At 37.4% G+C, this 59,491-nt stretch overlaps 2 protein-coding genes and 1 pseudogene across 6 annotated transcripts; all 3 read right to left on the bottom strand.

The window, feature by feature from the left end:
* Window positions 1-13,565: 13,565 nt before the first annotated feature.
* Window positions 13,566-14,942, bottom strand: LOC127794704 (NAD(P)H-quinone oxidoreductase chain 4, chloroplastic-like; annotated as a pseudogene).
* Window positions 14,943-35,242: 20,300 nt separating this feature from the next.
* Window positions 35,243-58,652, bottom strand: LOC127795470 (protein GID8 homolog). Of its 5 annotated transcripts, XR_008021800.1 has the most exons (7): window positions 58,308-58,652; window positions 56,960-57,119; window positions 56,724-56,830; window positions 46,915-47,046; window positions 42,560-42,716; window positions 35,901-36,077; window positions 35,243-35,598 (listed from the first exon to the last, which is right to left on the bottom strand). XR_008021800.1 is itself a non-coding variant. In XM_052327157.1 (6 exons), exons 1-6 carry the CDS (start codon window positions 58,365-58,367, stop codon window positions 35,477-35,479), a joined length of 738 nt encoding a protein of 245 aa, XP_052183117.1. In that variant the 5' UTR covers window positions 58,368-58,652; the 3' UTR covers window positions 35,243-35,476. The 5 variants fall into 5 exon arrangements, 4 of the variants coding, with proteins under 4 accessions (XP_052183117.1, XP_052183119.1, XP_052183120.1 ...); XM_052327157.1 differs by lacking the exon at window positions 35,901-36,077; XM_052327159.1 differs by lacking the exon at window positions 35,901-36,077 and having other exon boundaries at window positions 56,960-57,104.
* Window positions 36,084-41,934, bottom strand: LOC127795471 (uncharacterized). The gene is made up of 2 exons (XM_052327162.1): window positions 40,521-41,934; window positions 36,084-40,410 (listed from the first exon to the last, which is right to left on the bottom strand). The coding sequence occupies exons 1-2, from the start codon at window positions 41,149-41,151 to the stop codon at window positions 40,400-40,402; spliced, it is 642 nt and encodes a 213-aa protein (XP_052183122.1). The 5' UTR covers window positions 41,152-41,934; the 3' UTR covers window positions 36,084-40,399.
* Window positions 58,653-59,491: the final 839 nt, after the last annotated feature.

The following is a 59,491-nucleotide window of genomic DNA, read 5'->3' as shown; positions in this document are numbered from 1 at the left end:
AACAAATTCTATTAATAAACAATCCGTTACATATGTAATCAATGTATTTTATTTGAATTTCAGTTTTAGATATTTTATGTTTGGATTTAATGAAAAATTGTAAATCTATGTAAGAATTGAGACAAAATGATTCATCCATTTTATTCACTTGACTTTTTATTTTATAACAAGATTATACAAAGATTACTGAATCTCAAGTCAAATAAAATACGAAAATACATATACAAAAGGAGGAAATGCATAGTCTATATGTATATATTGTTATCGTTCTATTTCAATGACAATAGTTTTTTTTTTGTGAAAAAAATGTGTGATTTCTGAAATTTTCAAATTTAAATATTTAACATAGAATATCTATAAGAGTGACAATTGTTCAATCTATCTGGTAAATAAAATAGGAAAAATCCTATTCTTTCCTCTAATTGATAAAATAAGAATTGAAAGCATAAGGACTTAAATCTTCCCTTACATCATTTTTTTTTTATTTATCTCATAAAAAAAAATTATTGTTCGATCTATCTGCTTTAAATCATTGATGATTATATTCCAAAAGAAATAAAAACCTCCCTCTTTGATGATGATCAAATATGGTTTTTACTATAAAACTTTATTCAAATAATAATATCAAAGTAGTAAACTTAATTCGAAATTCAATATTTTTATCTTTAGGAGTTGAATTTTTTGTACTTAAAGAAATGTGAAATTGGTTAATTTATTCTATTGAGTTACTTAAAGATGCAGATATCCAAAAAGAACTCATTTATTTGTCTTATTTTTTAATTTTATTTTTTATTTTATTATAATAAAATCTTTTTAATTAGAATAATATAAAAATAGAAAAAAATAAATATTGCATTTATACAATAAAATATGGAGTTAAGTTGAATTTTTACTAAAACTTCTTAGAAAAATATCTATCCATCTATATAAAAGAAAAAGTATAGATTACTATCCATAATTAAATCAATTCCATACCGGCTCCAAATTAAATTAGAAAAATGTTATGGTAAAACTTTGTTTGAAACAATGTGGTAGAAAGCAACGTGCAACTTGAAAGACACGATCCGTTGTGGATTCTTACATCCATCATTTTATATAGGAATAAAGGTGCTCTTGGCTTGACATCGTTTGTTTTGTTCCACTAGAATTCTTCCTTTTTTTGTTGGGTTGTAATGTAAATAGTCCATGATGGAGCTCGAGTAGAAAGTATTGATTTGTTTCTTAGGGGCAAGGATCTAGGGTTAATGCCAATTAATAAATTGGAACAACTTCGTAAGTATATCTTAATTCGATATTGAAATCGAAAAGTTTTCAATCCAAAAGGAAAATTTCTTATAATTGATAAAACTCTTTTGATACAAAGTGTATCATGTGGGAATCAACCATTTGTATGATTCTTTGATATAAAAAAATCACAAAAAAAGGTATGTTGCTACCATTTTGAAAGGATTAAGAATCACCGAAGTTATGTCTAAACCCAATGATTTAAAAAAAAAAGAAAAAGATTAAGGATCCCAGAACAAGTAAACACCCTTTCAATTATCTCAATAACTGGACCAAGATAAAAAATCCAAATAGGTTTTAAACAAGACAAACAAAAAGGAAAGGGATTTGAAGACCACTCAATAAATGAAATGCTTAACTATTTTTTTATCTTTGATCCATTTGAGAGTTATCCAACTTGAGTTATGAGTACGAAAGATTTTTTTTTTTTTTTTGTAGGAATGAAAAAGAAAAAAAGACTGAAATCATAATCTAATTGATTTCATTATTTTATAGACCTATTTGCCGTTGTAATTCTATATATAAATAGAACTTCGAATAATTTTTTCTCGAACTGTATGAGGAGAAAACTTTCTATACTTTTCTAGGGGGTATTATTCATCTATATCTATCTCAATGAGTCGTTTATCGAATCGTTGCAATTGATGTTTGATCCCGAAAGGAAGGAAGAGATCTTTGTAAAGTGGGTTTTTATGATCCAATAAATAATCAAACTTATTTAAATGTTCTTGCTATTTTCTATTTTCTTGAAAATGGTGCTCAACCTACAGAAACCGTTCAGGACATTTTAAAGAAGGCGGAGGTTTTTAAGGAATTTCATCCTAATCAAATGAAATTAAATTAAGTAAATACAAAAAGTGGGGGAATGATGACTCGTATATAGTTTTATAGAACCTTTCTCTATTATTTTTTTATTTCCTCATTTGTTCTATTCGTACCTATTCATTGTTCCCATAGAATCCCATGTTCTATAACAACAAAACTTTAATTTATTGATCCTAGAAATATAAAGATCCTGGAAATATAAAATTTTGGTAGTCTCTTGAACTTTAATCAGGTGGTTTTCGTTGGGCCTCTATTAACAAATAATAAATAAGAAATCAAGTTTGCTTATTCCACTTATATTGATTGAATAAACCCGACATTTTTTTCTACTTCTTGCTTTATTTGTATTTTTTTTTATCTATGTAGTGGTAGTGCCAATCCAACACAAGTTCTTCATTTTTTTTATTTTAAATAGTATATTTTATTTTTAATATTATTAAAATTGAATTTCGTTTATTTTTTCCAATGTATTCTTTTCAAAAATTCATATTATATTAACAACAGTGTATCGAATAAATATAATTCATCGTAATTAAGTGTATCTATTTATCTTCATCCCATTGGTGTGGTTTTTATACTTAGGGTAAATGATGGGCTCATTGGATTCATTTTGATACACGAAGTCTTTTTTGGTGTGGTCTATCAATTTTGATATTTATCTATATTTTTCTTTTATTTGAGAATTTCTTGCGTTTTCATTTTATCTAATCTGTTCATTTTTATGTTCAGAGTCAATTCTAATTTTTGTAGATTTCTTGTTTTGTGAGTTCAATGTTTTGATTGCCTTGTATAATTTATTTATTTATTTTGATTCTGATTGTATCTACACTCTTTTTTATTCTATTTGGGTTGCTAACTCAACGGTAAAGTACTTGGCTTTTAAGTGCAGCTAGGATCTTTTACACATTTGGATGAAGCAAGGGATTCGTCCTGACCATCGGTAAAATTTGGAAGATCATGACTGATCCTGAAGGGAAATGAATGGAAAAAATAACATGTCATATCAATGGAGAATTCTAAAAAAATTTCATTCTTACCGGATCGATACAACACCTTGAAAATTTTGAATTATTGAAACCGAACAAAATGAATTCGATTTAAAGTTGAGTTGAACGAATAAATGGATAAAGCCCTATGGCTTCAATTAATTCTAGGGAAAGAAAAGGCAATGAGATTATGTTCTTAATTTGAATTATTACCCGATCTAATTATAAGTTGAAAATAGATTAGTGCCTGCTACAAGAAAGGTTTTTTCCATGCATGGATTATCAATTTTTTAATGAATCCTAACTATTGTGACTCTCCATTGTGGAATAGAGGTGGATGTGTAGAAGAAGCAGCATATTGATAAAGATAATTTTTTTCCAAAATCAAAAGAGCGATTGGGTTGAAAAAATAAAGAATTTCTAACTGTCTTTTTATCCTATGAACATAAATCAATTAAATTAATTAGAATTGGAAAAAAGAGAGGATAGAGAATCTGTTGATAAGTTTACCTAGGTATCCATTTTTTATTACCACCAATACCTTGTTTTGAATGTATGGCACTATGTACCATTTGATAAGTACCCCCAAAATCCTTTCTCTTTGGTTCCATTTTTATTTCAAATGGAGGAATTCAAAAGATATTTAGAACTAGATAGATCTCAGCAACACGACTTCGTATATCCACTTATCTTTCAAGAGTATATTTATGCACTTGCCCGTGATCATGTGTTAAATAAATCGATTTTCTTGGAAAATACGGGTTATGACAATAAATCTAGCTTACTGATTGGGAAACGTTTAATTACTCAAATGTATCAACGGAATCATTTGATTTTTTGTGCTAATGATTCTAACCAAAATCCATTTTTTGGACACAACACAAATGTGTATTCTCAAATGGTGTTAGAAGGATTTGTAGTCCTTATGGAAATTCCATTTTCTGTATGATTAATATCTTCCCTAAAAGGAAAAGAAATAGTCAAATCTCATAATTTACGATCAATTCATTCAATATTTTCTTTTTTAGAGGACAAATTTTCACATTTAAATTATGTGTTAGATATACTAATACCCCACTCCATCCATCTGGAAGTCTTGGTTCAAACTCTTCGATATTGGGTAAAAGATGTCTCCTCTTTGCATTTATTATGGTTCTTTCTCCACGAGTATCATAATTGGAATAGTCTTATTACTCCAAAGAAATCTAGTTTTTATTTTTCAAAAAGAAATCAAAGATTTCTTGTTCCTATATAATTCTCATGTATTGAATACGAATCTTTGTTTTTCTCTGCAACCAATCTTCTCATTTACAATCAATATCTTCTTTAACCTTTCTTGCACGAATATATTTCTATGGAAAAATAGAACATTTCATAGAAGTCTTTACTAAAGATTTAAGGCCATTCTATGGTTGTTCAAGGATCCTTTCATGCATTATGTTAGTTATCAAGGAAAATCCCTTTTGGCTTCAAAAGAGACATCTCTGTTGATGAATAAATGAAAATATTACCTTATCAGTTTCTGGCAATGTTATTTTTATATGTGGTCTCAACCAGGAAGGATACATAGAAACCAATTATCCAACCATTCCCTCGACTTTCTGGGATATCTTTCAAGTGTGTGACTAAACCCTTCAATAGTATGGAGTCAAATACTAGAAAATTCATTTCTAATAGGTAATGCTATTAAGAAGTTCGATACCATAGTTCAAATTATTCCTCTGATTGGATCATTGTCGTCAATTTGGGATCCAATTCGAGATTTTCCTTGGAGGTATTGGTAAGGAATTGGAATGTTTTCGATTCTTACTTATTCTGAGCCTTTTCTAAATACTTCCAATATTCAAATCAAGAAGTCACAATTGATCAAATAATATGAATAAGTTACTAGTAAAAAGTGAATACATAGTTATTAACTAAGATATTTATCAAGTTGCCAAAAATTCAAATTTCAATTATCATTACTATTACAATAATTTCTATCTATAGAGCAAGATAAAGAAAAATATTAAAACAAAGCACTTGATTCGGATATGAATCATAGGATCAATTAAGGTCAATAACGTGACCTAATGAAATAAGAACTCCTCCTTTAGTTAATTTAGTCAAAATTATTAACTAGTTCATTATGGAATTGATTAATAGGCTTTCATTTCAATAAAAGATTTTTTTTTATAGGAACGGCTAGAATATTTGTTACTTTATTGACTTAATTTTTTATTTATTTAATAATATAATAATAGAAAATTAAGTCAATAAATTACTAAAATCTCCATAAAAAATATGGGATAAAAAATCAAAAAAGAAAGAAAAATTGAAGAAAGCTGGCGGCAACTGATTTGCGCCTGCCTCGTAGCCGCAAGGAGCAGTAGCCACGAGGTGCAACCTCGCGGCTACATGAGGCTTGCGCAGCCTCGCGGTTGCGCGCCGCAAGGAACAGCGGCCTTGCGGCTATCTGCCGCGAGGAGCTGCTGCCTTGCGGCAGTGTTGGCCGCAAGGCACGCTGCCGCGAGGCGCAGCTGCCCGTGGCTAAGTCGTAGCGAGCTCCCCCACTCTTTTGGTTTGGCTCTGACCCATTTAGCAACTGCCACGTGTCGACACCATCCACCCTTGAGAATCATGCCCTATAAATACCTAGCTACAGGACATTAATGAGGACTTCTAATTTCGGTAAATCTTATCACATTAAATACACTTTGACTACTTTTTCGTGAAGATTCATCGGGATTTGGGACTGACTTTGGCATCAGAGGGCCTTCGTGGGGAAGATTCCCGCGAGCCTTCTAACCCATTTTCTCAGCATTAACAGGGTCGAATCCTTGCAGTGAGCCTAACGGCGAAGGAAAAGTCTAGCGGCGAGAGCTTGTGGCATGAGCTAGTGGCAAAAGCTAGTGGTGAAGCTAGTAGCAAAAGCTAGCGGCGAAGCTAGTGGCAAAAGCTAGCGGCGAGAGCTTGTGGCATGAGCTAGTGGCAAGAGTTAGCGGTGAAGCTAGTGGCAAAAGCTAGCAGCGAGAGCTTGTGACAAGAGCTAGCGGCGAGAGCTAGTGGCAAAATCTAGCGGCGAAGCTAGTGGTAAAAGCTAGCGACGAGAGCTTGTGGTAAGAGCTAGCGGCGAAGCCTTGTGGCAAAAGCTAATGGCGAGAGCTTGTGGCGAAGCTAGTGGTGAAGCCTTGTGGCCAAACTAGTGGCGAATCCTTGCGGCGAGCATCCTAGCGGTAATTTCCCTTGAGGCGACATCTCTTACGACAACAAGCTCGAGTGGACCCTACATCACAAATTTTAATTGTTGTATTTTAGCAACAACAATTTGGCGTCGTCTGTGGGAAACGTAACAAATAGTCAATTTCAGCACAAAATGCCGAGAAGGACAAGATCAGCCAGTTGGATGAGCCCGCCTGACCCCACCCGAATGAGCGCTCGTACCAGGACGGGAGCCACGAAAAGCTCCCACCAGGTGCACTCTACAGTACCAGAATTTTCAGTAGATCACCCTAACAACGAAGTGCGTTCCGGGAACTTTCCTGTGCTCGAATGCAACCATACCACCGGACTAGGGGGCATGGAGCATTCAGAGCAAGGAGAAGCACACATGCAGTGCCCGCCAGTCAGGAACCACGCTCATTTGGACAATCTTCAATTCCAAATGGAAACCTCGTAGGAACTTCAAGAATAGCTCCACCCACGGTCTTACTCTCAGATTATGAACTATTGCGGAAGAATTTTGAGGAGATGAAGAAACAGAATGACAAACTCAAAATGTCCAATGAGGAGAATATGAGAAGACTATAGGAAGTCATTTCTTTGTTATGTGAACTAAGGCCGGACATTCACATTCCACACATGGGACAAATCGATACAAGGGTAGAACATCGGAGATCCCAAGGCAACCCTTCAAGAGCCCCTCGACAGGGGATAAGAATCAGAACTCCAGGGCTGAATAGTCAAGTCCCGAAAGTAACGGACTCGAGAAGAAAAAATAGCATGAGGGCAAGAAAAGCTCCCACGTATAGAGAGACAACAGAAAATACCTACTCAAGAGCACCTTATGACCCATCTCTCGGCCAAAATGAAGGGAAGTAAGAAACACTTAGCGTGTCCGACATTAAACGCCTCATAGAAGAGGTGCTAGAACAGAAACAGGTAATGATGATACCAAAGGTAACTCGCTCGAAAGGGTTCCATCTATCTGAGGAACTCCAGAGGCGACCAGTGCAACCAGAGTTTGAACTACCACAACTCTCGGTATACTCAGGAAGGGAGGACCCCGAAAAACACTTACAACATTTTGTCGTAGTGGCTGTGTTACATGGATGGAACGAGGTCACTAGGTGCAGGGCTTTCCCACTCTCCTTGGTAGGATAAGCTCAGCAGTGGTTCACTGAATTACCGGCAGGACATATACGGTCATTCGAATAGTTGAAGAAAGAATTTCTAGATGCATTCTCCGCCTATATTCCAAAGAAGAAGAGTGCAATATATCTAATGAGTTTACAGCAGAAGTCGGATGAATCCCTAAAGCAATACATTGAGCGATTTAGAGTTGCGACGCAGGAAGTAAGGGATCTCCCAATAGGATTGGCAGCGTCAGCCCTGCTAAACGGAACTACCTACGCCCCGCTTAGAAGATCTTTAGCCTTCTTCAAGCCAAATTCAATGACTGAGTTGTTCGACCGAGCAGAACAGTTTGTCACCCAAATAGAAATTTTGGACGCAAGGGAAGGTAATAAAAGAGGAAGGGAAACCCAGCCCGAAGTGCGAATGACCTTACAAAATCCAGAAGATGGTAGACACCAACAGGTGCACACTACCGACACCACAAAGCGAGGCGATAGGAAAAGCTCGGAACACCGTGCACCTCGAGAGGTACTTCCCGACTTTAGCCCTAGGGGAAGGGACGAAGCACGAGACATAGAGTCAAGCCTATCGTCAGAAGCGTTCCTCGACTCGGTTAGAGGCCAGAATTATCTTTAAATTTTCCATTGTAATAATATCCCCCGATAAATAAAAGAATATATCCCATGTATTCCAGTGGAGTAGGCAAAACTATAAGCTGAACCACGTAAAATCTGCAGGAGCCCAGATTATTTGTATGTGTCTTGCAGGTATGGCGGCTCAAGCACAGCTCGCTTCCAATAGGTCAAGTCGCCTAGCTGCAATCTGGTGCCGATGACCACGAGATGGCCCGAGATTACCAGAACATCCGACACCTATGCCCACATACTCACCCGGATCCCTCGTTTGAGTTCGGTGCTATGCCTTTTTGGCTAGACCCGACTCCTTGATTGATCTGGTGCCTAGGTCTCCCGACAAACTCGGATGTCTGGTAGGAATCCCGTGCTGGACCACTGACCAAACCCAGATTCCCTGAGGTAAACTGACCCTAGGAAGGCGGAAAAGAAGTGAAGTGATCACCTGATAGCTCTAGCATAAGACCGCTCCCGAAGGTCAAGTCGCCTAGTGGCAATCTGGTGCCGATGACCACGAGCTGGCCCGGGATCACTAGAGGATCCGATGCCTATGCCCTCAGACTCACTCGGATCCCTCGTTTGAGTTCGGTGCTATGCCTTTTTGGCTAAACCTGACTCCTTAGTTGATCTAGCGCCTAGGTCTCCTGGCAAACTCGGATGCCTGGTATGAATCACGTGTTGGGCCACTGGCCAAACCCAGATCCCCTGAGGTAGATTGGCCCAAGGAAGGCATGGAAAGACAACAACCCCATGATAACTCTGCCATGACCCCGCTTATCGGAGTTGAGTCATCCAGTTGTAATCTGGTGCCTATGACCACGAGTCAGCCCGGGATTACCAGGACATCCGATGCCTATGTCCGTAGACTCACCTGGACCCCTCGTTTGAGTCCGCTGCTATGCCTTTTTGGCTAGACCCGACTCCTTGGTTGATCCGGTGCCTAGGTCTCCCGGCAAACTCGGATGTCTGGTAGAAATCCCGTGTTGGATCGCTGGCCAAACCCAGATTCCCTGAAATAGGCTAGCCCCGAAAGATGGACATGGAGAACATAACAGCCAGAGCGCTACAACCCATCATAGGATCGCCGGATGCTCCGGAGACTGTGCCTGTAGGATTGTTGGGATCCATTGACTGAGTCCAGTGCTATGCTCCCGAGCTAGACCCGACTCCTTAGTTGATCCGGCGCCTAGACCTCCCAGCAAGCTCGGACACTCGGCAAGAATTTTGCAGTGGAATCTACCTATCAAGGGTATGGCTGCCTAGAGATAATCTGGTACCTAAAGCCCTTGGCTGGCGTTAAATCTTTGGGCATCATAGAATCTTTGGTTGAGTTAAGGTGCTAGACCCGACTCCTTGACTAAATATTTTTACTCTTCAATTTCGTTTAAAGACAAAACAAAAGAGTAGAGGGCAATTGTGGTGCCATAAAAAAGATGGGATAAAAAATCAAAAAAGAAAGAAAAATTGAAGAAAGCTGGCGGCAACTGATTTGCGGCTTCCTCGTAGCCACAAGGAGCAGTAGCCTCGACGTGCAACCTCGCGGCTGCATGAGGCTTGCGCAGCCTCGTGGCTGCGCGCCACGAGGAACAGCGGCCTCGCGGTTGTCTGCCGCAAGGTGCAGCCTCGCGGCTGCACGCCGCGAGGCCCAGCTGCCCGCAGCTAAGTCGTAGCGAGCTCCCCCACTTTTTTGGTTTGGCTCTGACCCATTCAGCAACTGCCACGTGTCGACACCATCCACCCTTGAGAACCGTGCCCTATATATACCTAGCTACAGGACATTAATGAGGACTTCTAATTTCGATAAATCTTATCACTTTAAATACACTTTGACTATTTTTTTGTGAAGATTCATCGGGATTCAGGACTGACTTTGGCATCGGAGGGCCTTCGCGGGGAAGATTCCCGCTAGCCTTCTAACTCATTTTATCAACATTAACAGGGTCGAATCCTTACGGCGAGCCTAACGGCGAAGGAAAAGTCTAGCGGCGAGAGCTTGTGGCATGAGCTAGTGGCAAAAGCTAGCGGCGAAGCTAGTAGCAAGAGCTAACGGCGAAGCTAGTGGCAAAAGCTAGCGGCGAGAGCTTGTAGCAAAAGCTAGCAGCGAGAGCTTGTGGCATAAGCTAGTGGCAAAAGCTAGCGGCAAAGCTAGTGGCAAAAGCTAGCGGAAAAAGCTAGCGGCGAGAGCTTGTGGCAAGAGCTAACGGCGAGAGCTAGTGGCAAAAGCTAGCGGCGAAACTAGTGGCAAAAGCTAGCGGCGAAGCTAGTGGCAAAAGCTAGCGACGAGAGCTTGTGGCAAGAGCTAGCGGCGAGAGCTTGTGGCAAATCTTATGGCGAAGCCTTGTGGCAAAAGCTAATGGCGAGAGTTTGTGGTGAAGCTAGTGGAGAAGCCTTATGGCCAAACTAGTGGCGAATCCTTGCGGCGAGCATCCTAGCGGCAATTTCCCTTGAGGCGACATCTCTTACGGCAACCTAACTTCACCCGACACCAAGCTCGAGTGGACCCCACATCACAAATTTTAATTGTTGTATTTTGGCAACAACACTATCTATAGAGCAAGATAAAGAAAAATACTAAAACAAAGCACTTGATTCGGATATGAATCATAGGATCAATTAAGGTCAATAACGTGACCTAATGAAATAAGAACTCCTCATTTAGTTAATTTAGTCAAAATAATTAACTAGTTTATTATGGAATTGATTAATAGGCTTTCATTTCAATAAAAGATTTTTTTTTATAGGAACGGCTAGAATATTTGTTACTTTATTGACTTAATTTTTTTATTTAATAATATAATAATAGAAAATTAAGTCAATAAATTACTAAAATCTCATTTATCAAGTGATGTATACTTTAATTAAAATTAATTACTAGTTTGATTCAAATTTGAAAAATTTCAATTAGGCGTATTCTTTCCTCGATCTTAACCAATTACTGGAAAAAAAAAGTCACATATCTATTCTTTTTTTTTTTCATTTTAGAAGTAATCTTTTATTATATTTCGAATAATATTTATTTCGATTTTCACATATCTATATTTATTATGTTGATATTTCTTTTTTATGAAGAGAATGCTATCGAAAAACAAATAGATAATGAATAGTAAAGATCAATTCCTTTTGAACAATAAATGGCTTTCACATCCAACTAGAATAATGAGTAACCTCTTAATTTTAAAATGACAGTTCCAAGAAAGCGTATTTCTCTATTAAAAAAGTATATTCGTAAAAATATTTAGAAAATGAAAAGATATTGGGCATCCTTAAAAGCTCTTTCGACGGAAAATTCAAAAAGTTTTTTTGTGCAACAAACAAATAAATAATCAAAAATTATAATAATTTGAATCGACTTGACTCAAAAAGTTGGCTAATTTTATTTAGAATATAAAATTAATGATTTACATTACCTACTGTTTTTGACTAATCAATAGGAAATGGAATTCCTTTCGCTCTTATAATTTTTTGTAGAATGTAAAATAATAATTCTTATTTCGAAAAAAAACCTTTTCTTTGAAAATAAACACAAGATACAAGAGTTTACCCTTTTTTTAGTATATTTGTTTATTTCTGATATGGGAATTCAAATTTTCCCCATCAACTTATTTACAAAATAATCAAAGTTTTTTCTTTATTTCTATATCTTTAAAAGAGCAAATAGAAGATCTTTAGTCAAAATAAAATTAATAAATCGTTGAAATTATAAGTTTAGTTTAAAACATTTTTCTTTTGAATGATTATTTCTCTGAATTACTCTATATATCCCTATGTATCTCTCGCTTTCAACCCAATCGATAAAAAAACTTATGGAATATTGACTATGCAAAATGAGTCGAAGTTATATGATTTAAGATAGATCCTATTTTTGTATTTATTGATAAAATAAAATGCATTTTATTTTTTTTTCTTTTTTTAATGATTCATTTTTCATTTATCTGATTTCATAAATATGAAAAAAAATGTTTTTGTTTTTTTATTTTTGAATTCTATTCAGGTAGAACTATCTAGTTACAATAGATCAATTCCATAAGAGCATAAACTACACAAAAAATCTAAGTTAAATAAAACTGATACACTAAACTAGAATAATGAATCTTCAAATCCCTATATATTTTTATTCATCAATTTGAATGTTTCCTAAAAATACTACATTGAATTGACTCTTTCAATATCGTGAATTGACTCTTTCAATATCGACGATTGAATATGAATAGGATTAGTTTGAGCAAGCCGCTATGGTGAAATTGGTAGACACTCTGTTCTTAGGAAGCAGTGCTAGAGCATCTCGGTTCGAGTCTGAGTAGCGGCATATCATCTTCTAAAAAGATAGAATAGATCCTATAATGAATTCAATTGCTGATTTCCATTCCGTAATTGAAAATGAGGGATTTCTATTTTATTTATATATTTTTTTATGATATTTTTAACTTTAGAACATATATTAACTCATATTTCCTTTTCGATCATTTCAATTGTAATTACAATTCATTTAATAATGAAATTAGTCGATGAAATATTAAAACTATATAATTCGTCAGAAAAGGGCATGATAGCTACTTTTTTTTTTCTGTATAACAGGATTATTAGTTATTTGTTGGATTTATTCGGGCCATTTCCCATTAAGTAATTTATATGAATCATTAATCTTCTTTTCATGGAGTTTCTTCATTATTCATATGGTTCTGTATTTAAAAAAAAAAGAAAAATTATTTAAGTGCAATAACGACACCAAGTGCTATTTTTACACAAGGCTTTACTACTTCGGGTTTTTTAACTGAAATGCATCAATCCAAAATATTAATACTTGCTCTCCAATCCGAGTGGTTAATAATGCACGTAAGTATGATGGTATTGGGTTATGCAGCTCTTTTATGCTGATCATTATTAGTACTTGAAATACATCAATCTAAAATATTAATACCTACTCTCCAATCCGAGCGGTTAATAATGCACATAAGTATGATGGTATTGGGTTATGTGGCTCTTTTATGCGGACCATTATTATCAGTAGCACTTCTAGTTATTACATTTCGAAAAGACATAAAGATTTTTTTCTAAAAGCAATCATTTATTAACTGGGTCTTTTTCTTTTGAAAAAATCCAATACATAAATGAAAGAAGCAATCTTTTTGGAAATACTTCTTTTTTTTTCTACTAAGAATTATTACAGGTCCCAATTGATTCAACAATTGGATCATTGGAGTTATCGTGTTATTAGTATAGGGTTTATCTTTTTAAGCATAGGTATCTTTTCGGGAGCAATATGTGCTAATGAAGCATGGGGATCATATTGGAATTGGGACCCAAAGGAAATTTGGGCATTTATTACTTGGACCGTATTCACAATTTATTTACATATTTGAACAAATAGAAAATTGACTCCCACAAATTCTACAATTGTGGCTTCTATAAGCTTTCTTATAATTTGGATATGCAACTTTGGTGTCAATCTTTTAAGAATAGGACTACATAGTTATGGTTCCTTTACATTAATGTCTAATTAAATTCAAGAAAGTCTCTAAAGAATATAAACAAAATAGAGCGTATATAAAAAACTTCGTATAAGCCGGCGAGAACCATGTGAATCACTACACTACTTGATTCACATGGTTCTCACAACGACGAAACATATATGATTAAAATTGAAATTTTTTTACCTTTAACTTAAGAAAAGAAAAAAAATAGGTTCTTACAACGAACTATTTTTTAAATTATAGGGTTCTTTTTTTTATTCATGAAAACTATCTAAAAAAAAATAGATAAAATAACTTCGACCTTATCAACTGATAATGAAAGAACGAAATCAAGGTAAATACCAATACCTAGTACGGGTAAAAAAGTAGAGATCGAAACAAACAACACTCGCGGTCCAGAATAAAAAAAATAAGAGTTTGGAGCATTAAATCACTTGTATCCATAAAACATTTGGCATGACATAAATAATAAATAAATAGGAGTTAATATCATTCCAATTGCCATTACAAAAGTAATTAATATTTTTGGCATTAAAAGATATTTTTGGCTAGTAATTATTTCAAAAAATACTATCAATTCTGCAACAAAACCACTCATACCCGGTAAGGTAAGAGAAGCCATTGAAAAGCTACTGAATATCGTGAATATTTTTGGCATTGGGATAGCTATTCCGTCCATTTCATCGAGATAAGCAAGATGTATTCTATCATAACTCGTTCCTGCTAAGAAAAAAAATGCAACACCAATAAATCCATGTGAGATTATTTGTAAAATAGCTCCATTGAGTCCCGTATCGGTTATTGAACCAATTCCTATCATTATGAAACCCATATGAGATACAAAGGAATATGCTATTCTTTTTTTAAATTACGTTAACCAGGAGATGTTGAAGCTGTATGGATTATTTGCATTGTGCCTACTATTATTAACCAATGAGAAAATATTGAATGAGCGTGAGGTAATAGTTCCATATTAATCCTAACGAAGCCATATGCCCCCATTTTTAATAAGATTCTAGCTAGAAGCATACAAGTACTGTAATGCGCTTCTCCATGGGTATCTGGTAACCATGTATGTAAGGGTATAATCAATAATTTAATAGCAAAAATAATAAAAAAAATCCAATATAGAATATTATTTCTAATGCCACATGATACGGTTGATTAGCTAACGTTTCAAAATTTAATATTAGTTCATTAGAACTATACAAGTTGACACCCAGAACTCCCATTAAGAGAAAAACAGAACCTCCTGCAGTGTACAAAATGAATTTTGTAGCCGAGTACAGACATTTCTTTCCTCCCCACATGGAGAGAAGTAAATAAATAGGAATTAATTCGAACTCCCACATGATGAAAAACAGTAAAAGGTCTCGAGAAGAAAATAATCCTATTTGACCGATGTACATTGCTAACATCAAGAAATGGAATAATCGAGAATCTCGAGTAATGGTCCAAGCCGCTAAAGTAGTGATGAATCCCATCAATAATAAAATGGGTCCTATAGAAAGTCCATCTATTCCTAATCTCTAGTGCAAATAAAAAAAATTTGATCCATTTATAATCTTCGACTAGTTGGATTAATGGATCGTCCAATTGGAAATGATAACATAATGCATAGGTTGTTAGAAGGTGCTCTAATATACATATAAAAATAGTATACCAATGAATGGCCCTATTGCCTCTATGGGGAAGGAAAAAAATTAAAGAACCCGCAAATATTGGAAAAACTACAATTATTGTTAACCAAGAAAAATAATTCGTGGTAAAGATAAGATACACATAAACCAGAAAAACTCATACTCGAAAAAATATGTTATTCTCGAGCACAGATTTTTATCGATAAAAAAAAATCAAATGAATTCAAATGGAATTTTTTGGAACATATCAATAAGCTAGACCCATGCTGCGAGTTGTTTCATGCCATAAATAAACTCGAACACTCAAGAAATCCGTTGGACAAGCGGATTCACATCTCTTACAACCGACACAATCTTTTGTTCTTGGAGTAGAAGCAATTTGTTTAGCTTTACACCTATCCCAATGTATCATTTCTAATACATCTGTGGGGTAAGCTCGGACACATTGAGTACACCCTATACATGTATCATAAATTTTTACTAAATGTGACATTGGATCTACACATTTTTGAATGACATAAATTTTCGATCTAGTAAACTTAATATTAATAAATGGCTCATATTTAGTTTTAGTTACCAGACAAATCAATAAATTACCAGAATTTTTTCTAATCAAATCCATCTAGTTCTGGATTGACTTATGAGAGAGGGCCAAGATACTTTGATTTCTTATCTTTTTGTAAAAAGATCATCTCTTATGCAGCAACTAGACTAATTCAAATTAATTGATGGATAATATTCAAATTTTAAAAATGAATACTATGTATTCAACAAATTTGATTGGTTAATACGAGTTGATTTTTTGTTGCGATAAATTGACAAAACAATTGCTAGCCCAATAGCCGTTTCAGTGGTTTCAATAGCTATAACAAAAATTGAGAAAATAGTTCCTTTTAATTGACGATTATAAAAAAAATAAAAAAATATTACAAAATTGATATTAACTGCATTCAATATAAGTTCAGGACACATAAGGGCTCTAACCATGTTTTGACTTGTAATCAATCCATAAATACTGATAGAAAATAAATAGGCACTCAAAACAAGTACATGTTCGAGCATCATGAACCAACTCCTTTTCAATCTCAATTCATTTCAATATGAACAGCAATTCAACCAATTGGATTGACTAAAATATAACAAGTACAGACCAAAAGAATATATTGGTAATAGATTAAACTAAAAGCATTTCGATTTTAGATATGAATTCAAATCGAATGGAAGAGAAATGAATGGGATAATCTAGAGCAAAGTTTGATTTGGATTCCTAGTTCTAAAGATTTATTATTGACGAGCTACAGCGATTGCACCTATTAAAGTAACTAAAAGAATTATTGAAATGAGTTCAAATGGAAGAAAAAAATCTATTGATAAATGAATACCAATTTGTTGACTATTACTTATCAAATCTTGCTCTAGCATCTGGTTTGATCTTTAACAAGATGAAGATTTTTTACTCAATCAATGGCTATCTTCTTGATTTAGTCAATACCATATTATTATTATTATTATTATTATTATTATTAAATAATAATAATAATAAACATAGGATTTATAAAACTTTGGAAATATGTAAATAAATTTCATAACAATCCCCCACATATTTCAAATGATTTATAAGAAAATAAATCATCAAATGCTAGATTATCTCATTTGAATGTAATGCATCGTATCTAGTGTTTTTTAGACTATGAACTAGATTTAGAAATAGTAAGTTGTAATTTATAGGATTGATGATGAAATGAAAATTTTCTATAAACCATAATCCTTACTGTAAATTACAAATCCCACTGTTCACATTACACCCCCACAATCCTTTGTTATTCATCATGGTTTTGCGCTAACAGCCCATGCGCACGCCTAATAATTCATGAATACTCTAGAAATTTGGCCACAAATTTCATAGGAGCGGCAACACTCCAGACTCATATAGGCGAATCCATCAAGTGTATATCGCAATACTATACATCACCTATAAGGGATATGAAATTCATTAAGAGCTTAGCTCAACCCTCGTATATTTCAATTAATCAGCACTATTTACAGTATAGGATGGGTCACCACAAAAATAATAGTGCTTCACTAAGTGCAACATATGACTTGTATGGGCTTGGGCCATAGGTGAAAGTAGGCCTTGTGTAACACCCCGTCCCGCCAGGCGTGTCACTATAAGGGTATTCTCGGGATTTCATTTTTTTTTTCTTTAAATTCAACACGCGCGGTATTTCAAGAACAATCTTCACATGCAGAAACAAAACCCCGCGAACCCCAGTCTTGCCCGTTTAACTATCAAGATCAATAATCTTAAACTAAACGAGTCTTAATACAACGCAGCGGATATACTAATACCAAAATACCATAGTTCTTACATTTTATTTCCATAGCAAAATACGTATTACAGATCAAATGATAAAATTGCTATATACAACTGTTCATTTACAACTTGAAATGCATGTTAAATCCTCCAAATGTTACAACGACTTAACAAACTAAGCACCATTGGCCCTCAACCGGCCACATCCTTGCCCTCGCAGCAGTTCCTGGCTGGAACATTAAACGTTCCAAGGGCATAGCCCAAGTTAGATGATAAACATCTAAGTGACGGCATAAAACAGTTCATACAATGCATGAGAGACACACGAGCGTGGCATACTCAGACAAACGTAAATATGCAAGACACGTCTAACTTGAGATATCACCTTGACATACTTAATCCCTCGAATGCCCCACTGTGGCACACGTTCACCTGGTCCAACGTTAATCCCTCGAGTGCACCGTCGTGACACCCGTTCACCTGGTTTAACATTATTCCCTCGAGTGCCCCAGTGTGACACCCGTTCACCTGGATTAACATTGTCCCAATCTCAAGTAGACCCCATCCCGCCCCATACGGACCCAACGATGCAATTAAACTTGACCCCAAATGATATGAAAATTTACACGCCATGCACCAACATTTTAAAATAAAACAATTAATGCAATGTAGCAAATATCGACACAATGATCTTAAGTAAAAGCCTTGTAAAACAATCTATGTCTAGGAGGGTATAACCACTCACTAGAACCCACCACAAGCACCTAAAAATACTTCCAAGACAAGGAAAAGATGGAATCAAACCACTCACCTCGAATGTATTCAGATTGCCTCGATCCTCGTGCAACGCCTCGATTTAGGTGCCAAATCCCAAATGCTTGAACTTATACTCAACCTTGAGCCACAATACTTCCTAAACACCATATTTAATTAAGGAAGCATTAAAATCATTTTCCTCAATTTTCCATAATTTTCTCTATTTTCTCCCAATTTTCTCCTCGATAATTCCAAAATAATTATTTATTCAACTATTTTTCGAAATATTTCAACACAATAAATCCTAAAATAATTAATTAAAAATACTAGAAGAAGAAATACCCAAAATGCCCATTTCACGCGCCCTGCGCGTGGAGGCTGGCGCGTGCAGCCACGGCGTCGTCTTCTTCCTCAAAACCGGCCGGCGACGACCCCTCCGATGACCGATCTGAGAACACCCCCTTCAAGCCCTCGATGATTCGATCCCATTGGCACCATTTTTAGGCCGAAAGGCCACCAGAAAGTGGCCCAAACGGCCAGTTGCAGGTCGGCGGTGGCGGACCGCCTCCAACCCTCGGCCAAGTTCGAACACCCCTCAAACATACACCAAAATGCTTCAAATCGATCCCAAAGTGATCCTTGATTCCTCGCGACCAAAAGCCCTTAATCACTCGCTCAAAAACATTCAAAAACTTGGTCGATTTATGCTTTAAAAGCTCGAACTCGCGGCCTCCTTTCATACCCAAAAATCGGCTAAAATCCGGCCAATCACCGACCAACCCTTGCTCCCTAAGACTCCTATGGCCGTATACGACCTTCCCCAAGCAAGCTTCGGCCGTCCCATCACCGGAAACAGCGGCCACGTGCGGCGGCAGTGCGGCGGCCGTTTTCTCCCTTGCATTCACATTGCAAAATTTTGCTAAATTGCATTTTCACCCCCTGATTTCTTCATTTGACATTTTAGCCCCTACCAATACACCCCTGATCTTTCCAAATATACCACTAAGGACCACAAGTCTTGTACTATTCATTTCACTCTTGAAACTTTCGAAAAATTATCGTTTTGACCTCTCTCGAGTAAATTTAGAAAAACTGCACTTAGGCCCGACTGATTGATTTGACCTTAAATCCATTCAATTTAACCCGAAATCTCTTAAGGGTTGTTCTATACATAAAATATTAGTCCCTAACATGCTCCGTTGACTTTTCGAATGTCTCCTATGTCGATTCGATTTTCTCAGCCCGGCCAACAGCTGTATCGAAAACTGTTCCTGATCCAATTTATTTCATCACTAAAAATCATAATTCGAATCACTTGTCGATATTATACCATTTTCCTTGGCTATCTAAGGTCCGGGGTACTCCCTCGAGCCACTTCGGTCTTTTAAGACTGCAATAGTGTGTCCTAAAGCCTTATTCTTTTGATAATTCCACTTGTACCATTCATCAAATATTATTTATGACCTCAAATCATTCCTGGGTATTACACCTTAGAATATATATATATATATATATTTATATATATGTATATTGTGTGCAAAATTGTGAATAAAAAAAAGATATAAAAATGGAAATAAGCCCAAAGACCAAAATGGGTATGATAAAGTAGTGTTGTGTGTGTGTTGTGTAAGGGGTAAATGTGGAAAAATGGGGCAAAGTGGTTGGGTTTAGGTGGCTGGCGGGAGGGCTTGCCATGCCCTCTTGCTCCTTCTTTAATTCATCTTCTCCTTCTCTCTCTCATTTTCTTGGTGCTCTTGGAAAACTCTTTCTTCTTCTCCTTCTTCATCATTCTCTTCTTCTTCCAAGGTAGAATCAAGCTCTCAAGGTTGGGAGGTTTGGAGATCTTGGAGTGCTTCTCCTTCTCTTGAGTTTTTTTATCAAAAAGCCAAGCATTCATCTTCTCTTCTTCTATCTTTTAATGCAAGATTATGTCCTCATGTGTAACCAAATTGATATTTTCAAATCTCCAAGTGGTGTTTTTAAACCTTGAGTTGAGTGGGTTGTTTCTAACTTTTTCTAAAAATGTGGGTTTCCTTCAAGAGGTCATGGAGTCTTGTTTTTGGTCTCCACGGGGCTTGTTTTTCCCCATCTTTCATTCATGGAATGGAAACTTGGGGGTTAAGGGATTAGCCATGGGTGGTTTTGGGTATTTTGTATTCATTTTGTGCATTCCGAGTTGCGTCGAGTCGACTTGTAGTAGCCTAAGTTGACTCGAACGAAGCTTGTTCTTTTTTTAGTCCTTTTCCCCATTTTCGGCCAAGTCGACTCGTCCAAGCGGTCAAGTCAACTTGGCCCAAGTCGACTCGAATTTCCCTCGAGTCAAGTTGATTGCGACTTGACTATACTGCACTTGTCTCACTGTTTTGGTTATAACTTTTGTTGTAGAAATCGGAATTGTGATCCGTTTGAAGTGTCATAAACTAAACTTTGAGGGATTCGATTTGATATATAATATCATATACTTTGGATATGTTTTGAGTCAGTTAAGGATTTCCTAAATCAATATTAACCATAACGAGCTTGTTTGGGAAAATTGTTAAGTAATGTTTTTGGTTGGCATGTCCACGGAAATCTCTTATCTGGTGTGATGCATTGCTATCATTATATTTTCATCTCTTATTATTATTTTGGCGCTGCAACTAAGTTCCACAAGTGTGAGACAAGATATCCCATTGAGCACCTAACGCGGGTGAGGTGGCCATAAACTCGGTAGGCGATGCTCTTGCCACTGTGGGTGGTTAATGAATTTTGCTATTTATGTATTAACATAGTCTCATGGATGTGTAGGCCTAGAGGGCCAAAGTGACGCATGTATTTCTATCATTAAATAATGTTGCATAAGCATGGGTTGATGACTTCTTGCTATGAGTCATGTATGGAAAAAGAATGTTATGCCATTGCGAAAATTGTGCGAATATCACTCCATGAATTAAATGTGTGCATTGTTTTTAAGTGATGAAATACAAATTTCTAAGGTATTATTAATGAGGAAGGCATGATCTAAAGATTTATTTTTAAATGTCAGGTAGTAGTCTTCCCTTGACTCTTATCTTATGTATGCCTTCAGGGATCTATCTATCTTATTCCCTTTGCTATAATTATGCTTGTTGAGCCTTGTGTGTAATACCCGGGAATGATTTGAGGCTAAAAATGGTATTTGATAAAGGATATAAGTGGAATTATCGAAATAATAAGGCTATAGGGTACACAAATGCAGCTTTAGATGACCAAATCAACTGGAGGGAGTACCCTGGACCCTAGATAGCCAAGGAAAATGGTATAGTATTGACGAGTGATACGAATTATGATTTTTAGTTATGAAAGAAATTGGATCGGGAACAGTTTTTGGTACAGCTATCGACCGGGCTGAGAAAACTGAATAAACGTAGGAGACATCCGAAAAGTCAACGGAGCGTGTCAAAGACCTATATTTTATGTATAGAACAACCCTTAAGTGATTTCAGGTTGAAACGAATGAATTTAAGGTCAAAACGATCGATCGGGCCTAAGTGCAATTTTCTAAATTTGCCTGAGGGAGGTCAAAACGGTAATTTTTCAAAAATTTTGGGAGTCAAATGAGATGTACTAAACTTTTGGGCCTTGATAGTGGTATTAGATAGTTCAAGGGTACATGAGAAAGGCCAAAATGAGATTTGATGAAAGCAAGGGGGTGAAAGTGTAATAAACCAAAGTTCAATAGTGTGAACACAGCACCTGAAAATCGGCCGCCGCAAATCTCCGCATGTGGAGGCTGATCTCGGCAATGGGATAGCCGAGGAGGGGCTGGGGGAGGTCATATACAGCGTGGGCTGGCTTGGGGACCAAGCCTTGGCCGCTGATTGGTCGGAACTTGGCCGGATTTTTGCTATAAATAGCAAGGGTTTTGGCCGAAACTTGGAAAGCAAATTGATCACGATTTTGGATGTTTTTGAGGGAGTGGTTAGGGGGCTATAGGTGCTTGCATCAAGGGGAAGATTTTGGGAGCATTTTCATCAAGTGTAGAGGCCGATTGAAGCTCGGTCGAGATCGGGTGGTGGTCTGTCTTGCCAGACCTGCAACTCGTCATTCGAGGCATTTTTTGGTGGCCTTTCAACCTGAAACCGGTACCAACGTGATCGATTCTTCATGGGCTTCAAGGGGGTACCACTTTTGTGGCCATCGGAGCTGTAGTCGACGGCCAGAGAATTGGAGAAGACGGTGGCGCGTGGCTACACGCACCAGCTTTCATGCGCAGGGCGCGTGTGATAGGGGCAATCTGGTAACTTTCTTCCAGTATTTTTATTTAATTATTTTAGGAATTATTGTGTTGAAATATTTTGGAAAATGTCTGAGGAGATAATTATTTTTGAATTATCGAGGTGAAAAATAGGAGAAAAATAGAGAAAATTATGAAAAATTAAGGAAAATGGATTTTAATGTTTCCTTAATTAAATATGGTGTTTAGGAAGTGTTGTGAATCGAGGTTGAGTGTAAGTTTAAGTGATTCCGATTTGGCACTCAAATTGAGGCGTTGCACGAGGATCGAGGCATTCTGAATGCGTTCGAGGTGAGTGGTCTGACTCTAGTTTTACCCTTGTTTTGAAAATGTCTTGGTGTAAGTGTAGTGAGTTCAGGTGAACGGTCTTACCAGAACTCGGGATGTTATGCTTATGCGTTTTATTCATGTATATATGGCATCATTTGCATTTTGATCATGTGGTATATTGCATCGACTGTTTTTACTTGCAAAAGAGTCAGTGCATGGCGTGTGATTTTCATATCATCGGGGTATTTGTTTTCATGTCGTTGTTGGGTCCGTATGGGACGGGATGGGGTCTTCTTGAAAATGAGACAAGGTTAATCCAAGTGAACAAGTGACACGGTAGGGCACTCGAGAGATTAGGTATGTCGCGGCAAGGACAACCCCCACAGTGTGTTGAATGGATTTCCACGGGAGGTTGAGTATGTCAGGGAGATTTCTCAAGTTAGATGTGTTTGCATGTTGTCGTTTTGTCTGTGTATGCCATACTCGTATGTTTTTCATGCATTATGTAAGCTGTTTCATGCCAAAACTTAGATGTTTTATCATCTAATCTGGGTTATCCCCCTGGAACATCCAAACGTTCCAGCCAGGGACTACTGCGAGGGCGAGGACGCAGCCAGATGAGATCTACGGTGTTTAGCTTGCTAGTTATTATATCACTTTGGAAACTTTAGTATGTATTCTGGTTATGTATGAACGATGGTATGATAATGTTGTTATCATTTGGTAGTTTTGTAATAAGTGTTTCAATGTAAAAACACCTTGTATGAACTCGTGGTAGACCATGGTATTTTGACGTTAATATATCCACTGCGTTATAAAATGTCTCGTTTAATTGTTAAGATTATTGATCTTATTAGTTAAACGGGCAGGACTGGGGTTCTCAGGATTCGTTATCTGCATGTGAAGATTGTTCTTGAAATCACCGCGCATGATGAACTTGGAAAAAAAAAAAAGATTCCCAAAAATACCATTATAGTAACACGTCTGGCAAGGCGGGGTGTTACATTGTGGCTCATTTGTTTTCTTGTTGTCAATCCAGGTAAGGAAAAATCTATAGCAAAAGGGGAATCTAGTGGGACTTGAAGTTGATTTTAGACGTATACAGAGATCTCCCCCGACCTAAAGATTTTGGGATTTGTGTGGAGGGCCAGTGTCAAAGGTCAATCATTTTTTGTATGTTAATGGCGCCCTTTGTTATTTTGAGAAATGTATGGCTTTAAAAGCCTTAAGAAATGTTGTAAGAATGGTTATCGCTCATATTAAAAGTGAGCATGTTTATAATATGAAGTTTTTGGATATGTATATTTTTGTGTTCCAATTTGGAAGGACTATCTTTCAGATGTCCTATGCTAGCAGGTATATCCGGAAGCGGGCCCTGATAAAATCTTTATTGGTTCTTTAATAAATAAGTACCCCATATCCATACTTGAGTACACACGCTAGAGATTACAAAGACTACTCAATTCTAAGTTTTTTTCTCTTGAATAACACTTGTTTGTTTCTATGCCAATTTGTGCGACCCAACCCTCTATTTATAGGACATAGGGGTGGACATTACAGTATAAGAAAATCGATAGTTCTTGTTGGAAGTTAGGTAGTTATCGTTAGAACTTTTCTAACCAACTACCCTAGAACTCAACTAATTCTGATGAGCGTCTTTCAGCTTACTATATGAAAACATATAACAATATGTACAAAAATCATTCCCAAAAAAAGACTATTTTCTTGGTCTTTTTACTTTTTCTTAAACTAGACTTAACATTTTCTACATCAATCTTTTCAGAAGGTAAAGTAGAAATAGTATCAATTTTCATAGGAAAAATATTTTCAAAAAATTCAACATTTTTTGTTTCAACAATAGTGTTGTATTTAAGTAGAAATAGTATCAATTTTCAGAAGGTAAAGTAGAAATAGTAACAATTTCAAAGGAAAAATATTTTCAAAAAATTTAGCATTTTTTGTTTCAACAATAGTGTTGTATTCAAGTACATCACTTTTCAATGCTATAAATCTATATGCAGCACTATGATCAGCATAACTAATAAACAAACAATCAGAAGTTTTAGAGCCTATTTTTTTTTTTTTTAAGGTTCAAGAAACATAAACTTGGCAAGACACGCCATACTTTTAAATATTTCAAGTTATGAGGGTAGACCTTTCATAACTCATAGGGAGTTTTACTATAAGGAATTCTATTTTGTAAATAGCATGCAAATAAAATAGCTTCGCCCTAATGATTATCAGTTGCATTAGAACTAATTTTTAGCATATCATTCATCATTTTTTTTAATATTCTGATTTTCCTTTCAACTACACCATTAGATTCGGGGGAATAAAGAAGAGTAATTTCATGTATAATTCCTCCATTCTCATAAAAATCATTTATCATTATGTATTCACCCTTCTATCTGATCTAACTCTTTTAATTTTTCTATTTAATTGATTTTCTACTTTTGCCTTATAGGAAAGAAACATGCTAAAAGCCTTGTCTTTGTTTATGAGCAAATACACCTTAGTGTATCTAGAGCAATCATTAATAAAGGTTATATAATATATCTTGCCACCTCTAGTCATAGTTTATTTCAAGTCTTTCAAGTCAGTATGTATCAAATTTAATAGTTCAGATTCTGTTTCTATATAAATGCATGATTTTCTAGTTAGCTTAGCTTCAACACAAATGTCACATTTATTCATGCACGAGTCACTAATTTCATAAATTAATCCTAACGTTTGTGTTGTTTCCAAGAACTAATATTATTATTCATTACTTCAGAGACATTAAGAACAAAATAAACCCTGATCATAGTAACCCTTTCCCACAAAAACATTATTCTTTGTTTTTACAATTTTATTAGATTCAAATGACACTTTAACTCCCAGTACTTTACCCAAAAGAGCAATAGAAACTAGGTTTGTCTTCATGTTTGGAACATGTAGCACATCTTGCAAAGCCGAAGTTTTCCCTGAGATCAACTTGAGAAGAACCTTGCATTTTCCAATAACTTGTATAGTCCTTGAGTTGTCCAAGTACACATTTTCTTCTCCATCCCCTACAAGTGTGTAAGAGGAAAAAGCATTTTTGTTTGTAGAGATATACCTAAAGTCTTACCACCCATTTATTCGTGTTAGCCATGAGATTTACTTGAGAAATTACTTCAACTATTATTTCATTATCATCTACTTAGACCAAATTAGCCTTAGTAGGATTGCCATTTCTCACTCTCTTTCAGCATTGAGGTGCATGGTGACCTGGTTTCCCACAAACAAAATAATTGTCCTTCTTTTTCTTAAAGTTAGGGTTAGTAATTTGGGCTTCAAATCAGACTTGGAATTTTTATTGAAATATATGTTGTTGTAGTTGTAGTTGTTATCTTTCCCTTGCACCAAGTTGGCATTTGGAGCAATCTTTTTTCCTTTAGCAGCGTTCAGTTCCTTTCGATTTTTGTCTTTAATGATAATGTGGACTATGAGATCTGACAGCAACAGTTGCTTGTGCTTATGCTTGAGTTGTTGCTTGTAGTCATTTTAAGACTTGGGCAACTTTTCAATTAGCAACCCAACTATAAATTCTTTTGGCAAGTTGATCTTTTCAACTTTCAGATCTTCCAGCAACCGTTGGTACTTGTTGATTTGGACTTTGATGTCTTTGTCTTCTATCATCTCCCATCAGTAGTACTTTTCAATTATGAACTTCTATTTGTTGACATCTTCAGTGATATACTTGGAGATCATGGAACTCCATATCTCATTTGCTTCTTTATAAGGACAATAGACATCAAACAAATCATAGATAAGGTACTAATGATGGTGTACCTACATACCTTGTTGGCATGCACCCAATTTTCCAATTATTTGTCACCATCTTTGGGTTTGGATCCGATTAACACTGTGAAGCTTAGGAAATAAACCTAGCTTTTAATATGTATAAAATCACTTAATTAAATCCATAGACTATACACCTATATATATATATATATATACAAATACAATGGGCCATGGGATCTATCATAGGATTAACCCTAGACTATAACCATATAACTCAACACTCCCCCTCAAGCTGGAGCATATATATCATATGCGCCAAGCTTGCTACAAATATACTCAATTCGAGGACCCCTGAGAGACTTAGTGAAAACATCTTCTAACTGGTCATTGGAATTGACGAAATCTGTGGTAATACAGCCAGATAAAATCTTCTCTCGGATGAAGTGACAATCTATCTCGATATGTTTGGTCCTCTCATGAAAGACTGGATTGGAAGCAATATGTAATGCAGCTTGATTGTCGCAAATTAATCTCATCTGTGATATCTCCTCAAACTTGAGCTCCTGAAGCAATTGTTTTAACTAGATAAGTTCACACGTTGCCAAGGCCATAGCACGATATTCTGCTTCGGCACTCGACCTAGCAACAACCTCCTGCTTCTTATTTTTCCAAGATTCTAGGTTTCCTCCAACCAGAACACAATATCCTGAAGTAGACCGTCTGTCAAAAGAAGAACCTGCCCAATCAGCATCAGAATATCCGACTACTCAAGTATGACCTCTGTCCTCATACAATAGTCCTCTACCTAGAGCTCCCTTAATATACCTGAGAATCTGGACTACCGCATCCCAATGGCTATCACAAGGAGACTGTAAAAACTGACTGACAACACTAACTGAGAAAGAAATATCTGGGCGAGTGATAGTGAGATAATTAAGTTTTCCGACTACCTTGCAGTATCTTCCAGGATCAGTAAGAAGGTCCCCCTATCCTGGTAAGAGCTTTACATTAGGGTCCATAGGAGAATCTATAGGTTTACAATCAAGCATCCCAGTTTTTTCCAGAATGTCTAACACATACTTCCATTAAGAGATAACAATACCAGAACTGGACTGAGCAACTTCTATGCCAAGAAAGTATTTAAGTAACCCCAAGTCCTTAGTCTGAAAATGATGGAAAAGATGTTTCTTCAACTGAATAATACCATCCCGATCATCACTAGTAATAACAATATCATCCACATAGATAACCAAATATATACACCTCCCATGTGATGTGTGTTTATAAAAAATCGAATGATCAGACTCACTACAAGTCATACCAAAGTCTTGAATAACAGCACTGAAACGATCAAACCAAGCTTGAGGAGACTGCTTCAACCCATATAGTGAGCGACGGAGTTTACAAACCTACCCAGACTCCCCCTGAGCAACAAACCCAGAAAGTTGCTCCATATAAATCTCCTCCTGAAGCTCACCATGTAAAAAGGCATTCTTAATGTCTAGTTGATACAACGGCTAGTGGCGCATAACTGCTATAGAGAGAAACAAACGCACAGAGGACATCTTAGCAACAGGGGAAAAAGTGTCACCATAGTCAAGGCCATAAACCTGAGTATACCCTTTGGCAACCAAACGAGCCTTGAGGCGATCAACCTGCCCATCAGGACCCACCCTGACAGTATAGATCCACCGACAGCCGACAAGAGATTTCCCTGGGGGTAAAGGAACCAAATCCAAACTACCATTGGAATGCAAAGCAATCATCTCATCCACCATTGCTTGTCGCCACCCCGGATCAGAAAGTGCCTCACTAACAATCTTAGGTACTGAAACAGAGGATAAGGAAGACACAAAAGCACAAAAAGGAGACGAGAGACGGTGATAGCTAAGAAAATTATAAATGGGGTGAGGATTGTGAGAAGAACAGGTACCTTTTCGAAGGGTAATAGGAAGAAGATCCTCAGAAGGCAAGACCGCGGCAGGTGGAGAGACTGGAGCAGGATGTGAGGCAGCAGGAGTCGTTGAAGTAGTAGGAGATGCGGGAGAAGGCGCAGGAGCAACATCTCCACCAGGAGGAGACCGAGGCTGATGATGCCGATGATAAACCTACAATGGGGTAGAAGAAAGAATAGGGAGAATAGGAGCAGGAGGACTCGCGGGAAGAGGGATGGCCTCAGAAATGGGTTGACACTCGGAATGAGGTGAATAGTAGAAATGAGACGACTCAAAGAAGGTAACATCAGTCGAAAGAAAATAGCGGCGAGTGTCAGGAAAATAACACCGATAACCCTTCTGAATGCGAGAGTAACCAAGAAAAATGCACTTGATGGACCGAGCAGACAATTTATCATGACTGGGAGACAAATTATGGACAAAACAGATGCAACCAAAGACACGTGGAGGAAGAATATATAATGGTTGATTAGGAAACAAGAGAGAGTGAGAAATTTGGTGCTAAAGAACCGATGAGGGCATCCTGTTAATGAGATAGCAAGCAGCAAGGACAGTTTCAGCCCAAAAGCGAAAGGGGACATGATAATGTAGAATAAGAATGCGAGCAGTTTCAATCAAATGTCTGTTTTTACGCTCAGCAACTCCATTCTGCTGTGGTGTATATGCACAAGACGACTGATGCAAGATCCCCTGAGAAAACATAAAGGTAGTAAAGGGAATAGAAAAATACTCAGGGGCATTATCACTGCGCAATACTTGGACAGAGGTATGAAATTGCGTTTTGATTTCAGCACAAAAGGATTCAAAAATTGAGAATAACTCAGAACGATTTTTCATTAAATATAACCATGTGCAACGAGAATAATCGTCGATAAACGTTACAAAATATTGAAAACCCAAAACAGACATGACACGACTAGGACCCCAGACATCAGAATGAACTAAAGAAAACGGGGACACAGCCCAATTATTGACACGCTTTGGAAAAGAAGTGCGAGACTGTTTTCCAAGTTGATAAGACTCACAATGAAAAGACGACAAACTAGATAAACTGGGGATCATCTTCTGAAACTTAGCCAAACTAGGATGTCCCAAACGATTGTGGAGAAAAGCAGAAGACTCAGTCACCGAGCAAGCAATAGGCGATGCAGGAAGGTTGAAATGATAAAGACCCTGCACTCACATCTGACGCTAATAATCTGTCTCGTACCGCAATCCTGGATAGTAACAGAATGATCATCAAAGGTGATAGAACAATTTAAGGCACGCGTAAGTTTACTAACAAAGACAAGATTAAATGGACAATGAGGAAGATAAATGACAGAATCTAAAGGCAGAGAAGGTAAGGGTTTGGCAGTGCCAATAGCTTTAGCAACCGCTTTGGACCCATTAGCTAATGTTACAGAAGGTAAAGAAATAGAATTAGTAAAATGAGAGAACAAATGGGGATTATCAGAGATATGCTTAGAAGCACCTGAGTCCAGGACCCATGGTTCCAAAGAGGAAGATTGAGCGAGACAGGTAGTGGAATCACCAGAGTGGGCAATAGTAGCAACTGTGGATGAGGTTTACTGGGACGTCTTATACTTGAGATACTCATCATAGTCAGCCCCAGTGAGAAGGACGTATTGCGGTGGATGACCATCAAAGGACTCAGATCGAGAACCATCAGCATGAGTAACATTAACACGAGGAGGGCGACCATGTAATTTATAACACTATTCCTTAGTATGCCCCCACTTGTGACAATAGTTACACTTGGGGCGTTTTCCCTAATTACCACGATCTCCGCCCTGTTCGCCAGTACTCTGAACCTGAGAAGCCATGACTGAATGATCACCTGCAGAAGAGGGAGGCATTGTAGGAACAGATGAAACCTAAAGAAGACGAGAATACACTTCATCCATAGTAGGTATAGTAGGACTAGCAAGAATCTGATCACGAACAAGAGCAAGCTCAGGACCAATGGCAGCAAGAGTACACACAATGAAGAACTTATCCCGCTGAGCTAGATCCTCTGCAGCAGTCTTACCAGCAGGTAACAAGGAGTTAAATTCAGCTTTAATAGAGGCCATCCGACCAAGAAAATCAGGAAGAGTCAAACCCTATTGTCGTAAACTGAGCAGATTAGACACCACTGAATACAGGCGTTGAATGTCATTAGTGTATAACGCCTTGGCCTGAACCCACAATTCACAACACGTGGTATAGTTAGTATAGATCGGATGAAAAGGGGGATCAATTGACTGCCATAGGAGACTGCACAACAGAGCATCAGCTCTTTGCCACTCGGGTTTGTTTGTGGTCACATTCTCGGCCTTGGTAGTTAGATGATCCTGTAAGTCTTGACCCATACACCATAGTTCAACCGCCTTGGACCAAGATGTAATACCTCATGTTGCAAAGTGTTAAGTAAGTTCAAGGAACTGAAAATCAATTTGAGAATTTAATTAACTAATTTTCGAATCGACCAGAGGGAGTACCCTGGACCCTAGATGATTAAGGAAAATGGAATAGTAAGGACGAGTGATTTGAGTTATGATTTTAGGCATCAAAAGAAGTTAGATCGGAAATAGTTTCCAGTGTAACTATCAACCAGGTTGAGAAAACTGAATAATCATAAGGGATGTAATACTTGAGATTTTTAGATTTAGATACTTGAAGAAATATGATATTTTAAAGGATTGTGGATGTTTGGAGACAAAAGTTCAATTTCTGAGCCATGGGCAAAATCGTAATTTTTGAGATTCGGGTAAAAGTGTAATTTACCTAAAAATCAAGGGTATTAGCGTAATTAATCCATTCTTCAGGGACTAAAATATAATTAAAAATTAGTCCAAGGACCATGTTGAAAAGGGTCAAAGCGTAATTATCCAAAAGTTCGAGCCAAAGTGTAATTATTGAAACTTTTTTTCTAAGGGCATTTGGGAGATTCAAGAAAATCCTCATAAATAACATTAGAGATAAGATAAAGGCTCATGATAACGTTAGAGATAAGATGAAGGCTCATGATGATTTTAAGGATAAGATTTGGATAAAATTTGATTGGATAAGATTTTGTTGGATATGATTTGATTTGGATAAATATTTGATTTGAATAAGATTTGATTCGGATATTAATGATTATATAATATCTTGGAAGATTTAGAATGATTGCAGAATATCTTAGAAGATTTGATAATGATTATATAAAATCTTAGAAGATTTAGAATGATTGCATAATATCTTAGAAGATTTGGTAATGATTATATAAAATCTTAGAAGATTTGGAATGATTGCAGAATATCTTAGAAGATTTGGTAATGATTATATAATATCTTGGAAGATTTACAATGATTGCAGAAGATCTTTAGAAGATTTGAAATGATTGTAAAAGATTTTGGAAGATTTGAAATGATTGCATAATATATATTTCTTGGTGGCTAAGTTTCCAAAACCTATAAATAGGGGTTCCTAATCAAAGGTTTCTCATTCGAAATTGTGAGAAGTTCGTGCTAGACAAGAGTGCTTTGGGTTTAGTGGATAGAGGGCTTTTTAAGCATATGCAAAGCATCACACATGCAGAGAACTTAGGCAGCGCGTAAGGGCGTGTAAGAAGGTGGTTTGATCAAAATACTTGAGGAGTTACACAAAAATCGAGGTTGGGCACAAGATTCGAGGTGTTCTGAGTTTCGTTCGAGGTGAGTGTTCGCCCCCAAAAACTTGATTTATTGTACTTGTTCTATCTGAACATGTGTGTGATTTCATGCAAAATGGTTTTGTGCATTGAAACGGTAACCGGTGACGATTGGTTTTATGAGGGAGGTTCATCCCTAAATGTTTTGAAATTGTGCATTGCATTTTATAAAGCTGTTGTTTATATGATGCATTGAATTGTGAAATGTGGCATTGTCTCGCGTTTTGTGCGTACGTATGGAATGTCAGCCTAAGATGTCTGGATAGTGTAGCCATAATTCTCCAAGAGCGTGACGGAATAATAGGGGTATCTGATACTAGGTGTGCATGTCAGGATAGCCGCTTTGGTCTCCGTGCCAGATCGTTTGGTCAGGGAAGTTGCACTAGGACGACTAGGTGGTCCATACTGTGTTGTTCATGTGAGATGTCAGCCTAAGATGTTGTCTAGATAGTGTAGCCGTAATTCTCCAAAGGCGTGACGGAATAATAGGGGTATCTGATGCTGGTGAGCATGTCAGGATAGCTGCCTTGGTTTCCATGCCAGGCCGTTTGGCCAGGGAAGTTGCACTAGAATAACTAGGTGGTCCATGTAAAATTTTGGTGTTGGGATTGTATGGTGGTTCCTGGATGCTTAAGGTGGGAACGTATTTTGGTGAGATGCGTTGGCAGCCCCATTCGTCGTGTCATCGAGTCGGTATGGTGGCATAGCTTTTAGAGAGATTGCTCTTTTCCCGTGGTAGGGTTAAGCTCTGGGGATTCTCTTGGGCTAGGGCTTACCAGGTGTATTGGTTTATTTCATGTCTTGCATTCATTCATGAAAAATGTGATTTTGAACTCTCACTTAGATGATTTAGCATCTAATTTGGACTATATCCTTGGAATATTCAAACGTTCCAGGTGAAGACAGCGGTGCGAAAGGAAAGGGGATTGTCGAGGAATGACGACAATTAGTGGATAGTTTACTTTATGTCGTTTTCAGTTATGTTGTTTATTTTGAAAACATCATGTAAACGTTGGCTCAGCTTTATATTATAAATAAAGTGGTTTCGGTTATGACCTGTTAATGTTTCGATCTAGCTTCCGCATTTGTATTGGTGAACCTGTCTTAGTTATTGATGGTTCATAGTTGATATACTGAGAAGGTGTAACGGGATCTTCGGGGAACGATTTATGTTGAGTTTCTGTTGTTTGCTGGAAAAAAAAATATCTCCGAAATCTTACGTTACGTAACGCCCTCCCGGGAATTGGGGTGTTACACAAGAGATATAATTGGAACTACCCATCAACTTCTTAATAACAATAGCTAGAGAGGGAGACAAAATACCAGAAAATGAGCTAGATTTACTAGTACCAGCCATGTTGGATAAAAGAGAGCCCTACAAGATCAACAGATCTGCAATCAAAGGGTTAAATAAACCAAAAATAAAGGCTGGATAATTCAGCACAAAGAACAGGTGCGCTGGAGCGACGGCAGATAGCGAATGCCGGTGACCGGCGACCGCGGATGGCAGCGGATGGTGACGAAACCACCTGGGCTAGGATAGACTGAAGGAGGCGAGTCCAATGGTGAAGACGGCATTGTGATCGGAGCACTGGTGAGAGAGATCGGAGCAAAACAGTCTCTGTGAACAGTGCGAGACAGGCGGCGCGTGGCAGCACGTGGTGGCGGCAACGATGATGATTCTCCGGGGGTCAACAGATCGGAGGTCGGGGAACACAACGACGGTGGTGGTGTGCGTGACTGGTGGCCGGACGGTGAAGACCCACAATTGACCAGTAGCGCGCGCGATATAAACACAGTGGGCGGCAACGGCGGTGGCATGGCAGGCTGCGGCGATCGGTGGCGACGCGATCGACGGTGTTCGTTGGTGATGTGGGCGGTGGCGATGGCAAGCAGCAGCTACGGCGGCGACGGCGGCTAGGGTTTGTGTGGTGGCTGTTAGGGTTTGTATTAAAAACTATGGTTTTTATTTTGGCTCTGATACCATATGAAGCTTAGGAAATAAACCTAGCTTTTAATATGTATAAAATCACTTAATTAAATCCATAGACTATGCACATATATATATATACAAATACAATGGGCCATGGGCTCTATTATAGGATTAACCCTAGACTATAACCATATAACTCAACAAACACGAAGGTGACTCCATGCACAACATACTATTTCTTGCCACCGTTTGAAATTGTTATCATCAAAAACCTCGATCTTGGATATATCAGGAAACAACTTGGCATACGACGATGGTGTGGGTGGGACAAGAGGTGGAACAGTGTTGGGATTTTCCTCACCATTTGGATTGATGGTATTGTCGATAAAATTGTTGATATTGGAAGAGGCCATCTATCTTTTAGAATGTTGTAAAAATTAAAGGTGAAAAGGTAACGAAAGAATAATGATAAAAAGTAAGCTTGAGGCATGATGTCACTATTCTAAAAGGTAGATTTCGTCACACAATAATAATAATAATATTAAAGGCGGCTACCCTTATGATACAATAACCTCTTCTTGTACTACAAGTTATAGAGCAATAATAGTACAAGACAATAGGAATAATAAAGAAATTAAATCCATCAATATCTTTTAAAATAAAAAAGATAGAAAGATTAAAATAGAAACAAGAAAAGCAATGAGAGAATTATTGATATACCGGTGGTTTTAAGCTCTCACCATGAAAGGGTATTTATGGTGAAAAATTGGAGCGTTGGCATTGCATTTCTACTACCAACAATTTCACCACCTCGTTAAAGAGATAAGAATAAACAAAGAAGATAAATGCAAGGCAACACCACCTCGTTGAAGAGATAAGAATAAACAAAGAAATAAATGCAAGGCAACAATGAACTTGGACATAAAGATATCTTGCTTTAGCCAAACAGAAATTCAAGAAATCTTGAAAATGGTTAAAGCCAATGATGGCCTAGCTTGCAACAAATTTCAACGATAATAAGATGAAGATTTTTGACTCAATCAATGGCTATCTTCTTGATTTAATCAAATATCAGATTATTATTATTATTATTATTATTATTATTATTATTATTATTATTATTAAACAATAATAAACATAGGATTTATAAAACATTTGAAATATGTAAATAAATTTCATAACATGAACAGCCTTTGAGAGGAGAGCAACATGCTGACATATCAATAGTATCAAAATGACATACATGAACGACTACATGCCTAGCTTACAGTTTCCTCTGAAATAAGAGTACATGATTCCGCCCACTTTGTTCAGTCCATTTCTATGTAATTTTGTTATGCTCCAACCAGGATCATCCAATCAAACAACTTTGTCACCTTTCAGACAGCTGGATCATCAGGCAAGGAAGAAGAAAACTCCTTTATGCGAGGATAAGCAATTTTCTTATCAAGTTGGTCCTGGGCACATATCAGCATCTTCAACAAGCTTGGGAGCTTTGGATCTGTGATTAATTCAACATTCATAATTTAAAACATTCAGTACTTACAATATGAGAAATTGAATGTCTAAATTCTAAAAAGTCGATGAATGACTATCAGAAAAAAAAATTCTTTCTTTTTTGGCTGAAAACCACAAATACTTTTAGTGGGCAAGACAAGGTACACACGCGCTGAAACACAGTCATAATGCCTGATGTAATTTACTTGATGCAATATATTTGATACCTTAATTATTGTGTTTGAATTGACACACTCTCATTTTGCAAAGTAAAAACTTTTCCAGAACAATAGTTTAGTTTCTCACTCTGTTTCAATTGGCACACGCTTTTTTGCTCAACTACAAAGTCTTCCGAACAAGAAGGTAAATTTATTGTCCAATGAATCAAAACACTCCATTGAAAGAGGATAGGATGTCCCTTTGGGGACATGCAAGTCTGCATTCGTCCAGAAAAGTGCTTTGAGTTTGAGTTCTATTACCTATCTGAAGACAAGAAAAAAAAAAAAGGAAATGAGAAGAGTAAAGCACATAGTTGGCCACTAGAATTGTCCCACCGACAACTCTAGACATGATAATCATATTGAGAAGTACGTGACACAAAATATTGCCAAAAAGGGTCAGCCTGAACCATATTTAATTGAAGTTAATCCGTCCTTCAATGAGCTCATAGTATCCTTCCTAATAATCAATGACCATAATAATGATGTCGCCACAATGAGTATCTCACCTAACATGAGATAGACCAACTCTCAAGTTCTTGTATCCTCTTCCCCATCACCCCCCCGCGGGAAAAAAAAAGAAAGAAAAATAAATAAATAATATATATTTGCACAAAACTTAATACAAGACTCGTCATGTCATGCTAATTTAGAGAATAAAAAGATACTTTATCTTTTTCCTATACCTTTCTTCAGGGTTAATTGAGATTCCTTGTAGAATAATTCGAAAGTTCTTGGATAGATGGCAAACTGATTGTTCTTCTGTCTGATTTTTGGAGAGAACCAGCAACCAGTGTGAGAGAGTTGAAACACATATTAAATTATCCTTAGATGATAAAGTCTTAGAGAACAAACCAGATTTTTTTCCCCCCCCCAGACAAGTGAAACTAGCACATATAAAAAAATGTTCTTTGATTTCATCTACAGATTGTTATATCAAAATATTAACAGGCATGTTAAAGAAAACCATTCAAGGAGTTGGATTTTCATCATTAGTTTATGAACAAATTTGGTTCCTAAAGTATGGAACCTAGAAACGAGAGACTGATTTGGTGGAAATCCAAAACATACTTGATTTCTCATGAAATAAGAATTATATACAGCTTTCTATGTTATCAATTCCTAATTTCTAGCAGATGATAAGCAACATAATTGAGAATATTTACAAGATAATTTACAAATCTATTCCTATAATTTCTCCTACTTGATTAGGAGTCTTATCTTGTTTTTTATCCTTTTATTTCTCCTCCTTTATCTTGATGCGCCAGCCCACAACTGAAGCCCACATCAATTGCAGTCTCCTTCTTTGCTTTGGACTCTTTTTTACCTTGAGGTTTCCTCGGATCCTAGGACTCTCCAACACCCCCCCTCAAGCTAAGGAATAGATATCTCTCATTCCTAGCTTGTCGATAAGGATCTCAAAACCAGGTCTTGACATGGCTTTAGTCAACACATTTGCTATCTGCTCTGTTGTAGGAATATAAAGCAGATTTATGCCTCCTTCATTAATTTCTCTTTGGATGAAGTTGCGATCAATCCTGACGTGTTTCATTCTATCATGCTGTACTGGGTTATTAACAATGCATATGGCTGACTTGCTGTCACTATATAGTTTCGTTGGTTGAGTCAGAGGTATTTGTAGGTCCTCCATAAGCCTCACCAGCCAAATAAGCTCACATATGCCTTGAGCTATCGCCCTAAATTCTGCTTCTGCACTGCTTCTTGCCACTACTGATTGTTTCTTGCTTCTCCATGTAACTAGGTTTCCCCATAATTTAGTGCAAAATCCTGATGTTGACCGACTATCTATTACTGATCCAGCCCAATCTACATCAGAAAACCCTTCAGCTCCTCTTTCATCGCTCTTTTGAAACAACAGTCCCTTACCAGGAGTTCCTTTTAAGTATCTCAATATGTGATACACAGCTGTCATATGTTGTTGAGTTGGAGCTGCATATACTGGCTAACAATACTCACTGCATATGCTATATCTGGGCGAGTTAGGGAGAGATAAATTAACCTCCCTACGAGTCTTTGATATCTATCTTTATCAACCACCAAGTCATCATCCTTTTTCACATATTTCCAATTTCTTTCTAGTGGAGTATACCTAGGTTTGCATCCCAACATTCCAGTTTCTTTTAAAAGATCAAGAGTGTATTTTCGTTGGGAGATAACTATACCTAGTTTGCTCCTTGCTACTTCCATTCCAAGAAAGTACTTCATTTCACCCAAATCTTTGACTTCAAATTTTTCTTTCAATTTCTGTTTCAGGGCTGCTATCTCATGAGTATCATCTCCTGTAATGATTATATCATCTACATACACAATTAAGATACACTTTTTTCCATTAGTAGCATGTTTAACAAAGAGAGTATGGTCGGCATCACCTTGTTTGTATCCAAATTTAATGAGAGTAGAGCTGAACTTTTTGAACCATGCCCTTGGAGACTGTTTCAATCCATAGAGAGATTTTTGTAATTTGCACACCTTTCCACTTTCTTCGGTATCAAAACCAGGTGGAATCCGCATATATACTTCTTCTTCTAACTCCCCATTTAAGAATGCATTTTTTATGTCAAATTGGAGCAATTCTCAATCCATATTTACAGCAATAGATAACAGTACTCTTATAGAATTTAGTTTTGCGACTGGTGCGAATGTCTCCTCATAATCTATCCCATAGGTTTGAGAGAAACCTTGGGCAACCAGCCTAGCCTTGTATCTGTCCATACTCCCATCTAATTTGTATTTGATGGTGAATACCCATTTGCAGCCTATGATCTTCTTGTTTTTCGGAAAGTCAACAACTTCCCATGTGTGGTTGCCTTTTAGTGCCTTCATCTCTTCCATCACTGCCTCTTTCCACTTGGGATCATTTAGTGCCTCTTGAATATTCCAAGGTATAGCCACTGTATCTAAATTAGCGGTGAAAGCCTTGAATTCGGGAGATAACCTGGAATATGTCAAGTAATTTGAAATAGGATGCTTTACACATGATCTTACCCCTTTTCTAACAGCAATAGGGAGATGCAAGTCACTGTCAACAGCTGTAACTTCTTCCTCATTCACTGGACTTTCCCTCGGTTCTAGCAGTTGGCAGTTTTGAGGAGCTGGTTGTTTACCTCTTCTTGAGTAGACTTGTATTGGCTTTTCTAGATTCAAGTTGTCCCCTAAATCAGTTTCCATAGATTCAGCTGGGATTTGGGGTTCTTGAGAAGATAATAGGCTCGGGTGATTAGGTTTAGAGCATGCTGGCTGGGAAGACTCAGCTGCAGCAGTTTGATTAAAAACATTATTTGGGTTAAGCTGAGGTATAGGTAATGAAATAGGCATAGGTACTGCTGGATCCCAATGATTATCTTTCAATTGTAGGGAGGTACTTGAGTAATTGACTCACTCTCCATAAATGTTACATCACAAGAGATGAAGACTTTTTGTGATGTAGGGTAGAAACATTTATAACCCTTTTGGGTAGGAGAATACCCAATGAATATACACTTTAATGCTCTTGGTTCAAGTTTATGCTGATTTGGACTGGTTTGATGGACATACACCACACATCCAAGAACTTTGGGAGGAAGAGTATTTAGAATACGAGCATGGGGAAAGATGGAAGTGAGATTTTGTAGTGGGACTTGGTACTTCAAGACTTTGGTAGGCAGTCTATTAATTAGATAGGCAGCTGTTAGAACTGCCTCCCCCCAATATCTATTAAGCATGAAACTTGTGAACATAAGAGATCTAGCCACCTCAAGCAAGTGTCGATTTTTCCTTTCAGCTATTCCATTTTGTTGAGGGGTATAAGGACAAGTGCTTTGATGGAAGATCCCATTGGTAGTAAGATATTGGGTAAACGAGTGAGAAAAGTATTCCCAACCATTGTTAGTCCTAAGGATACAAATAGAGGACTGAAAGACATTTAAAATGAGTTTATGGAAAGTTTGAAAGATTGCACATGCCTCAGATTTTTCTTTCATCAAGTATACCCAACACACTCTTGTATGGTCATCAATAAAAGTTATAAACCATCTTGCCCCATTTAGATTTGGTACTCTAGCCAGTCCCCATATATCACTATGGATCAAATAAAACGGTTTAGAAGGAGTATAGGGGACTGATTGATAAGTACTATGAGTTTGTTTAGCAAGGATGCAATGATCACACTTAAGTACCATTTTTTCTTTATTGATAAATAGGTTAGGGTACAAGTGTTTCAAATAGGAAAAACTAGGATGACCAAGGCGTTTATGCCATAACAAAATTTCAGAATCTGAACTAACCATAAGAAAAAACCTATGAGAAACTTGACTAAGAGACTCCTTATTATCAGAAAGCCAGTAAAGTCCCTCCTTCTCCTCAGCACTACCAATCACCTTCCCCGAGGATCGGTCTTGAAAAATGCAATATGAAGGAAAGAATGTTACAATACAATCCAAGTCTCTCGTTAGTTTGCTTACTGATAACAGATTACAACTTAGGTTTGGCACATGCAATACTGATTCAAGTAATAAATCAGCAACACAAACACTTCCCTTTCCTTTCACCAATGATTGAGTCCCATCAGCCATCAAAACAGTTAGATCCTTATCTCCTATCTGAAAATTATCAAGAGTAGTAGTAGATCCAATCATGTGGTCGGATGCCCCGATATCTACTACCCAATGACTCTTATTCATTCTCCTAGCAACCAGAGAAAGAAACTGACATTTTTGTGCCATAGATGCTGAATAATTTGGTGCTGCCTCATCTGATTCCTTTGCAATATATGAGCTTTGTAACAGTTTCTGTAAGAAGTCAATTTGATCAGTAGTTAATCCCATACCTGTTCCTTTTTCACTAGTGGGTACACTTATTGCAGCATAAGCCAATCTGTCCTTCTTCGGTTTCGGTTTCCAGTTTGGGGGTTTCCCATGCAACTTCCAACATGTACTCTTGGTGTGATAAGGCCGATTGCAATGTTCACACCATTGCTTATCCTTTGGAATGTCTTCCTTTCTTGCAGCAGTAAGGGCCGATCCTGAATTAGGTTCGGTTGTTGGTAGCATAACCCTTTTTCTGCTTTCCTCCCGTCTAACTTCGGCAAACACCTCCCGAAGAGATGGTAAAGGCTTTGTACCCAATAATCTTCCTCTTACCTCATCAAAATCTGGATTGAGCCCTTGGAGAAAATCAAAGATTCTCTCTTTTTCCAGCATTTTGCTATACTTTTGGCTATCATCTGCACACTTCCAGCTAGGATCATAAAATAGATCCATCTCCTGCCATAGTTTCACTAGGTTATTGTAGTATTCAGTCACTCCAAGATTGCCCTGCTTGGTATTCCGAATTGCAGCCATAATCTCAAAGCATTGGGCTGTATTTTCGAGATCAGAATAGATTTCCTGAACAGCCTCCCACACTTCTTTGGCTGTTTTGTAAAATAGATAGGGTCAGCCTATCTTGGGCTCCATTGAATTGATAATCCAAGCCATCAAAATCGAATTTTCTATCTCCCATCTTTGATATTCTACTGAATTTTCTGGTGGAGTTTGGATTGTACCTGTGAGGTAGCCATATTTTCCTTTGCCTTTAATCACCAAGGTTACGGATTGAAACCATTCTCTAAAGTTTCTTCCGTTCAACCTATGTTGGGTGATATGCAAAGTATGACTATCCAAGGAAAGAGTGTTGTTAGGCGCTCCAGCAGTTGAAGTCGCTGGTTGTTGAAGATCCGAACTCAAGGAAGACTCCGCTGCAGTTGGGGCTGCATTCTCACGGTCTTGGGGCTCCATCTGATTCGGATCTTTGGACTAAGAAGAGCCGAGCTCTGATACCATGAACAAATTTGGTTCCTAAAGTATGGAACCTAGAAACGAGAGACTGATTTGGTGGAAATCCAAAACATACTTGATTTCTCATGAAATAAGAATTATATACAGCTTTCTATGTTATCAATTCCTAATTTCTAGCAGATGATAAGCAACATAATTGAGAATATTTACAAGATAATTTACAAATCTATTCCTATAATTTCTCCTACTTGATTAGGAGTCTTATCTTGTTTTTTATCCTTTTATTTCTCCTCCTTTATCTTGATGCGCCAGCCCACAACTGAAGACCACATCAGTTGCAGTCTCCTTCTTTGCTTTGGACTCTTTTTTACCTTGAGGTTCCCTCGGATCCTAGGACTCTCCAACAGTTTACAATACAAACTGAAACAATGAGAGCTATAATTAAGAAAGGCAAAATGGACTTTTGTGTGGTCCCTGTAGTGAATGCATGATAGTAGGAGAGATCCCTAAAGTTAGTCCTATATAATCAATTATTAAGGTTATAGAAACTTCAATTTACTAGGACAAATTTTCTAGTAGGAATTTTATAAAATTGTAGTCAAAGCTCAATGCATTCATTTCAAGAACTTACAACAGTTTGGTTTATGACACACAACATTTCAGATTTATCTTATGGATTCATCCATGGATGAGTGAACATGTCTGAAAGCATCCATGGGGTATACATGTCAGATCTGTCTCGAGAAAACTTCAAATCTTAGAAACCAAGCTATGGTCCAAGATAAAGATGGACAATGATTGAGAAAATAAAATAAAATTGGTGAATATAAGATTTGCATGCATGTCCATGGCTTTCTTTCTCTAAGAAAATAAACAAAACCAGTCAAACCAGCAGTTTATGACCATCCCTATTTGGATTCATAACAAAAAGATATTGTGAGCTTGAAAGTAGATATTAGACAGCATTACCAACCTTTTTCATGACCTTGGCTGGCAAGGATAGCTGCATAAACCTCACTTGCTGTCTTCTGGCGTTGCGATATGCCCATGAGATCTCTAACGGGGCAATTACTGACATCTTCAAAAGCTAGCAATGCAAGAGTCTTCTCCAACTCTTCTAAAAAGCTTTTCTGCATATGATCCCAACTAATGCATAAGGACAAAAATGACACAAAAATAAAAAATATATATATTATAAAAATATTAACATTTTGCAGTAGGAGCTATTAGTAATGTTCTCTAAACGCAATCAAGCAAGATTCTGTACTTAGATATTTGAATGTTTTTCACACAGTATTAATTAATACTAGGCAAGTACTTATTCATGTTTTTCAGAAATAAGTATTTAAACTTGAGCAAACTCTATAGAACTGTTTAATGGAGTTGCAGACTTGTCAATGACAAACTCCACATTGCAGTAGTGTAAGTGATCCTTTGACTTTAGGCACCGTGGTTTTCCTGTATATGATCTACTTTAATCATGTATATATTGGCATAGCGAATCATGCATGGAGAAATTAGGGCATATAATGCAAGTGAGAATCTCATACATGACCAACATGTGATATAGCCCAAGAAATTCCTTGACCAAGGTGTATTAATTGGTAGAAATGAGTTCCAAGTAAAAAATTAAGTTATAGTGACAAGGTCAGTCAGTTACAATTGAACTAACACAGGTTTGACAGTGCATCCATACCTATTGTTCAATAGGGGCATTGTGATTCAATTACATAGTAATTGTTAATGACAAGGTTCCATATGCATTCATGCTATTTGGATGACCATGACATATCACTAGATGTCACTCATACCCTGAAGAGGTACTGAGAATAAGTAATTAGTTAATTGAATTATTCTTAATAGCTATAATCTTGAGTTGATTGATGTAATCGCTCCTTATAATCTTGTTGTAATCTTTCCTTTTATAAGCTGAACTTGGTATCAGAGCATTGATCGTATTTTTCCACTTTTTAAATTTCTGGATCAATAGCATGAACAATGATGCCATGTCTACATTAATGTGATGTTATCACCATCTGACTGCAGCAACCAATGTGCCTCTTTCTGCCAACCAAAACTCCTGAAGCCTTGCCTTGATCTAAAATCACTGATCACTTGGTCTTCCAATTAACAACTCCAAGACTCTGCAATTATTGTCTCAATGATACATATTGGAAGATGAAGGGGTGTCAATTTCTCGAGTTATCCCTAACATCTGGTTTATGATTGAAGGTGGATTCATTGAGCTATTGGCCTGGATTCCCCTTGCCTTATGCACGACATAATTGATTGCAATCCTTCCCTTCTGTTTCAGTTTAGCATCTGAATTCCTTGCTCCACTCACTTAGAGATTAAGCTTTTCATATTTCTTGAGTTGGTTGAGCCTTAGTCCTAGTCCCACGATCAGTCATGTGTGTGGCAGACCCTTTCCTTCTGTTTTGGTTTAACCTTTGAATTCCTTTCTCTAGTTGCTGAGTCAATTGATTAATCGTAGTCTTGGCTCGAGCCTGTGTTTAAATTTTGGTTTCTATGGTCATGTTGGAGCTTAGTTGTCCCAGGCCTAGAGCACTTTCCCATGCGGCAGCCTGCTTGCCAGGCGAGGCCAGCCTTTTTCCCTGGTAACGAGCATATTATCATAAACTAAGGAATTTGGATAGAAGTGCACCTGCATACACAGTTGTATAGTAGTAAATGTGCAGGAACCTCGAGAAGACCCTTGGCGTATGCTTAGCCCTCAACACTGGGGAGTCACGGGCTGTGCCATTCTCCCCTCAATTCCACATTGTCCTCATTGCAAGGTGACCCCCTATCTACTCCCTTCCCACAGAGCGCTTGGCATATCACCGTCTCCTCCTAGGTGAATTGCTACTTACTCCTTTCTTGGGAAGTGCTTGTGTGTCAATGATTTCAACCCATCATGTCATCTCTTATGCAGCCATCCAATGCACCTTCGCTATTTGTTAACACCTTGGCCCAAGATCTCTTAGTGCATGCCTTTGTGCTACCATTGAGCATTGCTTTGATACCACATTCCCTCTGTGTGATGCCCTGCTTGCTAGGGGGTCTAGCCTTTTTCCTTGGGCAACAACCATATGACTTCTCATATGATTGGCCTTTGACACTAGGGAGTCACAACCATGATGTTGAGCTTAGTTCTAATGGTAATGGATGTATGACCATATAAAAAAAGATAAAATTGGAAATGAGGTTATTCGTAATAAGGTTGGAGTAACTCTTATAGCAGATAAGATGTGTGAGACATGATTAAGATGGTTTGATCATGTGAGAAGAAGATCAATATGAGCACTTGTGAGAAGAATGGGTGGAATGGAATGAGTATTTAGCAAAATTGGTAGAGTAAGACCAAAATAAACTTGGTGGGGGACTCAAAGGAAAAGCCTATAAATAGAAATGACTGGCAAGCTAGAATTCATATAGTCAACCCCACATTGTCGAATTAAGGATTAATATGTTGTTGTTGTTGTTGTTGTTTATGCACTTTCTTGGAATAGAAGTTGCTTGATCTAATAAAAAGCATCTTCATTTCATAGAGAAAATATGTATTAACCTCTTGGAAGAGACCCATATGTTAGTGTAAATCTATAAATACAGCTATTGAGATAAATCATCACTTCAAATGTGCAAAATGGAGACTAGGTTGACAAAATAAGATATCAGATATTTGTAGGAAGGATGATCTATCTCTCCCACAAGTGGAAAAATAACATATGTTGTCAGCGTAGTGAGCTAGTTCATGCATGATCCTTGCAGACCTCACTTGAAAGCAATTTATTTTATCCTAACATATTTGAAGTCTACTCCTACAAAAAGGTTGTTGGCAAACATGACCATTTGAAGATAGAAGCCTTTACATGTTGATTGGGTAGGTTTAACAGATGCTAGGAGGTCTACAACAGGTTATTGTTCATTCATTGGTGAAAATTTTGATCACTTATGAAGCAAGAAAGCAATGGCCCAAGGAGTCTGTGAACTTCTATGGCTTAAAAATGTCATTAAGAACTTGGAGAAAAGTGGTGGGAGACCTTTCACTGTGCACTATGATAATAAGGTTGTGATTAACATTGCAAACAATCCAGTTCAACATGATAGAAAAAAGCATATTGAGATAGACAAAAGCTTTACCAAAAAAAGAAAAAGAAAAAAGAAAGAAAATAAATAACGAAAGAAGAAGTCTAGTTAGCATACCTTTTGTGAAGTCGGAACATCAATTTGCTGACATATTTCCTAAGGGTCTCAATTATAGTGTCTTTAATTCTATTGTAAACAAGATGATCATGGAAGATATCTATGCACCATCTTGTGTGGAGTGTTGATGGCTATAATCTTGCTGTAATCCCCCCTTATAATCTTGCTATAATCCTGCTATATTGTTACTTTTTATGAGCTAGTAGTAAAAAATATAAATACAGGTGTAGAGTGGGAGACAATCATCCAAATATATCCCTTCCTCCATTATTTTTCTTCTAATAAACTATTTCTCTATTATTCTCTTCTTTTTCACAGAAGGAAGAAATAGAATAATAATTTTAATTCAAATTAATTGAAAGGAATTTTAATTGATAAATCCTAATGATACTCGGATTCCTTCCTACTACCAACATAGAATGAACCTAAGTGGTCACACACACAAAAATAGGGTTCTGAGAAACTAGAAAGTAAAAGAAATCTAATTGTGCACTAAAATAGCTTTAGTGGTATGTGCGTGCAAATATGTCTGGGTCACGTCCTCAATGGTTAAGGATTAATTATTACAGTGATATGGTAGTCCTAGTTTCTTCTATATAAAAGAAGGGAACAACAAGAAGGAGCTAGCATTCCATATTTTTCCATCCACATATCTCTCTTTCCCTCTCCAAATCAAGGAAAAACTATTCCAGTGAACATTCTGCTATGGTTTGCATCAAGCTTTCTAATTTGTTAGACAATCTTGTGTGGATACAGCTAGAGGCTTGTGGGGCTTGTGAACCTTGTAAAGAACCAAACCACAAACAACTTTAAATTACACTAGGATCAAATTTCTATGGGAAAAGGATAACCATGATTTTTGTTGCTTACTTTAATATGACATATTAGTTAGTTTTAAATCAGGCTGCGTGCATGTGTACATTCCTTTATAGAGCTTGTTTCTTTAAGGGAATATTAGCCTTAAATTCTACAGTGACAACCATAACTTCAACCAACACGTGAACAAACAATGAGATAAACAAATTTCAGCCTTAGTGATTGAAATGACCACCACAACTTTTGCCAGGAATGCCTCCTGCAGCAGAAGTATGAAATTTTCTAGGAGGACAAATAGAGAATTACATTTTCTTCCCCCCTTGGTGCAAGCTCCTCTTGCGCAAACTTTAACGCCTCTTCTAGGTTTCCATCCCGTATCAACTCTATCAACCTTTGCTGTTGGAGATGGAAAAACAGTTTGGGATTTGCATCCAGTATCTGCATACAAAACATCTCACAAAGTGAAGCTTCTAACCATAGGGAAAACCAGAAATCCCAACCACACCAATGAAGATTAAACTAAACTTGTGGAGGAAATATTAAGGGGCAGTTTAGTTGTGGAAAACAGCCCTTCTGGAAAATTACTCCACAGAAAATAGAAAATTAGAAAACTTGTTCAAATACAAAAAAAATCCAAATAGAAAATGGAGATTTGGAAAATTCAGTCTTCCAAAATTGAACTAAACTTGGAAAACACCTAAAATGAGTTTTCTAAGTTTTCCTTATTAAGTTGGAGAAATTGAAAATTGCAGTTTTCTATGAATTTTCACCAAATCATCTCTATCTCCTTCTCAAACATAGCTACACAAAAGCAATTAAAACATCTCTATCATTTTTTAATATATGTTCCAATTTTCTAGTTTGGAAATTAATTTTCTATATTTCTAACATTTGAACACATTTTCCAAATTTTCTTTGGAAAATGAAACTAGAAATTTTATAGAAAACTGGAAATCCTTTTCTACAACTAAACAGCCCTTAAGGTTTTTCCCAATTACAATTGGATTACATTAAGGATCTGCATTGAGCCCTTACCTCTTTGCTATTGTGATGGATGAGTTCACAAAGCACATGCAAACGATATTGTCTTGATGGATGAGACAAAAGGTGTGAATAATAAATAAACTTGAATTAAGAAGAAACACCTTAGAATGAGAAGGTTTTAATAAGTAGGTTGAAAACTAAGTACGTGGAATCTAAATTTAGTAAAAATTTTAAGTGTGGATGATGTAATTGTGAGTCTCCCAAAAGATGATCAATTTTGATGTCTTGGATTAATTGTTTCAAAAAGAATGGAGATTATGGAGGATGTTATTCATAGAATCAAGGTAAGATGGTCAGAGTACAGAAATGTGTCCTGCATTTTGTGTGATCTTAAAATTATCTTCAAAGCTAATCTTGGTTGTATGGCTCAAAAAACTTTGCAGTCAACATATGCAAAATATGGGTCACAGCTAAGATAAGAATGTTATGGTGGATGAGCAATCATTCAAGAAAAGACAAAAATGAATGAGATCATCTGTAAAAAAGTTCGAACGGTGCCTATTGAAAATAGGATGTGAAAATCACAATTAAAATGGTTTAGGTAGATGAAAAGAAGACTAGTAGAAACCCCTACGAAGTGAGTGGATGAAATGGAGGAAGTTTGTAGTAAAAGAAGCGGAGGAAGACCAAAGAAACTGTCTGGGAAATCCTTAAGACATGAAATAGGATATGATGGTGTTACAAAGGATATGGCCATGGATAGAGATGAAGCTCTAGAATTCATGTAGCCAAATCCCAAGAAGTGGGATTAAGACTTCTTATTGTTGTTGTTGTCATATATTTACTTCTTCACTCAAAGGGGATGCTTGAAAAATAAACATACAACAATCTAAAGCCTCCAACTCTCATCAGGAATTGCAATTCTGAAATGTACCAAGTTTTGAAGAAGATCCTTGCATAAACACCTAAAAAAGCATATGACATGGTCTAAAAATTTATCACATCCATATATACTGATGTTGATGTTAGAATAGTGTATATATATTGAAGTTTAGCTATTGTACTACATTAGGACTGACTGTACAACACTTGTACTGCACGTACTACACTTGTATCGCACGGCCCATGGACCGTTACTTCCTGTACATAATTGACTCGGTAGTATCATTAAGAAATAACACAAATGATTCACCCATAGGGTTTTTCATGGTATTAAAGCCAAAACCCTAGAGTCCCGCCGTGTTTCTCTCTCTAGTGACATCCATACCTGATTTTCTCTCTCTTCCTGCACCTGTTTGGGTTTGTTCACCCACTTCTCGGTGCCGTTTGAGAAATCCAACCACACCATCATGTTCAGAAAGGTCCGATCAGCCTGCCTGGAAGCTCATCGCCAGAATTGCCGCCACGTGCCACCTCTTCCACTACCGGCATCGCAACTTCCAGCCTCCAATCTCGCTTTTCCAATGGTCGTTTCAAGACACCGACCACACCATCGGAACCAGCACATTCTGATCCACCAGTTCTGGCGTCTGTCATATCCAGTGTCGACATCCCACGTCCGTTGCTAGTCTCTGATGTCGCAGACCGTCATTAGCCCTTTGCAATTGCCATCGACTACACCAGGCAACCTTCAGATCACCGTTTCCAGTGGTCGCCACCAACTGTTCGTCTCCTCCGGCAGCCTGTTCGTAGGTCCGGTTGCTGGTCATCTCCAGCGTCGAAGTGACGCTGCTGCGGCCATTGATTTAGAATCCTTTGCTGCTCCATAAAGCTTAGAGCTGCCTTCCATCCAAATCATGTCCAGCACCAGTTCCTCTGTTGATTCAGGCTCCAAATCTGGTATTTTCTCTCCAATTATCACTCCCCTTACAGCCATTACCTCTGAAAAGTTGATTGGTAGTGCCAACTATATGTCTTGGGCTGCATCTGTTGAATTATGGTTTTTGGGTCAAGGATAAGAGGATCATTTGACCAAAGAGGTAGATGATATTCCTACAGCCGATTGAGCTACTTGGAGGAAAGCTGATGCTCTCCTTTGCAATTTGCTATGGCAATCTATTGACTCTAAACTTTATGTTATTTATAAAACTTATAGGACCTGTTATCAGTTATGGACCAAGGCTAAAGCCTTTACACTAATGACATCCAACTGTTCTATAATGTTGTGTTTAACATGGTTCACTTGAAGCAGCACGATCTCAACATATTTGAGTTTACTGGCAGACTTGAATCACTTAAAGAGGAGTTTAATTCTCTCATGTCTGTTGAGACTAATGTTGAGGAATATCTGCAACAAAGAGACAAGTTCTTTATGGTACTAGGGTTGAAAGGCATTAGACCTGAACTTTGTCCAGCTCAAGATCAGATCCTAGCCAGTCCTACCGTTCCCTCTCTAGAGGATGTTTTTGCTTGAATGCTTCGTGTCTCTTCTCTGATCACAGTGCCAGGGAGCCCTTTTGCAGACTCTTCAATTTTGGCCTCTCACACTAGTGCTAGAGGAGAGCACGGAGGAGGACAAAGTGGTAATTTAAATAGAGCAAACCGCCCCAAATGCAATGATTGTCGCCGGTGGGGTCACACTAGAGAGAATTGTCATAAATTTCATGGACAACCTCCTCGTGCTACTAATGTGGTTCAGACTGTTAATCTTAACTCTTAATCTGAAGCATCAGAGGGTCAGTCATCGCCATCTCATCTCCTAACTAGAGCTGATTATGAGGAATACCTCCAGTATCAAGCTACTAAGCATTTCATATCCTCTGTTGCTTCGGTAGCTGACACTAGTAATTATGTTGCTTACCTTACTCAATCTTCCCCACTTGGCCCTTAGGTACTCGATTCTAGTGCATCTAACCACATCTCTAGTAATCAATGTCTTTTCTCACATCTTAATCATTCCACATGTCTTCCTTGTGTCACTCTTGCTAATGGCTTTAAAGTAGTTGCCAAGGGCATTGGTCAAGCTCAACCCCTTCTTTCATTAACTCTGGATTTTGTTCTCTATGTTCCTGGATGTCCTTTTACCCTTATCTCTATTAGTAAATTAACTTGTGCTCTTAATTGTTCTATTACCTTTGTTGATAATTCTATTCTTGTGTAGGACCGAGGTACAGGATGGATGACTGGTATAGGGCATGAGTCTCCGGGACTTTACCATCTTTCCATGCCTCCATCACCCTGCACTTCTATTGAGTCTCCAGCCTTTATCCACAACCGCTTGGGACATCCTAGCCTTTCCAAACTCCAGAAGATGGTTCTAGGTCTCTTTAGTTTGCCTTCTTTACATTATGAGTCGTGTCAGCTTAGTAAACATTGTCGTACTTCATTTCCAAAGTGTGTCAATAATCGGGTTGCATCCCTCTTTGAATTGGTTCATATCAATGTTTGGGGTCCTAGTCGTGTCATTTCTATCTTAGGATTTCAATATTTTGCAACCTTCATTGATGACTATTCTTGATGCACTTGGTTTTTTTTAATGAAAAATCGTTCTGAATCATTCTCTATTTTTCAAGCTTTTTATGCTGAAATTCAGACCCAATTTAAAGCTTCTATATGTGTGTCGCATAGTGATAATGCCTGTGAATATTTTTCTGCTCCTTTCACTACATTTATGTCTTCTCAGGGTATTCTTCATCAGTCTTCTTATACTCACACACCTCAACAAAATAGAGTTGTAGAGTGTAAAAATTGACATCTCATTGAAACTACCCGCACTTTTTTTTTCCATAATGATGTCCCTTCTCGTTTTTGGGTTGATGCAATTCTTACTGCTTGTGATTTGATTAATCGTATACCTTCATCTATTTTGGAGCACAAAACTCCACATTTCATTTTATTCTTTGCTCAGACCCCCCCCCCCCCCCCTTTATCTTCTTCCCTCTCGTGTATTTGGTTGCACTTGTTTGGTTCATGATTTGACCCCTGGGAGAGACAAGCTTTTCGCCAAGTCCATCAGCTGCATCTTCTTAGATTACTCTCACCTTCAAAAAGGGTATCGGTGTTATTATCCAAACAGTCGACGTTACTTCATCTCCGCCAATGTTACATTCTTCGAGTCTTCTCCCTTTTTCCCCTTTTCTCCTATTGAGGGCAATGCCATTTTTGAGGTTCTCCTTATTCCTCATCTTGGTCCTCCCTTACAGGTCTACCATCGTCATCTGCATCCTAACCCTCCTACAGGTACTGTTGATGTTCCAAATGACTCACCTCCTACTCTAGCATCTACCCCTACCACGGACTTGCCACTAATTGACACTCAGCTTGATGCCATTCGAAAAGGTAATCATTTTATATGCAATCCTCATCCCCTTTATACTTTCCTCAGTTACCATCGTTTGTCTTCACCCTATTATGCATTTGTGTCTTCTTTATCGTATGCCTCTATTCCTAAAACAACCAGTGAGGCACTTTCAAATCTAGGGTGGTGCCAAGCAATAGTTGATGAAATGACTACTTTACATTCTAATGGCACTTCAGAATTGGTTCCTTACCTCTTGGAAAGTCTATTATTGGTTGTTGTTGGATTTATATTGTAAAAGTTGGTCTTGACGGACAAGTTAATCACCTTAAAGCTCATCTTGTTACAAAGGCTACACTTAGATTTATGGATTGGATTATGGTGATACTTTCTCTCTTGTGGCCAAGGTTGCTTCTATTCAATTGTGTCAGGATCTAGGCCTGACAAGGGAAATTCTCCTCGTGTGAGGGAAATTAGGGTTAGGTTTGAGAGAGAAAAGAAAACGAGAGAGGGAGAGTTGGAAAGGAGAGAAGGAATTAGAGAGAAATTGAGAGAGGAATAGACTGAATATTCATCAAAGTATTCATTGATGTTTCTTTATTGAATAGGGAAGCCCTTTTTATAGCCCCCCCTTCCCACCAATCAATGGTAGTTACACCCTAACAGCTAGGTTGTTAACCTTCTAACAATATTAACAGTCCCTTTTAACCACCTAACTGTTAACTGCCTATTGTTATTTGTTATAGCTATAGCTAACAACCTAAATAATCCCACTGTTACAACCATCCCTACTAACCATCTAACTACCGTATAGGGTCCTGACAATTACCCCTCGATTCAAAACTTTCTTATACTCAAGAAAGTGAGAAGCTTGACTGACTGTGGAAACTATGGTAATAGATTGAAACACTACAGCGTTCCAATCGTAGCTCTTTTCCTTCTCTTCCACAGCTTGATTGGAGCAAGCTTGAAAAACTTCTATAAGCCCACCAAGGATGATGTAATAAACTTTGCTTTCTCTGCCACTCCTCCTAACAACTTCTTATTCCCCTCTTGGAACCTCCTACTAGGCACATCGTTAGTCTTGACAATTGTAATTGGTTCCTCCACCTCACTACCTGTCAATTGGTCCTTGCAAAAGGCCGAATCAATTTCAACTTCAGAAGACCCAATTGTTTATCTCCGTCTTTGAAAGTTCTCCATTATTTGCTTTCAATTTTGGAAATCGATTGGTTGAATTAATAACCTCTTGATCCAAACTTCCGATGATATCATGTCGAATATCCTCTTCATGAACTTCTTTTTCAAAGGAATCCAATTGTTCCTCTGCTACCATGGTTGGTGCAGCCAATCCCCTTTCGCCTGATCACCCATTTATGACTTCCTCCACCGCCATGGTTTCCACTTCTAAGCCTACAGTTCTTGGTCTTGTTCCATGCCCGAACAAGACCAGTTCCTAACGTTCTCTTGGAGGAAATTCAGCCCATAACTTACTGAATTATGCCCCACGAACATGAGCATAAAGCTCTAGATTTGGTCCTTCAATTCTTCAAATTGTCCGAAAAATTCCTCCCATAAGTTCACCATCACATGATCCAACTTGTGATCAATTGTCTACTCTATCTTCTGTCCAATCACACCATCGATGGCTGCCATCTTCCCTTGGACATCCACCATTGTTGCGCTAACTTGTTAAATTTGAAGCTCCATCTGCTTCAATCTTGTGCCGTCTGCCATCGGCCTGAACCGAAATATCCACCCTCGACCAAGACTTGAATTGCTGGCACCCCTTCGACAATTCGCACACCCCACCTATTGTCACCCTTCAACTTTCTGGAACTTGAATTTCTCGGCACCTTTTTTACAATTCACACACCTAGCACCTACCGTCACCCTTCAATTTTCTAGGAAGACACTGTTCACTTGGACTTCTCCGTTGACTCCAAGATCACTGTTGTTCTTCCTCGCCTAACAGCATCAATTCTCTTGCGCCTCCTTGTTCACCTCCAAGATCCATTCTTGGACCTCGTCCTCTTCTTGGGTCAATCGATTTCAATCGTTGAAGTTCTAGGTCTGCCTCGTTCTTCTTGGGTCAGCCTAATCTAATCGTCAAAACTCTGGTCTACCTTATCCTTCAGCTCCAGTAAGAGCCACCACAGTTGTAGCTTGAGTTGGCAGAATTTGGTTGATTTTCCAGTCACTCAAGGCTGGAATTATACCCCCAAGTCACCGCTCTGATACCAAATTGTCAAGATCTCGGCTCGATAAGGGAAAATCTCCTCGTGTGAGGGAAATTAGGGTTAGGTTTGAGAGAGAAAAGAAAACGAGAGAGGGAGAGTCGGAAAGGAGAGAACGAATTAGAGAGAAATTGAGAGAGGAATAAACAGAATATTCATCGATGTTTCTTTATTGAATAGGGAAGCCCTTTTTATAGCCCCCTCTTCCCGCCAATCAATGGTAGTTACACCCTAACAGCTGGGTTGTTAACGTTCTAACAATATTAACAATCCCTTTTAACCACCTAACTGCCTATTGTTATTTGTTATAGCTATAGCTAACAACCTAACGAATCCCACTGTTACAACCATCCCTACTAACAATCTAATTACCGTATGGGGTCCTCACAGATTGTCTCTTTCCATGGCTTCTATATTTCATTGGCCTCTCTATCAGCTAGACATAAAAAATGTCTTTCTTCATGGAAATCTTCAAGAGGAGGTCTATATGGAGCAACCGCTAGGCTTTGTTGGTCAGGGGGAGTCTGGTTTGGTATGCAGGCTCCGCCGCGCCCTTTATGAACTAAAACAATCTCCATGAGCTTGGTTTGGGCGATTTAGTGCCGTTGTTTGGGACTTTGGCATGATTCGCAGTGAGGCAAACCATTCTATTTTCTTTATCCATTCATCACATGGCACATGCATCTATCTTGTTGTGTATGTAGATGATATCATTATCACCGGAAGTGATCAAGATGGTATTCTACAATTAAAGAAGCATCCCTTTACTCATTTCCAGACTAAAGATTTGGTCAGGCTTGAGTAGTTTCTTGGTATTGAGGTAGCCCAATCTAATAAGGGTGTTGTCATCTCGTAGAAAAAATATGCATTAGATATTCTTGAAGAAACTGGCATATTAGATTGTAGACCTGTTGATACGCCCATGGACCCGAATATTAAACTCTTACCAGGACATGGGGAGCCTTTAGCAAATCTTGGAAGATGCTGAAGACTTGTTGGAAAGCTAAACTATCTCACTATCACTCGGCCACATATTTCTTTTACTGTGAGTGTAGTTAGCCAGTTCCTTCAGTCTCCGTGTGACATTGGGATGTTGTGATTCACATCCTTAGATATATCAAAGGAGCACTAGGCTAAGGATTGTTGTATGAAGATAAGGGGCATACTCAGGTGATTGGGTATTCTAATGCAGACTTGGCAGGGCCTCCTTCAGATAGATGCTCTACTTTAGGGTACTGTATTCTTATTGGCAATTTGGTATCCTGGAAAAGTAAGAAGCAAGATGTTGTTGCCAAGTCAAGTGCAAAAGTTGAATATCGTACTATGGCTCTGACAACATGTGAACTTGTATGGTTAAAGCAATTACTTCAAGAATTACAGTTTAGAAAGATGTTGCAAATGAAGTTAATTTGTGATAATCAAATAGCATTACATATCGCCTCTAATCTAGTTTTTCATGAGAGGACCAAACACATTAAAATCGATTGTTACTTTATAAGAGATAAGATTTTGTCCGAATGTATTGCTACTAGTTTTGTCAACTCAGCTAACCAACTAGCAAATATCTTTAGCTAGTCTCTCAGAGGTCCTCACATTGGTTTCATTTATAACAAGCTTGATGCATATGACCTATATGCTCCAGCTTGAGGGGGAGTGTTAAAATAGTATATATATTTATATATATATATATATTGTAGTTTAGCTATTGTACTACATTAGTACTGATTGTACTACACTTGTATTGCATGTACCATACTTCTACTACACGGCCCATGGCTCATTATTTCCTATATATAATTGACTCAGTAGTATCAATAAAAAATAACACAAATCATTCACCCATAGGATTTTTTAGTTGACACTAATAAAAACGTGTCGAACAACTGTAACCTGATAACACTATTGGAAAATAATTTAAATTTAGTATATTAGGCTAAACTAATGAGTTGGAAACCCAACAGGCTTGGGCATCCAAAAGATAATACATCAACTAGGAACTCCAAAAACATTTATAAATTAGGAAGCCATCCCAAAAGAGATTCATAAATTAAGAAGTCCAAATGATTAGCATCCAAATTCTAAAACATTCATGATGAAAATATCTGTACACACTAACATGAATTGCATCTAGATATGAGATTAAAAAGTACTTAGTTCCCATCGATCAGTGCAAAACTGTGAGGGGACCAAATCTCCGAGCTAAATTGAATCCCAAAGACAATGTTGTTGGATATCATGCATAGTGGAAGGCTCCAACTACCTTCAAGAAGTGTCATTGCACCTCTTACCAAGATATTTGACATTCATAAAGTTCTGGTTTTCTCTAACAATACTAGTTACTGTTTTGGTTTTCTAACAAACAGAAAACCATGCTCGTAGTTACCCACATGTAATCAATCGAATATCTAATTCAGAAAATAGCAAAGTTAACTTTATGAGTGTTTCCTCATATAAAAGTTCTTGATTGGGTCTCTAATGGTCAACCACACGTGACCTTCAGCATGATCTGAAACTTGTGCAGTTTGTTCAAAACCAATAAATATACACTCTCTACCCCAAGGACGAGTTAAGCATGTGCATTTAGAAATTTATAGCCACAAAGAAAAATGGTAATTCATCAAGAAGATGATGAGTAAATAACATATGGATAATATTACCTTGGGGTGCAAATCATTAACTTTTTGAATTGCAAACTCAACATTACCACTCTCCACTGCCTTCTTAACAGCCATACGATCTCTTACAGTTGCAATATCTGTGTCTACTATTTATCTATAAGGAATGGCACATAAGTGAAATAACCACACTTTCAAATTAACAGTACCATCAACATACAGACATTTGACATGGAAAATAGATATATGAGAAGCTGCTAGGGGATGAAACAGGATACATTCAGTTCCAGACTCCATTCTGAATTTTTCAGCACAATCAGCATAACCCTCAGTGACAAGAAAGTTCATCACCAATTTGTTCATATCTTCTTTCCTAATCTTGACATCATTGAGCTTTTTCTCCCACTCCTCCCTTGAAATCTCCTTGGAAGTATTAAGCTGTTAATAAAGCAAACTTACAATTCTGGAAATTAACAACCACCATCTCATCTATGATCCTCCATGTGATTTGATAAGTTTGAATGTGGCCATTACTTGAAAAAACAAGAGTCATTCAATAAATTCAAGTCCCCTAAATGTTGTATAATGGCCAAATGTAGTTCAAGAAACAGTACCAGGTATTCAAGAAAATCAGACAATTGACTATTTTCAATGATCAACTATATATTCTTAAAAACAAATTGATCGGCATGAATGCCGCCATTACCTCAAAAAGAAACTTAACTCTGCTATCTATTGTGTCAATGGCCAGAAATGTAATCCAATAAAGTCAACTATGTACTTTATGATATCCAGCAAAGTTAAAAAACAGACTTCTATTCAGTAAATACTAACTGTTAGTTTTCTTTTATTTGTTTACTCAATAGAAGGGGTAAGTTGGGTACCAAGGGATCCTTGAGTACAGATGAGATCAGACTCAGTCTTCGCCCCACCCATGAGGTTAGGCTCAGCAGGCTTCTAGCCACTGATGGAAAGCACTACCTGATCTAGCTACACCCAAAGACCATTCATGGCACGGACAAAAAGCCCCTAGTAGGCTTTAGTGGTAGTGCCATTAGCCCATTCACCCTTTAAACCCAAGTAGTAATAGCGAGGGACCATTGGTATAGTTTGGTATAGTTTTGTTTGGAACGCTCTTGTTCCGGGTCATTGATGTACATCTTCAATGCTTTCATTAATATAATTGTACTCGCCTATTTCAAAAAAAAAAGTAATAGCGAGGGACCACGAGGAACCTAGGGGGTGCACTAAGGCTCAAGAGACTAACACGAGACCTTGAGTTCACCAGTGTAACTATCTTGCACTAGGCTACACCGGTGGTAATTGTTCATCTTCATATAATAGCACTACTACAAACGTGTTATATTCAGTTGATAGCAAATGCCAAACGCCTATATCAGCATGACACCGATTACATATACCAAATTTATCTATATAACTACGAGCATGGTCACACAGAAACAATCATAAACCCTAGACTTTTACACAAATCATTGCAGTAGATTTGAACAAACAACTTTACCTACCAGCCGGATCCGTATATTCCGTGTGAATTTCACTGAATTAAATCGAACGTTAGTAGAAATAACATAATTCTCGGATGAATTTCACCGAATTAATTCATACCCGAGCTTCGATTTCAGCTAGCCGGCTAATGGCCATCCACAACGACGACGACTCCATCATCAATCAGGGGGAAAACACCGCCTTTAAGCTCATCCAAATATCGCCGCCGCCGCTGTTTCTTGATTCTTCCGTCTTCTTTGTTGGTCGAGCCACGCGCCAAATTTGATACGACTTAGAAAGAGTTCAAGATTGTACTAAATGTATATACATCTCTGCATATATGCGATGGCGTCTGTATGGAGATGACCCCCGGCGTCCGACCGTTAACGGTCACTGTAACGACTAAAGGAGGGAATTAGGGGTATCATCGTTATGCCAAATCTTTTGCCCTTCAAATTGGGTCAATTATCAGACGGGTAAAATAGAACCCTAAACCCTAAAATAACCCAATTTAATTAAAATTAGATTAATGTTAAATTCAGTTGTATCATTCCCATATTCAAGTCAATAAATAAAAGACTATAAGTAAAGGAACATGTGTGATGCCAATAAAAAGTAATTGGTAGAAGATTTAAAAATAAAAATATTATAAAATCTTGAGATTCTTTTATTTTTTTTATATAATTAAGGGTTGACTATTATAATAAATGAATAATTGAGAGGAGATATATTCGTAATAGAGTTGTTACGAGAAATATATCAAAATAGAAGATGAAAGATAGATTCAATATAGTAGTAAATTTGAGTTAAAATTTTGATATATTTTTAAAATATGATAAAAAATTTAAAATTATTTTACGATCTCATGCAATTTGTTTATGTCGATGGGCCTAACAACTTGAATTCAAAACCAAATTAATTCAATCAAGCTTCTTATTATTAGCCCAAACCAAAACATTCCAATTCAAACTCAAATCCATTTAATCAAGTTTCAAATTCCACTCAATTTTTTTTATGATTTGGGTTATTTTTGTAGGAAAAAATTTTGTGCTTTCAAAATGGCTTTAAAGGTACTTGCAGTTTATTTAATTTTTTCCACAGCCGCTTATATTACTGACACTGTACTTAACCCTAGTTAAGCTAACTAGGTATTAAATATTAATTAAGTAAAATTAGACCTAAATTAAATTAAAATAAAACAAAATTTAATAAAAGAATATAAAGAATTGCTGTTGGTGAGTGGGGTTTCTATTAAATCCATTCCTAACTAATTCCATTAGCAAACAGGGCTAGCCCAACCATAA

This window comes from Diospyros lotus, chromosome 2, assembly GCF_014633365.1.
Source record: "Diospyros lotus cultivar Yz01 chromosome 2, ASM1463336v1, whole genome shotgun sequence".
Taxonomy (NCBI): domain Eukaryota; kingdom Viridiplantae; phylum Streptophyta; class Magnoliopsida; order Ericales; family Ebenaceae; genus Diospyros; species Diospyros lotus.
This window is presented reverse-complemented; position numbering and strand designations above follow the sequence as displayed.

What these genes read in the sequence shown, in the direction of transcription:
- LOC127795471 (XM_052327162.1), bottom strand. Translation starts at nt 41,151, where the DNA reads ATGGCTGCAATTCGGAATACCAAGCAGGGCAATCTTGGAGTGACTGAA.
- LOC127795470 (XM_052327157.1), bottom strand. Translation starts at nt 58,367, where the DNA reads ATGATGGAGTCGTCGTCGTTGTGGATGGCCATTAGCCGGCTAGCTGAA. An exon ending in TAGCTGAAATCGAAGCTCGG is followed by an intron (nt 57,120 to 58,307) that starts GTATGAATTAAT and finishes CTTTATTAACAG; the next exon opens with CTTAATACTTCCAAGGAGAT. An exon ending in CAGCCAAGGTCATGAAAAAG is followed by an intron (nt 35,599 to 42,559) that starts GTTGGTAATGCT and finishes AATTAATCACAG; the next exon opens with ATCCAAAGCTCCCAAGCTTG.